We start from the raw sequence: 72,089 nt of genomic DNA on the forward strand, positions 1-72,089 counted from the left end.
AGGGATAAGATCACATTTTACACCATTGTCCTTAATTGATTCATCTTGTGAATTCCAAACAATTTCGGGCTTGAGATGGAACAAGTTGCTTGTTGTTTGTACACAAATATTTCGGGTAAGATCACAAGCAAACATCTGCCACTGCTTCAATGCATTACGTCATGTAACACAGATAATGACACGGCTTTAGAGGACCTGACCTCAGAGAAGGTCACAGTCTCTCAAGTTTGACAGCTGCTGTCTCAGTAAGGCAACAGATCTATGAAACAAAAAGGATACTAATCTAACACCTGCTGCAGCACTGTATCACAAAATATCTATTCAACACCACTTAAGGAATAATTTGGTGTCTGTAGGTAGTTATATGGTGGGCTTAATTTAAAACTACAGCATTGAAATCATTAGGTTAAGCAAGAATTTTTTTTTTGTTTTTTTTTGTTATTTTGTTTATTGTATTGCATTAAATACAAGCCAGACTAAGGTGCTTTTGTAGAGCACTGTGTGTGTGTGTCAGGTGAACTAGAGTTGTGTGCACCTTATGTTCCTGCAAGGCATCTACCTGGCAACCAGGGGATGGAAGTAAACACACGCCACACATCGCATGCAGCACATTTCCATCCATCCACACACACACACACACAAGACAAGTGACACAAGGGTACAGAACACAAGGCCAGGGGGACACCTCATCACAGCAGTTCATACCGAATACCGTAAAATTCAGTAGAGAGGCTCATGCAGAAGTAAACTCCGGAGGAAGGCAGTGACAAAGATCCCGCGCAAGTGCACGAGTAGTGAAAGTGCTAAACCGGTCGCCCACAAAGAAGCAGAGGCGCGGAGAGCCGGAGAAGGACGGTAACAGAGACGGATCGGGAAGACGAAAGGAGCAGGACGGGAGTCAGTCAGTGAAGAGCGATTCTTACACTTCACTTGTAGTAGTGGCACACTGCACCGACCTTAAGGCTTATGTTACGGTCATAAACGTATCTAACTCACAGAGAAAGGCTCAGCTACGAATTTAAAAAAAATAAGCTCGACTCACTGCATTGATTGAGTGACACCAAATAAGCCACTCAGCAGCTGCCAGCTGCTAAGAAGAGACGGAACTCGCAACTCGTCGCAGGCAAAATCAATGCAGCATTGCCATTCATTGTGCATTGGAGAAAGAGAAAAAGCTACACTCGAATAACTGTTCGAAATGAGACATCTGGTTATGTTTAATAGAAAAGTCCACCACTGCACCAGTAACTAACGAAAAACGACAGTTGTTTTCAGAAATCTTACCAACAACACGTCCACCACCCTAGATGCCCTCCTCCTCCTCCTCCTCCTCGTCAACAGCGGGACGGTATTATCAAGTATTCACCCGAACACTCCTTCTACCGTGATTATGACCACAAAATCTGTTCAACTTTAATCGGAAAAGACATTCCGAGCCAGAGTAAAGCAGAAACACTCTCGCCCGCTCGTCCACAGAAAGCCTCAGACCCGACGCCCAGGCGCATTTTGTTCGGCAGTTTGAAAAGCTCTCGATGCGTGATGACGTCATCGGACGTAACAGGTTTCCTCGGGCCGCCGGACATGATAGTCGCGTGATTATGAGCAGAAAGACTGTTTTATACGCCCTCTCTTTTTTGTCTTCCTTTCATTTAAAACTAAACAATTATACAGATGAGAAAAAAACATAAACAAAAAAAAATACAAAAAAGCCAGAGGAATGAAAACAATTTACAATTTGGATGAAAATATTAAATGATTTATAGTGTAACAGTTTTAGTTGCTGCAACAGTCTTGGACAGTTGTAATATTGTTTGATTTCATTTCAGAGCGCCACAAAGTCGGATTTCCTAGAAAATTTGCATTCATGGATATGAAATTTGGTGAATAATAAAATTAATGTAATAATGTTGTTGTTATCCTTGCAGCAATCGAAGGAACCAAAGAGGACATTCTTCCACAATAGTGACAATGGTTTGTGATAATGAATATTCGCAATGATGAATTTTTGCCAAAGTGCTACAGTAAGAACAGTTGCCAAGTGCTTCTTAAAATATGATTTTCTGAAACTAATGACTTGCTGTGTAAATTCTGTGAATCAGCTTGAATGATGCCTCTTTTATCTAATTTATAAGCAGATACTTCTATGCTAACAACCATACTTTCTGCCGGCATGCAGGCCTATTACTCATAAGGGAATTCCAAAATGAGATGCAGGCCAAGGTGATGGAAGTTATGTCTTGTTGAAATAAACCATCAACGGTTCTGTTGTTTTTTTTTTTGTGCCTCCTTGTGCCCAGGCATGTGTGAAACACCAAAACAACACACCGGTACAGAACACTGATTTTATTTCAAATCTTATTTAATGTATCGGTAAAATACTTCATTTATTCTAGGCTGACTTGATGTAACTTTAACATCTGAAGGAATACTTATCATTACTTATTTATCATTAAATGCATTTTAGTAATTTAACAGAAATTAGTGATTTTTAATAGTCCCAGTCCTTTATGTTTTAAGCAACTTTATTGTTGTATTAATGTGCACTGTAAAATACACAACTAGTGTAACTGGACAGAATTTTGAATTTTATACGCCCTGTGTTGCCGGGTTAGGCTCCGGCTCCCCGCGACTCTGTATGGGACAAGCGGTTCAGACAATGTGTGTGTGTAAGATAATAAATCATTGTTCTTTCGGAAGCGTGGAAACAATCAGTGAGCAGCAGTGCCACCCTTCGTCCAAACGTGAGGCTAGCAGTGTTTCACAAAAAAGCACAGAAAATAATAGGTGATCTCGGTTTAGGACACGCTAACATGTCATTTTATGTGCCTTGTCATCTCAGTTTTCGATCGTCGAAACATTTGTCGATTTTCCTTACAAAAACCAGAGTAGACGCTGCAAAACAGCTCTCCTTGAGCCTCTCCTTACTTGGATACATTTCAGCGCTCCTTTTCTGATGTCCGGAAGGAATCGCAATTTTATCCTGATTGGTGCAGAGCCTCCAGCTGACTTGTCTTAACCAATAAGAATCTACTCCGTCGAGTTAATCGTTCTTCGCGGCTTTCAGAATTAAACGTATGAGGACAGGGAAGTTGAATGATCGTAGAGGTTTCACGTCGCCTGCTTCCGAAAATATTACCAACATTTAAGGATGAAAAGGAGATATAATAACCGCAAGCCAAAGAATGCTGGGGATTCAGCTCGAAAAGTTGAGCTTGAAAAGGAGGAAATAAAGAAATGTTCGAGCGTGGTTAAGTAAGTTATAACCAGCGCAGCGGTTCTCATAGTTACCACAAGCGTAAATAAAAAATAGTTTTCATGAAGTATTTGAATAGACGAACCTAAGTAACTCGTTCTTGAATTCTTCATGAAATAGTAAATAGAATACGACGTCTACTGACAAATAAGTTTAGAACAGGAACACAAACGTGACGAAATCTCAAATAGTACAAATTGAATTTCATCAGAGTGAGGTTTGTGTTTTGGAAAGGAAAAATTAAAAGTAACGTAGGCGAATAAATCAATAATATTAATTTAATGTTTCACGCGTTTGTCCGAAGGAGCCTGTTGTTTCAGTCAGGGTCATTCGGTGACTTTTGCGCTCTATCATGACGTCACCATTGTTTCGTAAGTACAACTGCGCTGTGTCTTGTGTGAACTGCACTTACCACTTAAATGACCATTTTTCTTTTTTTTTTTTTAAAGAAACAAGTGGCTACTGAGAGTCGGAACGGCTTTTCTTGCACTCTTCATCGTCTACCTCTCCGTGCCATTCGTGCTCTACTGCTTCCCTTGGATCGTGGGTCATCTCGTCTATTCCCATTCCTGTGAGTCAGTGCAGCCCCATCATGTACTCCATCCTGGGCAGGACTGTCACATGAAACCTTTCTTTCCCTCTGACACCTCATCAAAAACACAATCAATTACATTTATTTATTAGCAGATACTTTTCTCCAAAGCTACTTCCAGTGAACTCTGTCATAGAGTCTATGTAGTGTTATGAGCCCACACACCTTATTTACCAAGGTGACTTACACTGCTAGATACACCACTTACAATGGGTCAGTCATCCATACATCAGTGGAACACACTCTCTCTGTCACTCACACATTATGGGGGAACCTGAACAGCATGTCTTTGGACTGTGGGAGGAAACCCACACAGAGATGGGGAGAACATGCAAACTCCACACAGACCGAGCGGGGATCGAACCCATGTCCTCCCACACCACCCAGGTGCTGTGAGACAGCAGTTCTACTTGCTGTGCCACCAAATTCACTGAAAGTGTACAATCCTTAAAGCTTACTTTTTTTTTCTTTTTTGGCAGTCAGGATTCCCTTTGTGGATCTCAGTCATCCAGAGGATTTCTCACTAAATCACACAGTTAATTTCTATCTCACACCAGAGGAAGGTATCACAGTTGGTGTGTGGTAAGTGCTACTATCGGTGGGAACAAGTCAGCCTGCCAGTGCTGATAATAGCTATGATTCTTTATGCAGCTGATGCCATTGTCCAAGGTTATTTACTGTGATTTGCCAATTTATACAGCAGGATATTTTACTGAAGAATCCATGGTAAGAGCCTTAATCAATAATAGTACAGCAGGGGAGGGATTTGAACCCAGAGGGAATGGCCCTAAAATTCATACTTAAAATATGAGATCCTTTCTTGTGCTTTATAGGCAGACTGTCCCAGATAACCAGTGGCAAAAAGCACAGGGAAAAGACCTTGAATGGTACAAGGAGTCCCTTAAAGATAGCACCCCTGTCATTGTCTATCTCCATGGCAACATGGGGACCAGGTAGGAGTGGTGATCATTTGATTTACCTGAAAAAATTTGAATATTGTAACACACCAAATTTCACATTTTTGTCTGATTTCTTCCAGAAGTAAATTAGTAGCACAGTCCACACTTTCCAGTCTATGCTGATAATATAAAGTGATCATTACAAAATCTAATTCAACTGTTAATTCCAAAAGGGCGCTAAGTCACAGAGTTGAGCTCATAAAGGTGAGTATTTACCAAGATTAACACAAATTTTAAAATGAAATGAGGCAGAAATAAAACAAAAAAAAAAAAAAACATGTAAACCTACTCAAATGTATTTCGTTCAGGTGTTGAGTGCTGCTGGGTTCAATGTTCTTACTATGGACTACAGAGGTAGGCTGTATGTGAAAACACACATCTTTTTTGTTTGCTTACTTTTTAGACATTTACAGTGAATGGCAGAATTCATGACAATGAAGGGGTTGTCATATTTCCCATGATTTGAGAATTTATTCACTTCAATCTTTCGCTGCAGGTTACGGGGATTCTACAGGGCAGCCCAGTGAGGCTGGTATGACTGCAGACGCTGTCTACCTGTATCGTTGGGTAAAAGCATACAGTGGCAGCAGCTCAGTGTGTCTCTGGGGGCACTCCCTTGGCTCTGGGTGAGATCTCAGAAAATGAATCGATGAGTCCTACGGTGATGCGGAACTGATTCACCGATCTGTGAATATCTGCTTGGGTGTTCACCTGCCATGAAAGACGAGCCTTTCTAAAGAATTGTATCGATCCGTAGGGTGGCCACCAACGCTGCACTTAAACTACAGAGTGATGGTTAGTATATTTTGGAGTTTTATGTGGATTTGGCTGTAATCTCAATCACTGTTCTGTAATCAGTCGTTTAATGTAAATACATAGAAATGATACAGGAGGTAAACAGTTCTAACTGGTGTTTTTTTTTTTTTTTTTTTTTTTAAATACTTGAGCCAGTTTTCTATTACAAAACACTCCCGCTATTGTATTGTGTTGCTGATAGTTGTTAAAAACAAAATGCAAAAAAAGAATAACAAACACTTACTTTTTTTGGGAAACCATTGACTGTTAAGATTTCCATGAAGCATCTGCTTGCAGCTCTTTAAGAAGCCTGTACCTACTGTGAAGCAGTTGTGTTAGTCTGGTCATAGCTTGGCATCATTAATTTTCTTGAACTCTACCCCGTTGTGTCCCATAGTCCAAATTAGCAAGCGCTTTGGACTCTGCCCCTCGCAGACGTGTATGACAATGGAATATTCTTGTGCCAGGGTTTCCCGTTGATTGCGTGATTCTTGAGGCTCCCTTCACAAATATTTATGAGGAGGCTGCCGCTCGCAATATGGTGAGACCTCTTGTTCTTTCCATGGCTCTATGCTGACAGTCGTCTCTGTCATTGTCGGTCAGCACGCTGCGGACGGTTTTGTTCCAGATCTCTGAGAGATCTATTTAATATCTGCAGTTTTGTTTGCCATGTAAAAATTTCCAAGTATTTTAAGCTCAGTGGTGAATAGTGATGTCCAATATTTTCTAATGATGCATAGGTTGTAATATTCTGTGTTCTGTCAGCTTTATGATGAGAATTGGCATTTATAGTGCTGTGTTATAAGTGAAATGATACAGATACTCACACTGTCTGAAGCCGCTTGTCCCAAGGAGGGTCACGGCGAACCAGAGTCTAACTCGGCAACACAGGGGACAAGGCTGGAGGGAGAGGGGATACACCCAGGACAGGACACCAGTCCATCGCAAGGCACCCCAAGCAGGACTCGAACCCCAGACCCACCAGAGAGCAGGACCCAGCCAAACCTGCTGTGCCACTGCACCCCTTTGATGATAGAGAGAGTTTTTAATAAATAAGCTTAATTATTGCAGCATACAAATCACAATTTGCTGACATCCTTTTGGAAAATCCAGAACCATTTTTTTTTTTTTTTCCTTCCTTAGCACTTGCTGAAAAATGCAATATGGAGTTTAAGTGGGGGAAAAAAATGAAATCCTGTTAATGGTATAATTATCTTCTGTGACATGGAGATACACAAATCTGTACTGCATGAAATGTGCACTACAGCTGTAAAGTTTTACATAGTGGCATCACTGCATAATTTTATCTGTACACTTCTAACAGCGGGGCCAGAAATCTGTTGGAAATTTAGATTGTTCATAAGTTCACCATTACCTTGCAATCTATAAAGCTTCATAATACAGATGTCCCAGGATTTATTTAAAGGTTAAATTTTGTTAAAGATATAATTAACAAAAGTCATAAGACTTTTATTGGCTGTTTGAGCAGCAGCTCATTTGGTGCAGGGTCTCATTTTTCCTCTCTGCTGGAAACATTGCACGAGTGACAGGGTACGCCACGGACGGGACACCAGTTCACCACGGGACTTTCACTGCATTACCTTTCATTAATTTAAAGCAATAGTGACCATATGCCTCAATTACAATTGAGAACAGCAAAACTAGCCACAAGGAAGCAACACATTCTTTACATGAGATGTGTCAGCGTCTGATCCCTTTCAGTTTGCAAAAAAAAAAAAAAAAAGTGTAATAGACACGTACTTCTGTTTATTCACTGCAAAAGTTTTGGTTATGCCTGTAATAAATAAAAAGAACACTGAATGAAATCATTCCTACACTACTGATGATGCCCTCCCTTGAGTGTGTTTTTCTACTTTCGAAACACAGACCATTTCTGATACGCAATAGAGCAAATTTCAGAAAGCAGAATGGTGAACAAAGTTAAATGTTAGAAATAAATTGGGAAACGTGTCTTCGGAAATGTGTAGCTCCAGTGTTTGTAACGAGAGTTACAAATGTATAATTACTTATGAAATGCTTTCATAATTCACAATTTAACAAGTGCTGTATCTCACTGTCTGTTTTCTGAGGTTTACTGGATGTTTCCGGGATTTGAAAACTTCATCCGCTATACTTTGGCTCTGAACAATTTGAGCTTCCCTAATGATGAAAAGTAAGTGTTGATTGTGAAATAAAATAATTGAATGTATTTTATTTTTATTTTTCCAAAAAACAGCTTGAGGAATAAGGACATTGTCAATGGCATTTATGCTAATAGCACTGAGGAAAGAAACTTAACCTTACTTTCTGGCATTTATTTTTATCTTTATTTTGAAAAGAAGTGTATAATGGTCTTGACTTAGCACTTTTACCTACAGTTACACATATTTATATTTTGCAGAACAAGAAATTGAAAAGCAGCAATTTCTATAAATACTTATTTGCTAATATCATGGGCCTCTGCTTGGGCTGAAAGATAACAGATTTGGTTGTGGACATGAACATGTCGAGATCTGAAGGTGTAACCTAGAGGAATAAATCTGTGTTTTTCAGTGGGAAATTTTAGTTTGATGATTTTTTTACTGAATGAAAATCTGTTGTTTCTTTGCAGCTTGAAGACATTAAGGAGCCACCTTCTGCTCTTGCATGCAGAGGATGACAATATTGTACCTTTCCACATGAGTCAGAAGGTAGGGGCTTCTGCCTAATACACATGACTGTATTTTGGGCAGTACCATAATGGGGTTCAAGTGGTCCAGGGCAGTGGACAACAAATACTGAAAATAAGCATACTGAAATACCTGATGTAGAGAAGAATATTTCCTTCATATCTTATTGTACAGTCCCAGTAAAAAGCCTGAGTACACTTGCTGGAAGTCCTTTTATCGCAAGGCATTCGGTTAGCGTGTTTCAGCACAAAATCATCTGACACGTCTTCAAAGATCTCCTGCAGCAATTCCCAGAGAGGTGGAGTGGTTGTAAGTTGCTTTCTCATACAGGTGTTGCCCAGGTGTACTCAGACCTTTGACTTGATTTCCTCTCTACATGGATGCACATGTACACTAAATGATAGTTTAAAAAATAAAACATGCTTCAGTCATTTAAAAAAGGCTACTTTTACGTGAATTCTAATTTGTGAGCAAATGTAACTTGAACCCTTAAATCTGCACGGCAGTTATTCCGCTTGCATGAGAAAAAGAACAAGAAGGAAGACGTGATGAACAAACATTTTAGTTCAGGTCAAATCTCAGTACAAAGCACACGCCTTGGTGACATTGTGCACCAAAAGCTGGAAGGAGGGTACATCCCAGACTGAACACCACTCCGTCGAAGTGCAATCGGACACTCCCTTTGGGAAAGTTAGAGTCACCAGTTTACTTGAAGCATGTCTGTGGAAGGACCTGGGACACCCAGAGGAAATCCTCACCAACACGATGGCAACATGCAGACCTTCAGCTTGTTTTGGGGGGGGGATTACCTGTTTTTATTATTTAAAGTAATGGCAAAGAAGAGGTCTAATTACAAGAATTCTCTTTATGAGCAGATTTTTGGGAATAAATTCCACTCGAGATGTAACTTTTACCAATCAGAGGAAATTGCACAAAACTACTGCAGCACATAACAAAGCAGTGACAAAACACACTGAAATAAATAACTATCACACTGAGACAGCTTAAGGCTACAGTGGGATTTGGCACCATTTTTAAAATATGTAGTGGTTTCTGCTGTTCATTTTTAAAAGCAAGATAACTGAGTGTTTTTTTTTTTTTTAAAAAAAACTAAAAACAAAAGTAAACCTGGTGTCCTTTGTTTTTAAAATTAAAACTCTGCAATAAATAGAAGCCAGACAGTGCTGGTGCAAGGACTTGATCTGGGATTCACAAAGTATTTCCAAGTCAAGCTGCGTCACAAAGCTTGAACAAACACATTGTTATTGCAGCGCCTTAGAAAAGGCCAGGCTGTAGCAATTGTAATTATGATTAGATTAAATGTGACAAGGTGGCAATACAGCCAGATTTCCCCATCAGCGAGGACTTACTAACAATACTGCTAAATACTCTTCTTAAGGATGCAAGGACTGGGTTACTTTGGTTCAGAACTACACAGCACATCAGTGGGTTTGAGGAAACAGAAGAATTGGAGAGGATGATCTCAGCAGGAGTGGGTTGCTGCTATAGAAATCTCCCTGGTACAGTAATAAGGTGTGAGGTGTTAGGTCCGATTTAATTCATCCAGAGATGGAATCCACAAGGATGACACCTTTGGGTTACTCTCATAATGGCATCTACATCTACTTAGAAACATGACTGAGACTGGAGATATGGTGTAGTCAGATTTTTAGTTGAAATTTCTTATTGACTGTAAATAATATTTGAAGAGTGGTTGTACAATAGTAATAATAGACTCACTGTATACTGGTTAGTATCTGAAACATAGGTGATGTTCACATTTTTCTAGCCTTGTTCAGCTCTTTTCTTAGTTTCTATAGTAAGTGTGCACCTTTTTTCCTAGTACTAGCCTTGCTTTTCTCTATTAAATCAAATACAAAAATAGTACAAAAATGCATAAAGTGATAAAAACAGTAGTTTAAAAAAAACAGTGGCGTTGGATTGTCTGGTAATGCTGCTAGTGAAAGTCCTCCATGCTGACACTCATGAAGTTATGCCTGTGTGGTACAGGAAATTGGCCCAGGGTGGGTCCCAAGACTTTGTACCATTACTGTGTACTTGCAATTCACAGGAAAATGGATATCAGCTTGCAGTGTAGAAAAGAAAATGATATCCACATAAATGCATGAGTAGATTTACTGTATAAACATGAGGAGCTCCATGAACTATGCATGTGTGTCCTCTTTACATTGTCAGTTGTACCATATTGCAAAGGACGCCAAGAACAAGCATGTCAGAATGGAGACTTACACTCAGTCTTTGGGTTACTCTCATAATGGCATCTACAGGGATCCTCAGTTGTCCAGAAAAATCTGGTAAGTGAGCCATGTTTCAGAAATCAGTTCTTAAGATTAATGCTTATACTACATACACCCTGAATTCATTGGCTTTGTGCAAAATGTCACCAAAAATAAGAATTCTTAATTTTACATTCCAGGCAGTTTCTGCAGCTGCTGCAGAAGTAACAAGGTACGTGAAGAAAACCATGGTCATGTCCAGAACAAGTCTTCATTTCAAGTCAGTTTGGACTACTTTTATATGCTAAGAAATGCATTAACTATCTGTGTATAGCGCGACGAGAAAAAGGGGCGGAGCCCGAGGGCAGCTGCCCACAGCGGAGGCTAATTGCCACCTCTATTTCTTCCCCAGGGGGCTCCCAGTGAGGAGAGAGCGAGACAAGAGAGGAGGAGGAAGCACACAGCAGACGCACGCCTGATCATCGTTTCCAAACCCCGCACACGCCCGCACCTTCATTCCCGAGCCCCACGACGACACCGCAGTCCCCAAAGTCCCGTTCCCGGTGCCCCCGTTCCCCCCCCCCCATCCTCTGTCCTTGCATCTGAGTGAATAAAAGGAGGACGAGCACTCACCTGAGCCGGCCTCTGTCTGTTGCACTGGAATTAATGATAATGACTTCTATTAATGACCAGAAGTAAAGCATCATGAGTGTAGATGGATCTGGAAAAAGGCTCTCCCTGACAACATGTACTGAGAATGATTTAACACAGTAAACAAACCCTGACATTTTAACTAAATACAGGTACATCCTGGTAGCCAATCTCCTAGTTTACAGACTTTTGGGATAATGGCTTTAGAAAAGTTGTACCCATGTTTGGTATATGTACCAACTCCTCATAATTAAACTTTTTTGGATGTTTAAGCATGTATGATAAGCTATGGGAAATGTTTCCCTCGTCTTTTTTTTTTTTTAAATTTCTTTAAATTTTTTTTGTTCATATATTTGTCTGCATTTAAGATGGGTCTGAGGACTCGCCCATTTCAGACTCACTTCTCTGATCTCGTAAGTGCGTGATAAACATGTACGTATGTGTCTTGTGTACATGTACTGTACAGTAGTTTAGAAAATATAAAATTTTCTTCTTGATTATTTTTAATATCTTTCCCCAATGTTTTGATTACTATTTCTTCAGATTTTTTGGGTGGAAATATTTGGGCATGCCCGTAAAGTCGAGTAACGCATAATTGTTTTTTCCCTATTTACCATAATGGGAAAGAACCTCCCAGTTTAGACTCTTGGTGTACAAATAGTTTTCAGGAACGATTTATGTCCATATAACAGGGACACCTGTACACTAGGACAGACACCACACTGCAGATGAATAAAGACTGATCCTGGCAAGAACACCTATGCCTGTTTGCAAAAACCAAGAAAGAGATACTTTGCCTAGTGGTACCTTTAATGTATCAACACCAGTTTTAATGTAAAATTCATATTAGTATTGTATTTATTCTTTAAATCACCTATTCTGGAGAAAACGGTTTTAACCTTTAACCTGTGAAACCCAGAATTCGTCACATTTTACTCATAGACTTAGAGGATGGATGCCTTCTTAAGGGCCCTTGCCGTCTCCTCAATGGCTTCACGTGGCTCATTTGGAGATGGAATCTTTAGGTCTGTTGGCTCAACACCCCAAATTTCTGTAGCATATTCAGTGATGGTTCGGTCACTGGAGAACTTCCCGGAGGCAGCAATGTTCTTGATCACCTTCTTAGTCCACTCCTTTGGTTTCTGATATGTAAGGGAATTTGGTTCAAGTTTATGCTCTTTTTAAAAATATAAATGAAAAAGATTAGCAAATTCTAAGCATGATCGTGCTCACCTGATAAAGCCTGCTGACCCTCTCTTGGCAACAAACGTAGTCTTCATAGTCCGCAAACACTTTAAAGCTAAAATTGAAAAGTTGTATCCGGCCTGTTAGGTGAAGTGGGCCGATTTGCAGTAATAGCACGGGCATAAATGGGAAGAATGACACCTACCGGTCATGTTTGAACAGCATTTCTGTGATGTCTTTGAAAAGAGCTGGTTGCTGGGGGGAGAAGAATCCACTTTTGATCTGGTCAATGACCTGCTTCAGGTCAGGGATCTGCTCGTAGTATTTCATGGCATTATAACTGAGAAGAGAAATCGGTGTCAGTGATGCTCTTAAAATAAAGTGGTGACCTGCACAAAAGGCCAGTTTAGAGAAAAAAAACCCTGACCTATCCGTTAATAATTACCCAATCCATCGTTCATTAGGCGTGGGAGGAAGAAAACACATGCAACGCGATCAAGGTTATTAAACCGAATAAACTGAACAACCATCTCAGTTTACTTTTGCACTGCAAAATGGACAGGTTTTTGTAAATTTGTAAATTTCCTAAGGATTGAGAAAAAGAATACAGTTTCCTCTTTTTTAAGCATTGACATAAATACCCTTTTTTGTCAATTTCTGACACATCTTCCACTCTCATGCCAAAGATAAAAAGATTGTCTTCGCCAGCTTCCTCAGCCATTTCCACATTGGCCCCATCCATGGTGCCAATGGTGAGGGCTCCATTCAGCATGAACTTCATGTTTCCAGTGCCAGAAGCCTCTGTACCAGCCAGTGAGATCTGCTCCGAAAGGTCAGTAGCTGGGATCACTGGAGGAGGTAAGGTCTGCTTAATACATTTCTCATGTTAAATGGTGAGTGACTTCAAAATGGCATCTTTTAACATAAAATATGACTATGACTAAAGTAGTGATTCAATAGGTGCAGCAAATAGCACAGTGGTTAGAGCCACTTCCTTTAGACTTGAAGGATGCAGATTTGAATCCCACTTCTGGCTGTAATTACTTGGAGCAAGGCACTTACCTTAAATTGTTCCTGTAAAAAGTACTTAAGTTTTATAAATGGGTAAAGCAATGCAAGTTGCTTTGGAGGAAAGCGTCAACTAAATGTAACTGATGAATTTACATTTGCTCGGCACTGAGGTCCCAAAAGGATAATCCTCCCTTGTGATGCTTTTCTGAGTATATAGTTTTCACGTGCTTGTGTAAAGAGATGTCAAACAATTAAAAAATGTAACAGGAGTAAAGCTTCTGAATTCTGAAATGCTTCTGAGCACTTAGAATTGTGATAGAACACATAGCTTTGGCCTGTACCTTTCTCTGCAAGAGAGACCCTGTAGTTCTCCAAGAAAATGACCTTCAGCTTGTCGTCTAGTACAGGGTCATTGTTCACTACTTCAGCCACAGAAGTTATAAGCTTGATGATCATTTTGGCCATATGGTACCCTGGGGCCGCCTACAATGTGGAGAGTGACAATGAGAATGACAGTTATCCAAAGTAGCAAGAGTTCTGACACTTTATAAATAAGTTAAAATAATTACTTTGCCACCGATAATCACTGTTCGGGGTACAAAGGGTGCTGTTGGATCCTTCTTTATGCCTGCAACGATGGAAAAGGGACAGTAACCAGTTTCACAGTGCAGTATGTAGCACATACAGTAGAAGGCACAGTGACCATACGTCAAGTTAACACACAGTAATAGATGGTGGCGCAAACATACGATTGTACATGCTGATAATGTGTAGACAGTTCAGAAGCTGCCGTTTGTACTCGTGGATCCTCTTCACGTGGACGTCAAACATGGAGGAAGGGTTTATCTTCACTTTGTACACCTTTTCCAGGTACTGAGCAAACTTCTCCTTGTTGTCCTAAGAACAAATCACACAGACTATGTGAAGCAATTCATTTTGGGAATACTTTGCAATTAATGTACATTTTATATCACATTATTGCAGGGTTAACAACTCTTGTCTTAAATTGACTTATTCCTCAGCCTTGATTGCAATTTTCACTGAGACAAGATTTTGTCTCAATGCATGGGATTTAGATTAAATGTACAAAGGACTATTCATCTTAAGCCAAATATTCTAAGTGGCTACCATTTTTCACTTGTTGTAGTTAGTTGTACTAATTGGATTAACACAATTAAAGTAGTGAAAAAGTAACAATTTGCTAATGTTTTCATTTTTACTCCTAAAATTATTTCCATAAATGAATGCTCAATGGCTACAAATGAAGTCAATCGAGTACTAAAGGGCTCATACATTTAATTAATATTAATCCGTTCTGGAAATATTTTGCTTTCATATAATAACAAATAAGGAAGCATTAGCATAGACACACATGTAATTTAGTAAAATAACTTGAAAATACTATATGAGGATCGGGGTTGCCAACGCCGCCCTTCTATGCTTACCTGCTTTACTTTTGATATGTCTCGGATAAAAGTATCATCATCCACAAAGTCATTCAACTTCTTTAGCTGGCTTAGATCTTTTACATATTCCTCCCCAATAGCCTATATAGCAGAAACAAGTTCATCACCATGGGCCAGATCAATATCTTTAATTCCAATTCTACTAATCAAAAAGACAGACCTGAAAGTGAAAAAAAGACCCAGAATTACCTCTGCTATGAGTTCAGCCAATCCAGGATTGCAGAGCAGTAGCCAGCGTCGAGGTGTGATGCCATTGGTTTTGTTCTGGAACTTGTCAGGTTCCAGCTCACTGAAGTCTTTGAATCTGTTAGAGCAGAAGACAAGATGTAGAAGATGATGTTCTTACAGAAAAGGATCAAATTAACTAATGCCCTAAAAAATGCTTACACATCAGTCTTTATGATGTTGGAGTGGATCTGGGCAACTCCATTGACAGCATGAGAACCCACAATGCACAGATGTGCCATGTTAATTCTCTTTCCTCCGTCCTCCTCAATCAGGGACGTCCTGCGCAAACGATCCAAGTCTTTTGGAAAAAGAGCAGCAATCCTCTGGTAATAAAAAAAAAAAAAAGTTTGCATTATTTTTGCATTCTTGGAAATGTAATGTATTTTAACCCAATGATGTAGCACCTTAAATTTCCTCCATAAATATGTGGATGACCAAAGTGTTTAATTTTCTTCTTGGAAAATTGACATTTGATCTGCATGACCGTTTAAAGGAATTCTGAAATGCCTGGATACCCTTCTGGAACATATTAGATAAAAGTGGTACATTATCTATCTGTTTAATATGCAATCTTTTGTCTTTCTTCCCTTATTTTATGTATGTGGACATATTTGCAATTTCTTGCCGTACTGTTACTGTGTCATTGTTATTATGACCCTGGGCTGTTCATAAAAAGTTTGCAAAGAAAGGCTGTTTGTTAGGTAGTCACAGCAAAACTATGATCATTATATAACCCAAATAAAATATGCTCAAGCCATTGCCACACTTCCTGGAGGTGTTTAAAGTTTAAATTTATCCCAGGCTTAAGTGCCACTAGAAAAATACTATAACAAACCTGGTTTGGTACTTAATTATAGAAGGGCAGTAAATTTGTGTAATCCATGTATACTCACATCCAGGTGTTTCTGGTTAATTTCATAGATAATCTGCAAGTGCCTAGGTAGCAGAGTCTCTAGCAGCTGTATTGGCCATCGTTCCAGAGCTTCAGGCAACACCGTGTGGTTGGTGTAGGCAAAGGTGCGCTTGGTGATGTTCCAGGCCTAAGATATTTCAGATGTACACTTTTCTAACCAGGATCCCGGATACATACCACACCACTGTTAATGTGACCTATACCCGTTTAAAAATTTTCGTAGAAGAATCACCACTACGGTTCATTCTGAGTCCAAAGTAGTCTTAACGACCAGTTATATTCTGTTTAGGTAACTGTACCCATTAATATGGATCTCTCAACCTGAGAATACAAAATAATTGTTAACTGTTTGATGTATACATCTCAAGTTTATCAATAAAATTAACGTGAAATACCAATAACCAAGGCTGTCCCCATCTCCGAAAGTGTGGTTAGTTCCATCCATTGTCTAATAAGCAAGATCTTTAACTCACTTTATCCCAGTGGAGCTTCTCAATGTCAACTAAAATTCTCATGAGCTCTGGAATTGCCAAGGCAGGATGGGTGTCATTCAGTTGAATGGCAACCTTTAAACACAAGTACGTCAACATGAATACAATCATTGCTTTTTACTTATTGTACCAATTAATCTTTTCAGGAAAGCTTGCATCTAAAAAATATTTTTTTATCAGCTATCAGCTAACCTGCACTAGAATTCCACTGCTTCAGCCATAACACAATGACTTACTTTGTCGGGAAAGGTGTCAAAAGAAATGGTGGATGAGGTGTGTTCCCTCTTTGAGGTCTTAAATCGACGGATAATATCTTGGAGAGTAGCAGCCACTACGAAGTACTCCTGCTTTAATCGCAGCTCCTTCCCCACAAAGAACTATCAAAAGAACATGTGATTTAATACCATCCCAACCAGCAAAAACACAATCCGAAATGTGCAAAAACACTTGCCACGTTCGGAAAGAAAACTTACGTGGTCATTTGGGTAGAGTACTCGAGAGATGTTTTCGGCAAGGTTCCTGTCCAGAACAGCCTGGATGTAGTCACCAACATTGACTGCACAAAGTCAAGAAGTGTAGTTGTTAATTCCAGGTCTTCATTCTCTAATATACGGGAAAGAAAACCTCAACAGTTCTAATTGCAGTAACTTACAGTCCTGCAAGTTGAAGTCATTGGGTGCACGTGCTGACCAGAGTCTCATGGTATTCACAGTATTATTCATGTAACCAGGAACAGGGGTGTCATAGGGCATAGCCAGGACAACCTTCACAAAGAAATGGGGACAGTTGAGCTGTGCCCAACACCATTCGGACTCCAGTTTCATCTTCAGTAATGCAAGATACCTGTGTGTCCACCCATTTAGGCCCTTTTTTGGTCTCCTCAACCCGGCCATAGAAGTGAACGGGAAGCATGTATTCTGGGCGGGCTTTCTCCCAGGGGTTGCCATGCCTCAGCCAATCGTCTGCCTCCTCTACCTACAGAAACATTTGATACCAAATTAATTTTTTGGATTTGAAGACAGTTCTTTGTGGGAACAAATGTAAAGAAGAACATTATAGAGCTTCTCTTCAGAGACTAATATACTGTATGCTTGGCCGGGTCCTGCTGTTTGGCGGGTCTGGGGTTCGAGTCCCGTTTGGGGTGCCCTGCAGCGGACTGGCATCCCGTACTGGGTGTGTCCCCTCCCCCTCCAGCCTTACACCTTGTGTTGCCAGGTTAGGCTCCGGCTCGCCACAACCTCACTTGGGACAAGCGGTTTCTGACAATGTGTGTGTGTGTGTACAATACTGTATGCAAGTTATGCAAATGCAAAAAAAAAAAAAAAACCAGCAAATTAACATACAGCTGCAACTATAACTACTAAAGTATGGTTATCCCCCTTTGTTAAAATGAAGAACGACATTAGACACTAAGGGAAGTCAAAAGTACATGTTTACATTGGAAGGATTTCCAAAATTCTGCAAACGTCTTATCTAGTAAACAGTATGCTCTTCTATCAGCAAGTTATCCAGAGGCACACAGCTGGTAACCTCTTTCTGTTAATTATTGCTTTGGGCTGCTTCTTTCCCCAGTTAGCCTTGGAAACCCTAACCCCTGCAGTTTGCAGAACACACTAGAAATGGTGGTTTGCATGCTTTAGAACAGTTATGTCTGTGGTCGCACTTTATGCCAGCACAGATTTATATAAGACGTTGCTAATGTAGAAACAAAACGAAAAGCTCAAGTAACCATATAAATACTTTTACCAAGTTACACATAATTATTTGAAAGTCATCCATATATTGATATCTTCTATAGAAGAAACTAATGACCACAGTAAAACATACTGATATATATACTGCTTATTAGTAGAATAATTTAGGAAGTTGGAATTAAATTATGAATTACCTGCCAACCTTCCTTAATCCTCTGGTTGAAAATCCCATACTCATAACGAATACCATACCCATATGCTGCAAGGCCAAGTGTAGCCATGGAATCCAAGAAGCAAGCTGGCAGGGAAAAAGGGGAAAACAGGTCAAACTGAAGCTACTTTTATATTCTGATTGTCAAGACAGATTTGCATTAATATTTCGGGACAATCTTTTGCACACTGGTGCTTTCTTTCCTTCATGCCAGGATTCTGATATCATTTAAATGTATGCCAACTACCCGCTAGTCTTCCCAGTCCACCATTCCCAAGTCCAGCATCTTCCTCCACCTCTTCCAAGTCCTCCATGTCCAACCCAAGCTAGTGAAGACAACTCAAAACTTTCAGCCTCAAAGACTTAAAGATTACTGTATATGAAGTTTACAGTTATGAAATGCATGCAATGAATTCATCTGAAAACCGTTTGAGGGAGAAAAACCCCCCGTCCCCACAAACGGGTTTTTCTGCTGTGCACAAAAATGTCTCATACATCTACAGTCAAACACCAAGGAGATGACTTTGAGGGCTTTGTGCATCAGTGATGCATGTAATATATGTATAAGCAGATGTTAAGTCTTACAATCAGAATGATGAATAAGCCTCCTCACCTGGTATATGGCCTCATCACAGGCATTCTGCAGACCCAAGTTGATCATGGTATTCTGCAGGGTGCGTCCCATGTAGAACTCCAAGGACAGGTAATACACACGCTGGCAAAAACATCACTTTCAGAGGTGTGTCACACACACAAGGCAGCACCAAACAAACTGACATTAAGGCTGAGTGCGAAACATGTTTGCTCTGGAAAGCATACCTTTGGGTCAGTTTCATAATAGAACTGCTGCGTTCTGATCCACCTTCCTACCAAATGATCTCGAACTGTGTGCGCAAGAGCGAAATAATAATCCCTGTGGGTGGCGATGTTCCTGTCTTTGACCAGAGTGAAGTGCAGGTGTCGGTTGAAGCCCTTCTTGATCTCGGACACGTTCTCCACCCCGACTATTCCTCTAATGCTGATCTGCTTTCTTTTCTCATGGTCCGACAGCGGTGCGGCCATGCTGGCGCTCGAAGGCTCTCTGCCGCCCCTGCCCTGCACCGCGGCTCTTATACGGGAGGCTGGAGGCGGCGCAGAAGCAGGCAGCGTCCTCTACAGTCCCCTCTGAGGTTCACAGCTCGTAGCACGGCCCCTCAAGTGTTTACTCCGAATCACTGCAGTCAAATGTCCACCGATATAAGCAGGTAAATCACATGCATCATTATACGCACAGCTGGGGTAGAGAAAGTCATTCCATACTTGACTTTTTAATTGGATTACATATAACAAAAGGAAAAACAAACATCCCCACAATGGTTGCCAAAGCTGGCAATATAAGCTGTCAATAATCGCCACTACGTCCTATTGGAGCCAAAACTGTGGTTATATTGACAGCTGTTGAAAACATATACATGTAAATATATTTTTTTAACATCTAAATTATTTTGGGGAGGCTGGTAGCATACCTGCCTTTGGACCCAAAGGTCACAGGTTCAAATTCCACCGCCGGCTATAGCACCCTTGAGCAAGGTACTTACCCTAAATTGTTGCAGTAAAATTACCCAGCTGTATCAATGGGTAAATAACTGTAAGTGGGTTAACACTCCTAACACTCAAATCAAATTGTAAGTCACTCTGGAGAAAAGCTAGATTAATAAATGTAAAACTACATTTGAGCTGTTAAATTTTCAAGAGTATTACATTAAGTAGTGTGATTGGAATAATGTTATTTTGGTACATGAGTAGTTTCTGGCTCAAGTATCAGTGGCTGATACTTTTAGACAAGTCATTTTTTCAGAACTACTTTTTATAGGAGCAGGATGTTCAGCACAGCTCTTACATTGCAGGTTTGAGTCCAGCTCACTCTGTTTATAGTTTACATGTCCTCTCTTTTGGTCATGTGGGTTTCCCCCACAATCCAAAGATGATATTTCAGGTGACTTGGTGACTAAATTGCCCATAGTTTGTGTGTGTGAGACATTGCGCTGCAGCTGACAGACATCTCATATGCTTTCCACTTAGGGATCCAGATTCATTGATATATACAGCACATTACTTGAAAAGCACTTTTTAAGTAACACTGCTTTTACCTGAGTATTATTTTTGAATACCCAGCTCAGATTTTAAGTCACCTTGGACAAATGTTTTGACTAAATAAATAGTAAGTAATTTAACTGGAGGAACATCCGGAACGAGAAAAACAGATCCACATAATCATTTACATTTAAATGAATTTATTCATTGAGATATATAAACATAAAACACCAGGATTGATTATATTCAACATCAATAAAATGTATTGTAATTAAAATAACAACAACAGTGGAAGCCAGAGTAAGCAAATAAAGATAAAGAGGCTATCAGGAAAGCGCAGTGAGACACATAAGTTCACACCACCAGTGGACAGTACAGTTCAGTACAGTACGGTACGTTACACCAGAACTCCTGGAAACTGTCGTCCAGCGACAATGTCGTATCGCTTCTTCCAAATAGCAGTTCATCTTGTGTTCAATAGAAATTTCCTGTTTTGTGGGGATTTTAGTCAAGTATTGTGAGGGTCGGAATCAGTTTTATCACTATTCTTTCCGAATGGTCCCAGTGTGATTTTTGTTACCAGCCTAGCTTTGTGTGGCGGACTCACCCTGACAACATCCTTAGCCGTGCAGTTTCCGATCCTTTCCTCCTAATTTACAGTTGCAGTGGAATATCATAACAAATATTTCAAAAGCAGACATTATTATGACAAATATGTTGATTGTATTTTTGCTGTCCAGAAGATGCTTTAGGGATGTTAAGAGCTGCTCGGCACCTGATGGGAGTTTTTATGTTTTTACACATTGTTTTTGGTTAAGACAGTATTTGGTTGATGTTTACTAAAGTACGCTGTATGTGGTAAATTCATTTCTAGTCATTTGAAGTATAACCAACTGCATATAAAATGGACGAATGACTCTCAAATCACTGTTCTGAAGAACAATCTCACTTGTGGCTCATGCCTAAATACTACATGAAAAACAATGCTGTAAAACAATTCAAAAGTATATTATTTATTTATTTATTTTAATCAACTGATTTTGGGTTTCCAAGCTGTCATAGAAATAGGTAACCTCCATGCCCACTTGTGCTCGTCTGGAAAAATCATGACCAAGTCTCTATTTTGCCTGGCTGTACAGAAGAACTGAAAGCTCTCAGTCACGGCAGGCGTTTCGGTCACAACACTACAGCACATTTAAAAGTCTCATTACTGCTTTAGCAGCTGTGACAGACTGGACTGAGCCATGCAGACAGATTTTTTCCAGTTACTTTTTCCAAAACAGTGTGTTACACACGAAGACTGAGGATCTGGGAGATGAATACATTATCATAGATGTTGGGCATATACAAGATCCTAGATCTATTTTACTTTTCAACAAAAGTGTAAGTGCTAAGGGATGTATAATACACAGATGCTTATTAAAACAAAAGCAGCTGACTCTTAAAATGTAAATGGGCTTAATAAAAATTACCTCAAATACTAGCTGTCTGTTTAACCTATCTGATCTCAAGCACAGATATGGCTGCTGTAAGGCATTTTAAAAGCATATTTTCGAAAGGAGCTAAGTAAACATCCTCTGCTGTGATACATTTTGTAACTAATTAACATTGTAAGGCATTTTACTGGTCTAATTTAGTTGATGTACATGTAAACAAACAACACATTTCTTAGAGACCTTGTAAATGGGCTAGTTCCTTAACTTCTACGGCCGGTCATATTATCTCATTACGTGTTCAACATTTAGGCTTTCTTGGTTTATTGAATCAATCTATGTTTAAAATTATACAGTAAAACTGCAATAAACTATCTTTAGTACAGCAGGTAACAATGAAAATGGTTCAAACAATAGTAACACGTATTTGTACATTTTGTACATAGCGCATTTCTTCAGTGGTAGTACAAATGATAGTACAAAGCCAACAGTGACTCAATCACTTAAAATATACCTAAAAGTATTTTTGAAGCCAGTTGCTGTAGCACCTTATGAAGATTGTGCTGGTTGTCTAAAAAAACAAATTCAGCAGAATATCTTAATAAAAATGGAGAAATGTATGCTGCAGAAGCAAAGGCAATTTCCTGGAGAATCTGTTTAGACTCTGCAGTTACAACATAGATTAGATTATTTTTTTGATTAAATGCACTCATTGTAAGATCACTGAATATATACTGTATATAATATAAAGTCAAGGGGAATCCAGAGAAGCACCCAGTTTTTGAGGAAGAAAATACAGGCTGTTATTAATCAGGGACTAGGTCCTAGTTACAGTCTTAATTATTTTTTGCAGTGTATGGCTGCCCTTTTTTAACACTCAAAAAAGTCTATAGTTCTTCCTCTTAAGGGGTGATTCAGTTCAGGAGTCCCAGGCAACTTGCAACTGAAATCACTATTTAACAGGAGAATTAAGGTGCAAGCACAACAATTCAATGATCCACACGTACTGTACATTGTAAGGAACGGGACTTTTTAAAACTCTTCTCCCTCATTGTGGATAATGAAGCAATTACAGTTTGTCATACACAGAGCTTGGCAAAGGTGCTGTCAGCTGAGTTTGTGGTTACTGTCATTAATCCAAGTGGCCTGCATATGAATCGATTCCGGTAAGAGCTGGTCTTGCCTTTCTGAAGAGCTGTAGGGAGTCATGATCTGGCATCTTTCTGCAGGAATGGCAAGGGGTAGCAGCAGACTTGGACTGCAGGTCAGACTTACTGGACGCTTGCAATAATGATATTAACACATGGAGCCAGGAGCCTCTGGTTCTCCAGGAAGGTAGAAGTCAGGGATAGGCAACCCAGTATGTAATGTTACCTGGGGGCAGGGGAAATATTAAATTACACATAGAAGTGGTACAAGCACAGGGATCAAATCTAAGAACTATAATTTTCCCCCATCTGACATAATTGCAGCACTTCACAGTTGAAATATAAAAAGTTGCAAGGAACTTGAAGACTAATGTTTTGTTTTAAAAATGTATGCATTGTCAGCTGGTGGAGCCATGGTGTGGATGTGGATTAAATCGATGGACAGTTCCCCACTGTCCGCTGAATGCCAGGTCAGGTTCGTGAAGACCAGCTGCCAGTGACTGAAGGGACAATCATGCACCAACAGTTAAAGCCACTGGTCTGAGAACAGAGGGTCGGGACTAGACTCGTATAGTAGTGCTCCCCATAGTTGCCTGAGATGAGCAGCTTTGTTCAACGTTATGGACATTTGTGTTTTTGGTTTTTCCCTGAGCAGCCTAATTGTATTTGTTTTTCCTCTTACACGGCTCTCAGTAAATGCACTGGTTTTGCACCCCTTCTGTAGAAGCATTCTTTTTGTGTGGAACCATTCTCTCACAGATCTTTAAAATTACTTGCATTCCCTCACCAGCAATAAAGACATTTTAACATTTAACATTAATGGTCAGATGCTGATAGGGGTAATGTAAATAAGCTGTTTTTACTGTCACTGCAAATGATATTTGTTCTGAAACTTTAGCAGAAGTTTTATAACATACACCATATAAATATATATTTAATATATTTGCATTATTTCTTCAGTCAGCATTGGAACTGTACTGTATGTGTGGTGTGTAAATACATACTGTATGACTGTACTTTATAAAATGCTTGTCTGAAATCTCATATTAGTTTAAAATTACTTGAGTATCATGGGACTGCACTTTTCATAAGTTGCTGCAGGATCTCAGGATTGTGATTGTGTTGTTGCTGGACTACTGCAGTGAGGGGCCCGTGTTTATCACCGGTGTTACCTGTACATTGCGGTTGAGGCTGATGGCGGGGAAGAAGAGGCCTTCCATGTTCTCAAAGGCAATGGGTCCCTGCTGCTCATCATTGATGAGGAATATCAAGATACCCCGTGCCAGGTCCAACAGCACCCCCACTGTGGCACCTTTACTGATGCCCCCTTCCGTCCTGACAGTCAACGCACATACAAACATACACGTAAGAGTGAGCTTCTGTCTCACAGACACTCAGTCGCATGCATACACACAGAAAGTACCAGAGGTACACACGATCACACTCTCATAATGAGTCTCCCTCTCTGTTGCACACAGACTCATCCACTATCACAGGCTGGAGACACACACACATTCTATATGCAACCAAATCCAGGAGGGGAAAACAGAATGCATTATTAAAATAGGAAACATGTGTAGCCCTCCCTTTGAACAGCTCTTACTCACCTGTTGGTGTGGGAATTGTTGTGCATAAACCAGGAGCGGTTGTTGTCCACATACATGGCCCATGCCTTGTCATCTTTCCCCAGCATGACGTCCTTCAGCACATCACCACGGGCTACGCCAAAAGCAGGGTCCGGGTGGTTGTCATAGCGATCAACAATCATCTCCCAGTAGTGCACCCCGCGGGAAAAGCCTGTATTTCCCATAACCACCCTGTCATCATAGCTGTTGCATGTCACCGTCAGGTTGTCATTGGAGAACATAATGTCAGGGTGGGCACAAGTGGGGTCGAAGGTGAACCAGGCAACTGTAACAGAAACACACTCAATGTTGATAAGAACAAGTATAACAACAACTTTTCTGAAACTTCCAAAGACAAGCAAGATGAAAATATAATGTGAATGACAAGATGCATTTCATACTGCAAATTAAAACAAATCAAATACACTCCAGTAGGTGTTTAATTACAGTAATTAGTGATAGTACGTTATTCGCGTCTGCCAAATGTCATGAACACAAGTTCAAAGAAAGTATAAAAAAGAACGACAACTCTGAAACAATTTAACAGCTAAATTTACTCAATGATAAAGTTCAACATTCTCTTCCAAGTCTTTACTTTTTGTAATGTTTTTATACTCAGCTTTAATAAAGGGAAAATTCAGCTCAGCCCTTTCTTTTACTTTAATTGTCAGCTACAAACAGACTGATGTACTTGCAACGTAGACATCTGAACGACATTTATTGTGTCTGAGATGAAGGATGCAGTTGAACTCACACAGGACAAAGATTTGTAACTGTTCACCTGGTCTAAAATAGCAACACTATATTTAAAACACAAATTCTTAAGTCTGCCACAAATGATATTAACTTACCCATGCATTTCAATTTAAGAGTACCAAACAGAAGATGATTATGAACTGAGAAACAAAAATGAATGAAACTGTTTGTAATTTTAACCAATTTTTAACATATACAGGTGATTCCCGATTTACAATGTTGAAATTTGAAAGTTGAAAATATCGCAAGTCGAAAATGCATTTAATACACAGCTCTGCATGACAGACTGGGAGATAGATATCGCTGCCGCTGCCCAGCATCGTGAGAGAGTGTTGCTTTGCAAATTGTTTGCCTGGGAAAAAAAAATCTAAATTCCAAGTATGGTTTTTATTGAATGTGTATCGCCAGCTCACCATCGTAAAGTTGAAAAAAATCCTAAGTCGAACCATCGTAAATCGGGGACCACCTGTATGTCTAGGCAGTACCCTATATAGACAATACATTCATCACACAATACATATAACATATTTGAACTTACTGACATTCAAGTTTGGAATAATACACCACCACCACAAAATGTATGTAAAAATATAATCACACACTATGACAATAGCATGGACTATAGTGACCATGGCTAGACAACGACAGGGTTATGTTAGGTGACGGGGTTCAGAAGACCCGTCCGTACCTGTTGCTATGGTTTCTATATCGCATGGGGGGAGTCCAGCTGAAATGCATGAAGGAGAGAAAGAAGAAAAGCTGACAGCACAGAGGCGACAGGCAGGAGGAGCAGTAAAAGCAGCGTGATCAGGGAAGCTGGCGCTGCTCAGTGGTCCAAGAGTCTAGAAGTGATCTGAACACATATTACCCAGGGGTTTGCCTCGTGTTGTCTGGGCAGACAGACAGCAGAGTGGCCAGATAGGCTGCAGATTGCATCAACCAGCATGAAAACAAAACCATACTGGCACTTCACTGTGAATCAGAGCCTCTTTTCAGCTCTCATCCCATTTACTCACAATTTCCTGACAATTTCCGTTATTTCCCTGGATGCCATCTGGTTGGCATCTCAACCAACGGGCTCTTCAGTAGAAACATATTGTCATTATGCCTTATTACTTTGAATCTGACAAAATACGAGTTTTTATTCCAGGAAGGGGGGGGGGTTAAAGGTTGTATTTATCAGCACTCATATTGCTATTGATCTTATTGATATAACATACATTGTTATTTGTGTGGAAGGCACGCTACTGGATGACATCCAGAATGGAGGAAATTATCTTTGCATTTTAGAATTTTTTTGCAGCTGTAGCTCATGAAACTCAGTGGCCAAATGGTACAGCATGAATGCTGCATGTGAATCTGAACCCTGCACCAATAGTGGATCCACTGATTACTGACAGTCTTCCCTGCCGACTTACAGCGATCCCTGTCAGCAAGCAGATGTCAGTGTGCAGGCAAGCGTGCGGGACAACTGCTTTCTTACTCTCAGAGGTCTGCATGACCAGGGTTTTGCTGTACTGGCTCACTCCGCTGGCATTGAAAGCTTTCACCCGGGCCTTGTAGGTGCTGTTGAAGTGCAGCCCATCCACCGTGCATATTGTTTCTGTGCCAACATACACTTCCTGTCAGGAAACACAAGTGTTCTGTTAGGACACAGTGATACTACAAAAAGCAGATTGTGTCTCTCATTGTCTGAAAATGGTTCAGTGCACCACCTTCAATTTACCCTAGAAACAAAATGCAAAAAGAACATGTACAACAGACAAGCACTGTTCAGTATTTTACAATTCAGAACACACCCAGAAAGAGTAGGCTAAACATGTACTGCAAGCTATTAAAATATAAATGTGAATTACACAACTAAGAGAAACAGATATGGAGAACAGAAAGTGGAGAGCAATTTTACCTTACAGTACTTGAAACAATGAATCTGTATGTAAAGTTACACCCACAGCAGCGGTATTATAGTCAGTGTACACTAATATGTAGATGCTGCAGAAGAGCCACAAGTCATGACAATAATGAGAGTTAATATTGTGGAGTGGCTATCAACGAGGAATGGTGTGGCACACGTTCACATGTATGAATACACAAAGTTTGTTTTGAGTGGCAAAGGCTGATTCTTAAGGTGCTGAGTATTGCTCTCAGTGCATAAGATGTTAACAGGGCAGTATGATACCTTGCTGGGATTACATTTTGAAACATCTGTTTCATCACTGTCAAAAAAGTGCTGGATGTGATTCAGAGCCAAAGCACGGTTTTTTAGGTCTTTTTTGCAGCACTGACAACCAAATAAGTGTGTCTTTTTTAGTTTTATGCAAACTGGGAGGTGTGGAATTATTTCTCACTATGGCCTTATTTTATTAACTAATCTACAAAATTAAATCCTTCTGTCCATCATGAAGGTCAGTGCATGCGGACCCACCCTGAACTGACCCCCATTCCCATCATCCAGTTCCAGGATGTAGCCATCCACTGCAATGTTGGAGAGAGGAGGTTGCTTCCATGACAAGGTAGCGCTGTTGTTCTGGGTGCAGCACTCCTCCAGCTGAAGTATGGGGGCTGCCGGGACTGGGGAGGGAACACACACATCCTGAGAAACATGTTGACTGACACCTGTTCACAAAATGCAACATTACAACCACCAGTGCATCAGAGTTCATGCTACATATTCAACTGAATTCAATTTGTTCATACAATTAATTAATCTCTTGCAGTTAAGAATTTGCTACTGACACCTGTTTAACAATTTGCGACAGCTGGTCTCACTTCTCCTGGAGACTGAGTCTCACACAACGTAATTATCCTACACAGCAGCTAAGCAGCTAACTGAGCTGGTGCCATCTTCACACATTTCATTCTTCACACATGTCTTTACCCTTCATCTGCACAAAGTCCAGCTGATGGATTGTCTGCAGAAGTGGACCACTGTCCAAAGTCAGATCAAAGTCACTAGTCATCCTAGGGGTCAGTGTACCCTTGCCCCACTGGCTCTCTGTCATGTGGACCCTCCGGATGAGGGCGTCCGAGATCTGCGGCACAGGGGATCGTAGCCTCTAGTTAGACACCTTTAAAAAAAGTGTTCTCTTTATGTGAAATGAGAGCACAGCTCGGATTACATAACCAAGTTCACAATTCAGCCACTGCACCAGAAATAGAAAAAAATAGGTCTCCAAATTCATAAGAGCATGTGTGGCACCTCATGAGTGCCATATCTACTATGAAACAAGTCTGCAGTTTATGTTCTTACAGTACACTCACTGGGTGAGGCTGTCCTCCAGCTTTGGACACTGACTGGCTTTGTCCTGTACCCACCTGTAAGAAGCCACTGGGATCATTCTCCTTAATGACCTCCATACAGTATTCCATGAGTCCGGTGGTTTGGCGCAACTTCACCGTGCAGTGGGAGATCTGATCCCGCACAACCTGGCACAGGGGTGGCAGTGGGATGCAGGAAAGGGCAGAGAGACATAAGAGGGACAGATGAAGACAGAAAGGACAAGAGAGATAGTCACCTAGGTTGTACTCAATTTGTCTTTTTGCTCTTGGCTTTTCTCAGTATTTCCCCTGATTTACAACAGATGAGCTCATTTGAAGTTGCTGCCATTTTATGGGAAATGCTGGCAAATCTCTACGGATTTGTCAAGTGCCTCATTTCAGTATTTTAGAGCTATAACCATGGTTGCTAGGTAACAGTGAAATAGCCCCATGAAAGCACACCATTTAACAACTCCAAGGTAAGGATGTTTGATCTAAGTTCTACAGAATACAGTCACCCATAAGAACTGTCAAATGTCCTTCATCTACATCGTTCTTCATACAGTCCCCTACCACAAGTCCACACCCATCGAACCTTCCACTGTCACTCCTTCTTCTGCGTGCCTTAGTCATGAACAGTATGTGCTATTATTGATTGCAGTGCTAATTAGACAACATACATAGTCTGTTTGGGCTAAAAGTAAACCTCAGTCTTGCACTTGGCACACACTGCTCCTAATCAAGAAAGCAGGTCTTTGCAGTTAGAGGGAGGGCGGGGGGCTGGCCTGAGTCCAGTGCTGCGTCTTGTCCCCAAGCTCAGCTCATCAGTATTCTGTACACCTCCAGCACCCGACCACAAGAATCACACCACCACAGCCCTGATCCTGCAGCGCAAAGGGCGCTCACCCTGCCATCACCAATGCTCAACACAGCTCTGCCTAACGGTGATTCCATCAGCCTCTTCCCGATATTTCATGAACTAAAGACCACCCCACAAGTCACTGGGCATAAAGGTCAGAGGTGACCATGGTCTCGTGTAATGATCTGTTGAAGGTACAGAGCACTGTTCAATTGTTTTACTGTGCACGTTTTATGAAAACTACAGGATGGCTCCCGTTCAATTTTTTTTTAAAGTTCACTCTGATTCTGCTATCTGAGGTCTTGTTCCATGCAGGGTACAAACTGGACCATCATCCTCCCTACAGTGTACTGGCACCAGTCCAGGTGGCTCTCGGTCCTGACTGCAGAATCCACTAGGGAGTTCTTGTATCACAAAGTCCGTACATTGCCAGACCACACCATCCAAAGTGCCTAACAGTTCATTGCAGCTTTCCCAAGTTTTGTCAATGACTACACGAGAAAGGGAGCAAACTTGGACACATTTGTAATAATGCAGTAACTTAAAGTAGTATATCTTAACATGGTATATCTCAAGAGAAGATAATTTTGACTGAACTTATGCACTTTGTCACTATCAGTTCAGTCCACACATGGATGACTGTGTACTTTAATGACAACAGTTACCTGGGGTACAGTACTGAGTAAACAAGTTTAGCTTTCATGTGAAGTCTTAGCTTTCTTCCTCCTTCCATATTATGGGACTTGAAACAGTTATCACAGAGCAGCCTTTGTCCTAAACCTGAAACCAAATAAACCATGGTGGCAATGGCACCCAATGGACAACAATGTTGGTCTCTTTGTGGGTGCTTTGCTGGATTTTGTAAACAGCCAAACACACAGTCCTTTAAATGCTGCCAGACAAACAGGGCAACTGCACTGCCAAGTGGTCCCATAGTGAAGAGAGTGTAAATAGAGTGAAAGAGGGAGGAGAACAAGGGTGGTAAAACACAGTGTAAGCAGATAGATAAATGAGAGGCCTCCACTCTCCAACTCCTGCTTTCCACACCACTATGCCTCTTCTGAGGTCTCCTCTGAAAACCTTTACTGTAGCTCTTTACTGTGGTTCTCCCACATCCAGCAGCGGAACAACAGACCCCAACCGTCAATGTTCAGCCATGATCATTTGGAGCTGAGAAACATGGTAATTCCCTGCACATATCCTTCACAAACTAATCTAAGTGGTTAAACACTGTTTTTACTTGATGGCCTTGTAGAGCTCAGGAAATCATTTTCAGTTTTGGCCTAGTTGGGTTTATTCAGTTTTTATTTGGATTCCCTCTGAAAAATTTACAGCAAAATACAGAAGGTCGTGCAAGAGAAGCACTGAATATGTCACACAGATATGATCTAAGCGGAGTCAGTTTGAAGAATCAGGGTTACATGACTACCGAACACTTTCAGGGCCACAGAGAACACACCCCACTGTGAAAGCACTGGAAACACACACAGAACTTAGTGGAAAGGTATAAGTAGAGACCAAGTAAAGATGCACTAATACTGTTAAATCTAAACTGTTGGGATGACAGGCACCAGTGAAATTAAAGCCATGCAGGGATTCTGAGAAAATTTAAACGGATGCCTGTAGCCACTCTTTTTATTTAAGCAAAAAGAGTCATCTGTGCAAATCAACTAATTGGCTGCCCTTCACCTAGCTAAAAAGGGACATTTTCACTTGAGGTGCTACAATGTTTTGAAAGTGCTCCTCCTGCAATTTTCTGAATTCGTAAAATATGAGAACACAGCACCAGGGCGGATGGTTTCTGGTCAGCGCAGGAAGACGACCTGCAGAAATGCACTAAAAACTTTTTAAAAAATCATAGTACATACTGAAATCATTGACCGTGACATTATAAATGTATTATTTATTTCTGGCAGGCTTATTTTTTTTTATAGATCTGGGGAATTTTTTTGTCCAGACATAGAAACTATATCAGTAGGAAAAATACAGAATTTTCAGATCTTAAGTTTTACCTGCTAATGTGCAGTGACACTGAAATCCCATCTGAATTGTTTCAATCAACATTAGTGAGACAGGGGGCAACATTAGTGCTGTGGCCCTCCTTCTATGAAGTATATTTCCATGCTTTTCCACAGTTGGTACAAACCTATTAAATCAGCAAGGCCTTTCTAAAGATGGTTCTTATACATGAAAGATTTTGTTTAGTGAGGACAGTTGCCAGTCCCAAGGAAGCCAATCCCAAGGAAGCCAATCCCCAAGATTTGTGCCAGCATATCTCTGATGGATCAAACACAGGGATTTATTACTTTCTGACAGATCAGAGCGGCAGAAATGACAACACAACAAATGGGAAGGTTCTGTATCAATGGTGCTATGGAACACAATGTGAAGAAAAACAGTGTGGACTACATACAAAGGAATGTTTTTGAGCTTGGAGCAATCTATTAAACAACCATCCTTTATGGTTAGGGTTACCTATCCCTACCTAAATCCTAATAATAAGGAACAATAATTACCATAAAACACTATCACCCAGGTATTTGTTTAATGTGCCCCAAAGCAGCTAATGGTACAATAACACACACTACACAGCTCCTGGTCCAGGCCATGCTGATATCTTGTGTGGACTACTGTGACTCCCTCCAGTCTCTCACCTTCTGGCTTCTTCCATTACACCTCTCCAGCAGATACCAAATGTAGCTGCACGAGCTGCATTTGATCTGCCAAAGTGTTTGCATGCATCTCCCCTTCTTGTTTCCTATCACTGCCTTCTTGTGTAGTTGCTGTACCAAACTGAAGATTCTGGTTACGACCTAAAAGACCATCAATAGATCTGGTCCCCAATACCTACAGGATCTGATTGCTTGCTATGCCCCAATCAGAGTGCTGTGGTCCAACACCTCTGGTCGCTTGATGGTCTCACGCACAAGAGGTCCAAATCATAAACTCAAAGGGTCTCAGTTATGGCTCCAGTGTTTTGGATTCATCTTCCTTTCTCACTGAGAACAGCTGAATCAGTCTCAACGTTCAAGAAGGGTCTCAAAATACACATAATTTTGACCCACTTCTGTCTGATCTCCTGAAAGCTCCATAAACTTACACTACATTACCTGTTTATAAAAAATGTTCTGTTAAATCTAGATGTAGGTATTCATGTAATGTACTCTGGAAAGTATGGTAATATTGAACTAATTGACTGTACTTTAAGAATCACATGTCCAGACTTCTGTCTCTCCATCTGTTGATGAAATCCACTTTGGTTTATTCGGAATTGTACAATGCTTTAGAGAGAAGTGTCTGCTAAATGAATAGATTAAATGTAGTGAAAATGCAAGACGTGATATAAGGGATTTCAGTTTTGATTATGACCAACAAAGCACCGAAGATAAAATAAAAACTATCGGTTTCATACTGTCATTTGAAAGAAGACATTTAATCTATGCTCTCTGCCCTCTGTGTTAGCCCCCCTTTCTGTTGATGTTATGCAGAGTCACTGCAGCAATGCAGGCTCCCGGCCACCTATTTGCTCCTGGGTAGTAAGCCCACAGTGAGCCCAGCCACACGCTCCTTTGGAGGTGACTGCAACACAACCCACAGCATCTAACACTGGAGTGAGCAGCACCAGGGAGAGTGAGATAACAAATGTATCACAGGAAATGATAGAGAGAGATGATGACATATGGAAGAAACACACACACAGACAGACAGAAGCCGCTTGCGCTGAGTGGGGTCGCAGTGAGCCGGAGCCCAACCCGGCAACACAGGGTGCAAGGCTGGAGGGGGAGGGCACACACCCAGGATGGGACACCAGTCCATCACAAGGCACCCCAAGCAGGATTCAAACCCCAGACACACCAGAGAGCAGAAGCAACCCTGCTGCGTCATCACACCCCCCTATGGCAAAAACAGTGAGGACAATTTTCATAATTTTGTAACTACACTTTACTAATGATGAGTGCCGTAACAATGCTAAGGGCTGTCCCAAACCTTTAACATGGGTCCATGAATCCATAGCCTTGGCACAGTGTCAAGTGCCCTAAATACTCTCACCAGCCCAATTCCTTTATGGCCTGCACTAGAAAAAAAATTCTATTTGACTTTCAGCAGCAGCAGCAGGATGATGATAGGCTGAAGGTTTGGTTATTTAACTAAAGGTTTGGCAGCAATAAATCTCATATTCAGTCTGCTTCTGTTGATGTAATGCACTTTTTGTATTGTTCCCTGACATGTACATAACTTTGGAGAAAAGCATCAGCTAAATAAATAAATGTAATAAAAAAAAAAGTGGATGTGGTAAAGCGTGCATTGGCACAATATGATTACGTTACAGTTCCTTGGGGAAATGTTTCCTGAAGGGATACATCTTTTGTTAAAATATCACCATCTTTTACTTTATTTTCATACTGATCACACTGAAACCAAGATCAAAATAGCTGGACTGCTGAAAAACCATGTGAATTTAGTAACAGTGAACTGTTACAAAAGAGAATGGTAGAATTATCCTTTTACCAAATTACTGAAAAAGTTCACTTTTTACCTGTGTGCATAATTGAATTGTGCAGTTTTTAATGTTAATGGTTAATAGTTTCAATGTTAATCTTAATTCCCTACATAAGTAAATTCATGAAGGCACTATACATTGATTTTTGAAGACATTACAATGTTTCTTAATAACAAGGCTTTACACAGGCTATTATAATGGCCCCTAGAGAGAAGCAACACTTAAAGGTGACTTGCAATGAGAAAGGATGTGACAGAGGTCATGGAGAAAGGTTGTTAAACTGCAAATATAAACTACATCAGCTCTTTCTCTTAAAGGGACAAGCCACAGATCTTCAGTACAGGGGGATATTCCTTCATGGAACAGTACATCAACATAATGTGTGAAAATATGTTTTCTGTCCTATGACCGTCTGATTTTCATTACCTCTTTCATTTCCACAGTTACAAGGTAAGGTGTCCACCTGTACTTTGGGCAGCACTGCTGGGATTCCTCTCATTATGCATGCAGAAACTGGATACAGGCCACATTAGGCTCTCCATCTCAGCCTACATCCATGTGACAGCTTTCCCAGGTTTCCCTACGCAACACATTGCACTCCTCTAGGGGCTCATTTTAAGAAGTGTGAATAGCATGGATGTGATGTGTGTCTCTTTCTGTGGGGGGAGGACATAAGATTGGCAGCACAAGAAGTGGTAATAAGACAAAGATGAAGGAAAAAAACAAAGAAGAGCCTGAGAGAAACTGTTGTGACTATATTGGTGCCAAATGATCAGACACGTTTACTGTGACAAAATCCGCAATATGTCAAACACTGAATATGCCTCAGGGAAAAACATTTAAATCACAGGCAATACAATAGACCAATTCATTGATATTTAGAACCTCTACTTCCACAGCAACAAACATTCACAAATTCCCTGGTTGCCATGGAGATGGACCACTGGCGTCACAAGCCTCATCCACAGACAACGACGTGAGAGAAGACTGGACATATTAGATTCATCACTGTGGCCAGCTGCTACGCTGCATGCAGCTTCTAACATTTGCTCCAGAGGAACTTCTCTGTACCTCAAACAGCTCGCTTGGAAGAATACGATTTGTGCCTGAATCTCCAGGAAGGTCAACTTCCAAAATATTTATTTGCAATTCTGTCTCAGGTACACAGTTCAGTTTTGTACACTGTTTTTATTTAGAAAAACTACTTCCATTACATTACCTGCTGCAAAAAAAATCTGTTTTGTTCACTTCAGACTGAATTCATTTGACATCAGTGTATGATATGACAGGAGAGAGAGCATACATGAAACTGAACTGAAGAAAGACAAAAACCAAACAAATGGTAGATGTCTTTAAAACATTTAATATTTAGTTTCTTTTCTCCTCTACATTTTACTCTGTTACTGTTAGCCCCATAGTACAGTAGTATCTTTAATATGCCAGGGGCTCTGGTACTGTTTTATATTTCCAGCTCCCGTTAGGCCTTCATTATACACTAGCTCCTTGTGTTACGAACATTTAAGCTAGAAATTTCAGGATTTAAACATTATTTCCAGATTATTTATTTTGAATTGCATTTTCTTCACTTATCCATTTTCAATCACATCAGCCTGCTGTGGAGTAACACCTGTGTGTTGGGATGTGGGCCTAAATCAGCTGTGTGTCTTGTGTTTGTCAGTGTCCATGATCAATGAAATGGGGAATGCTCTACGTGTTGTTGGAATTAACGGGACAAAAATGGGGGCTTGTGGAAAGAAAGTATTTCCTGAGACATTTTGGTTTAATTATGATGTAGTTTTGTAGTTAACAGAAATGTTAAACAGGGCTGTGGAATCTACACAAAACCTTCGACTCCAGACTACAGTAACTCAATAACTGCTTCTGACTAACTCCACAGCACTGATGTTAAAAGTCCTAAAAGTATAGCATTCAGGAAGGGACTCATAGCACATCTCTTTCTTACCCACTTCTTCCCTGATCTCATAACAGCTACTTAAATTTGCATCACACCATCTGCCATGGCATCAGACTAAGTTTTATAGGCAAATTCTTGTGTAATGTGTGCTGGTTAAAGGAAAAAAAAAAAAAAGAAAAAAAAAGGTGGTATCTGAAAAATTGACTGTGTTTTGACAATCACCTGTGTGCATCTTTATCTGTTGTGAAATGCACCTTGTATGCATTGTACATGACTGTAGAGAAATGTATCTGCAAAATAAATATAAACATAATATAGCTTTTTTGGGACATTATTAAAATCTGACAGTGATGTAATGGTAAAAGGGATTTTTAGAGTGAAGAACAAATTCAGTTATGGAAGGACTTGCGGCCCCAGTTGTGTCTGTTAGTCGATGAGCCAGTATATTCTTTTATTCAGTGAAGTAATAAAAAGCCCACTCAGCTGTTAGCTGCATAATAACTTCTGTAATCATTGAAAATTTTGCTCTGCAGAGTCCCTCAAAATTTACAGCGGGTCAGCAATGTAATGTAACGACAGACAGGATTAAAATGTTATATCTCAAAGGCCATCTTTTCACCACAGTGCATGCCCATAAACTCCAGTTGTCTTAGCCGTGCTATATTTGGTACAAGTAATGAAGGAGTCAGTGACCTGACCGGGAGAGAAAGAAAGTCTTGCAGTATATGGTGTAAACGTTGCTCTGCACAGACTGGCGCTGAACCACAGCGCACAGTCTGAACAGAATGTGTAATTTCACTCACCACTTCAGCACATCACGCTTCACAATTCATAAAAATCACACCTGTTTATGTTCTGCTCGTTCAGATCAGCACTGAGCTCCAATGGTACGAAACGTTAAACATCGAACCGAGACCTTTGTATGTTGCCTCCCTCTCACCCTGCAGCTATCTAAAATCACGTTTCTCTCTAAACACTTGTATTTGCTAAATTTTAATTCCACAGAGCACCCAAGCATGAAATTGGAAGGAAAAAGCCACTGCTGCTCCTCCTTCTCTTCCTTCAGTTAAATTTTCAGTTCCTTTCTTTCCTTCGCTTAATCACAGAGGTAAAACATGGCAGATCTTATTTAAGCTACAAATAAAGCTGATAGCTGCAGTGGACATGTCAGAGACAAATAAGTAACACGTTGTGACACCTATGCACTACAGGCAGTTTGTTAGAAACACACAGTGCCTATTTCTGGACCTTTACCACGGAATGTTTGGGGATTTATCTAGGACTTTTTACACCATTTGAAATGTGAACACCGATAAAATAAACACTGAATACATACATGCTTATGTTTGACTTGCAAAATACTATCAAAAGACATAACTAAAATGGGAATCAATAGTATGCCTTCAAATGCTAATTACCAATTTATTTATTTGCAATATATGCTATTTATAGCAATTTATTTTACCCTTCACTGACTCTAGAGCACAGCCAGCATGTTCTCATTATCAAATTTATAGGACTGCTGATGTCTAGGTCCGAAGAAGGTGAACAGAATTTAATGTGCAAGCAACTGACAGCCACCAAGGGTGTGCCACTGACCTTCAGCTTGTGCTCGTGCTCCTTGTTGACACGGGACAGTAGCTGCGTCTTCCTACGGTTGAGTGCGTCAATGAGAGCATCGCACTGGGCCACCAGGCAGGCCTCAAATTCTACGCCGTTCTCCTGCAGGAAGACACAGACGGGCTGGGACACACTGGAACGCCAGCCATAACACACACAGACACACAGAGAAACAGACTGGCGGACAGGTGGGTGTCACACACAAAGGTATCCATTATATAGACAGAAAGGTTGCTGAGAGGAGAGGTACCGACAGGACTCAACGAAATATAGACAGAGAAAGGGATGGACAAAAAGATGGAACAAGGTTGCAAACGGGACTGAGTGGTGGAAAAGGGGACACAAAACAGAAAAAAGATGGAGAGCAACATGTAGACAGGGGCAGAGAGAGGAGGTCACTGTGGGACACTGGCCATCACGTACTACACTCTCACAGTGACAATGGTTTCAGTTTAGCTGTCATCAAATGGTCACTGAGCCGATGTCACACCACAGGACGCTCTGGCACCCTCCTGCCAGGCAGATGCTGATACAGATTGTCATGAACATTGATGACATTCTGTATCAGGTTACAAAGGGATCTCCTTTGATGAGGGTCATACACAGGTAGTGCAGCTGGATATGTCATTAATATCGACTTTGTGACAAGCCAGTACCAAGTGAACCTAGATTCAGAGGATATGAAAAACACTAAACATGTCTACTTCAGTGGGGAGTGGTATTAACTTGGTAATTAATCTTAACCATACGTCGCAGTCAAAACGTAGTGAGAAAGGGTAGAAACTCTGAATGTTTTCCCGTATGCATCCCCATGTTTCCTTTCACCTCTCCTCCTTTTAAAACCTCACCTTCTGTGTTTCCAACCCTGATGTCACTAAGGGTGTGTCTGGAACCTCAGTCGGCTGCATTACAAGAACACCATGGCAAACACGGTCACTGTTAACATCTGTGCCCTTACAGAAGCATCTGCAGGGAATAGCGCCACATACTGAAAACAGTTCAAAAGGCAAGCAATGAAACACCGCCCAACCCTAGATGGGTCCATACGGCCCTCAGGACATCTCCTCACGGTAAAATGAAAAGAAGAAGAAGAGTCACAAGAAAAGACAAATTTTTGGTCATTGCTTAATAAGATGGATTGGCTAACATAAAATTTTGTGTGTAAGAGAGCACAGCCAATAACACACATGACCCATTTGGGCATGAACACTCACGGTTTTCAAAATGAGCTTCTTATCAATTCAAGCCTTGGCTGGAAACAGTTGTTTTCTGTCATATCTTGTCTGTATCTGATTATAATAGCATTAATTTTCTCATGTCTGGGCAGAAGAAAGAAATGTATTAGCCATCCTAAAACAGTGCAGTTTTGGTTGGCTGTCTGATTTTACTTTGGGAAGCTGAGTCTAAAAATAAGTTGTTGCTCTGTTGTCTGAGATTTCTATTTTGGGATTTTCAGAGAAAAGGTAAACTATTTTTTACCACTATCTATATCAAATCATATCTCAAATGACCCCAACTTGGATTTGAACATTAAGAAGGCAAAAAAGTCTTGCAATAGTAAGATGAAATGGTAATGCCACAAAAAACTTCCAATGAAGCCTTAATGTTTAAGCATAACATATAAAAGATGAAGCAGCACAATTCATAGCCCACCATCTACTTCCTCCTTCAACTGAGGATAAAACACATAAACACTCATTATACTACCTTACAAAGATTACAGAAAATGTAGTGTCAATGTACTGGCTTGGATATTTAGCACATTGAAGCAAATATACGGTATTTAAAGATTCGGAAAGTGCATTAGCCATGCTCCTGTTGTTACTATGGAAGTCACATACAGTATTAACATATCCTAGAACATCACAGTTAGCATGGGATGCTGATGATAGCTCAAACCAAACCGACGAATAATAGGCTCTGGTCACATCTCTGAAAACATTGGAGGCTTAATAGAGCAAGTTTACTCTTTTCCAGCAGAGTTAAGCAAAGCTGAAGAATAAAGTCAATTTCACATTTTGGTATGGAACAATCAGATGTTGTCCATAGTCTAACATTTGTTACTGGAACTCATCTTTAGAGTATCACATACATGGATAACAAGTCCCTGGCTGTAATTGGTCCGTTTTTTTCCTGTTCGCAGAGTGTGCCAGTGGTCGAGTGCTTTGGGAGCTGCGCGTGGGAGCAGAGTGGAGAGAAAGAGAAAGAGAGCGAGAGAGACGGCAGGTATGTGTCATGCAGAGTAGGCCATTGGGAGTGGGGGGTGGGGTGAAGAGCAGGGAGTCGTGGGTGGTTGATGAAACCTGAGCTTCAGTACCTGAATATGCTGCACCATATTTCTCAGCTGGACCAGGAACTCTTTGGCTTCTGTGGCCCTGTCAGACAGGATGTTCAGAGCCTGAGAGAGCTGTCCCTGCAGAGGGGCGAGAGAAAGACCTCCTTCATGTATCACATGACTGCAGTAGACACTACCTAAAGCACATTACCAGCATTGCAACTCCTGTTTTATTGTGAAACGAATACTTTTCATATTAAAAAAATTAAAAAAGACTGTTTTATTCATAGTGGGTTGGACCGGGTCCTGCTCTCCGGTGGGTCTGGGGTTCGAGTCCCGCTTGGGGTGCCTTGCGACGGACTGGCGTCCCGTCCTGGGTGTGTCCCCTCCCCCTCCGGCCTTACGCCCTGTGTTACCGGGTAGGCTCCGGTTCCCCACAACCCTGTATGGGACAAGTGGTTCTGACAGTGTGTGTGTGTGTGTGTGTGTGTGTGTGTGTGTGTGTGTGTGTGTGTGTGTGTGTGTGTGTGTGTTTTATTCATCACTATTTACAGGCTGAGTTGCTGAAATTACTGTTCTGCAGTTTAAATTGCTAATGTGTGAATCACAGTAAAAGTGGTAGGCCCTGCTGTTACCATCTGGCTGGGTTTCCAAGGAAATAGAAAGTGATAGAAAACTAAACAGTTATCCATACTTAGATACTTGTCACATGTAGCACATCTACAAGCCCAGACGCAGGCAATGGAAGCCTCTCTAGAAGCAGAGATTTAACTAAACAGTTTTGCGTCCTTGATGTGAAACAGTAGTTGTTCTCCCCATTTGATTGCCGCCGCTTCTATCCACCACTCCTGGCATAAATAAAATGGGACACAGAAGGGCAGCGTGCTCGGAACAACCTCTTTCTGTGAGGGTTCACACAAAATGCTTCGTGGTGACAAAACACTGAGTCAACAGTAGTTGAGTGAGAGTGTGTGGGGGGAGAGGTCACAGGGTTCATGTGAATGGGGGGAGGCCTGTGTGAACGCATATTTAAGTGGAGCTGTGGGACAGAAGAAATGAACTCTGCCCTTGATCCTGCTCTGAAAAGCAGGTTTGCTTCAGCTAACCGGAAGCAGGCTGGCTGACAGTTTATTATTTCGAAAGGTAGCATGGAAAAACTTGTGTCTGCTTCATCTGGCAAAAAGCAACCTCCATTGTGAAGCAGAACAAAGCACCTAGCAGGAGTCCGCTATGGTAGAAACCATGTGCAAACATCCCATCCAACCATCACTCTTACAATTGGCATTTGAGCATCACAGGAGAATGTGTGATCCTTGGGGAAGAGAATACCAGAGAAAAAAAAGATGGATCCTGACCTCTTGGTTTGGGAAACCATGACAATCGATGACTCCACAGCTCCTTGAGACCATAGTGCTTACTAAGGATAGAGAACACAGTCCTGCTCTCACAAACACATCATAAGCCTAACTCTAGGGAATTAATACCATCTCTACTCAACAGACATAGAAGAGTAGTGGTTGGGATTTATCTTATGCAGCTAAAATAAGAATTTTACAGCCACAAGGTATGTAGAGGAATGTGCCCGCAATAATTTAAACAATGTTCTGTTTTAATAGGCACTTTCTACAAATCTGCACATCGCCTTAAAGGGACTGAAAAATAAAATTAACGGCTTGTCATGAGTGGTTCAGAATGATGCCAATCCATTTTCACCCTCCCGTACCTCCCTTGCTCCTCTTGTGCTGTTCCACTTAATATTTTTCTACTCTCCTCTTCTCAAGTCAAAAATCTAGGTTGCCATAATTAGTATGGCAGGTTAAAATAAGGATTGCAGAGGAAGCATTTCCAAAGCAGATATACAGTAGGAAATTTTACCACCAGAAACATTTACATTTTACAAAAACCACACAAAGCCATGTTGTGTCACCGTTGTTCATCAGCTTTTGGTATTGTCCCTGTTTACATCATTCTCTTCATAATCTTCTCTTACATAATTTTTATATCCTTTTTGTCTTGCCCTCCTCTCTCATTCTCCTCTCTCTTTTTGCTGATGATCTTTTACACTGCTGACAAGTTTTTTGCAGTGTTGCAGTGAAACTGCATTTGCTTGACAGATATTTTATGTCTGTTAAAAAGTCTGGTGTCAGGGGTAAAAGTAGTTTTAGCACATTCATTAAAGGTTTAGCTGGCACCTTATAGAATCCCAAAACGTGACTTATTTGGTCTTGAATTACTGAGTTTCTTTGAACCGGTATACAGGAGGTATAGTGGTTAGAGCTCCTACAAACAGCATTTTCCACGCTCAGTGCACCATACAGTGTAAACATCAGGAATATAGCTTCTCTAGTATGACAAATACCAAAAATATCAGTTGAAAACTTTAGAGAAACCAATGATGAACAAAACTAAAAAGTTAAGTTGAAGGAGAGAATTAGTCAACAAATGTAAATTGTGAATTATGCAGTATCAGAATGTAATTTTAAATGAGAGAAATTATAAAATGGGATATTAGATAGATTCTGACCATGTAGCTTATGTTTGCAGAGTATTCTACATACTGGATGTCTTATGTTCCATGACATGGAGAATCACAGAAGATACAACTGGTCTACCAGGTCCAGAAGACTGTAAAGTGCTGACAGAGCTACAGTAACATAGGTAGGCACACTGTCAATCTTTGACTTTAGATCGGTTGAGAAAGCATGGAGATTGTGCGATCTTTGCCACAGAGATTCTTGTATGGACTTACTTGTGCAGCTGAAACATGTCCAATGCAATAGTACTACTGTTACTCTATAAAGAAGGATTGATGCACATCCTTGTCGAGTCAAAGTAGATAGAATTCTCATAACGAAAAATGTCATCCTAGCTTTTAGCCAACTAACTTTAGGTGGTGGAGCACAGCACACTTGTTGGGGTGTAGGGATTTGTGGTAAGGTGAGGTTATAAGAAGTGATACTGGACATTGTGCTGTATTGCAATGTCACTGAAGGGGTGACAGTGTTGTGGGGCTCATTCCAGATAAGCTGAAGTGCACTACTATTGGAACAGCCTCCACATCCACAAGGAGCATGGTGAAATAACAGACGTAGCAAGGTCATTTAAGAGAGATTGAATGTATAGTGAAAACAGAAGCAACCTTGACATTCCAATGAAGCTGGAGCATACTGATCAGACGGAGCACTGAAGGCTGATAAGGTTCCCATTACACCGACAGAACGCCAACGTGAAGAAACATTCGCCCATTTGTGTCTCTGTTTAACGGTCCCCACCTTCACAGCTGCCTTTTCATTTGAACAAAAAAAAAAAAACCAGGAATCAATATGACCAACTTGGGGAAAAGTTGTCCATGTCCACCAAGTCTCCTTATTAGTCTGTTTTACTTCTCAGTAGTTTCACCTAACCTTAATAGTTCTACCAACAGATGTTACATGACACCTTCCCCTTGCTGTCAACAGTAAATGCGTGTCTGGCAGGTCAGCAGGATGCAAAAAATTTTTTACTGGAATAAGTTGTTGTAACTAACTTGATTGCATCCTAAAAGCAAATTCACCAGTGAGTGATTTGCAAAAGATTTCAAAAAGATGCCCTTTCTGCTAAAATTACATGCAATTTTCTTGTATTTTGTGCATGCAGACTGCACAGACAACTGAGTAAACAGACAGTTTAGCGCAGGGACAGACAGTCTATCTTTATGATTTTTAAAATCAGTGACATTTTCTGAGGTCACCGTTTAATCTCAGCTTCTGCTCATTGTGTAGATCTGCAGCCTTCATTTGTCTTTGTCACAGAGAAAGAGCTCCACACGTAACTCAGCACTGACACCAAAGCATCGCGGTAGCGTCAGATACAAAGGAAACACACTGATTGAACCCCATTACTCACGACAGAGAGTGTGTGGGGATGCCATGTTGAGTGCCTGAGTCATCAAAGTTCCTCCATTTTGGCGAGGCGTATCAGCTCTAAAGCATCACTCTTTGTCACTGTAAAGATTTAGCCTTTACTCTGGGAACTAATTATGTTGCTGTTATCAGATTAGGTTTTAATTGAATGTAATGTGTTTGTGTTTCGTAATGTGGAACAGTCCAAAAAGTTAATGGACGATATCTCGTAGTAGCAGGGCTTAATTATGTATTGCATTTGCGTTCCTAATTTGTTTTGTAATTATACAACATTTTATAGTACCACTGTATTACTAGAGGGGTATGGTATGAAATGTTTACTGGATTACACCTGCTTACAATGGAAAATATAGGTAAAATGCCAGTATTTATGTCTCACAAGGATGCTGGGTTTACAAGTTATAGTTGGTGGTTGTGTAGCATCTTCTTTCCCATGAGCACATTTTAAAGTACTGTAAATTAAAAATTTAAAAATATTCTTTTTCTAGGTTTATCTTAAGACCATCTGCATTTGGGGAATAAGAATAGCTTCCACATTTTCAAGTTTTAAAACGAACAACTAAAAATTCCTTCAGTGTAACACCAAAGCATAACAAAAAACTGTCATTCAATATACATCACAGCTGTACTGTATCACACCTTATTTTTGAGATTCCATGAACTAACACAATTAACCTTGTCTTAGTTAAAACCAAACAAATGGACACTGACACAGATTCAATTTAGCAGATTCCCACTGTTCTACAGAGTAACTCATCTGTGAAGAATTTTATAATGGGAAATATTTTACTTATTCCACAGGAATATATACAGAACAATGAGTCTATGGTAACAGTATACACACTGTAAATAAGAAGGCCTGTAAAGCAGCTAAGACAGAAAAGCACAGTGTTTGTTCAGTCCAAGTCATTTTTAAATATGATATTGATGTTTTATACTGTCTGTCTGCCTTAAGAGACCAAAATAAGACATGCTGGATTCACAGTTTCAAATGTTGCAGAATTAAATTTTGCCAGCATGTATGGAAACAGAGGAAGCATGGGAAACGAACCATTTCTTCATCAGTGATCACCCATGCCCCATCCTCTTCTGTCATTACAGCCCATTGACAGCTTCTTCTAAAAACGGGTACGCATGCTGTGAGACAAAAAGAAATTCCCACCAGGAATCCCCTCCTCAGTTCTCTTGGCACTCGGTTGCTATGGAAGCAAGGATGTCGGTAACCTCCTCCTTCAAACATGCAGCTCCAAAAAAAACATGCCTTTAATACTGGTTTACGATTCATCCCCACCCCTCAGAGACAGGCGATAGTGAGCCCCGGGGTCAACAACAAAACTGACTGTGATTCAATTTGAGAGAATCTGACATCGAAAGCAAACATCTGCATGCTGCAGAACAAAGCCCAGGAGAGACGCTGCACAAGGAACAGGAAAGCACCTTCACAGAATCACTGCCGATGACCCTGATGATGAAGCCCTAAATAGAACACTTGAGCCAGTCCTAAGAAGGGGGTACACAGAGGCTACAGCGGTAACCTCATAATAGATATTAAACAGTATATTAGCATTTTGCAAAATAACAGACTCCAGAACAAATATCATCGGGAAATCAGTTTGGATTTGTTCACTTGTTCATTCTACAATTAATCTTTAAGACTGATGTTAATGTTGTGTGCATACTACCACGTTACTCATTTAGTGACGTGCACGTTCAAAGCTCTGCAGGATATTCTGGGTAGCAGAAATGCAGCCATGCATGTTTGTGTATTACTGTTGTGCATGGAAAAAATAAACAGTGATTATTTAATGAGGAATTTGCATGTGAAATCCCTCCAGATTTATATATCACAATAAGCAATTACTTGTTTCTTATAGTCTGTCACAGTAACAGTGCGCGCTAAGTGGTATTAAATTACTGACAAAAAGTTTCTGCAGCTGTCCATAAATGTACTCATTCTTCAATTTAATAAGTATCCGCCAATAACCTGTCATTGTGGAGTAAACATTTGACCCTGTATGAAATAGGTCAGGGACAGTTGGTAGCACAGTGGATAGAGCTGCTGCATTTAGAGCCAAAGGTTGCAAGTTGGAATCTCACTTCCGGCTGTAATACCCATGAGCAAAGCATCTACTCTACTACAGCTGTATAAATGGGTAAATAATTGTAAGTAGATTAATGCTATAAGTCGCTTTGGAAAAAAGTGTCAGATAAATGTAAATATGTGATGTTACAGCTTGTGAGCCCAAAATGGACTATAGTTCAAACTGATGAAAAAAAATGCACTGGCTGTTGGACTTCACTGAATATACAACATACATGTGTTTCAGAATGCAGACATTCATGTGGCCAGTGCAATGCTCAAGTTCTTGAAGCTGAAACCAAGAGGTTGGTGGCTCAACCTTTCCTGCTGCTCCTGCAAAATACTTAAATATCCAAACAGGTCAAATGCTGTAAGTTTTAGATAAAGCTACAAGTTAAGCTGCAAACTATATCAAAGGTGACATATAAATGATCCTGAGTTTGCAATTCACTGTTGGTCTTTTAAAAGACATACAACACTATGGCTATTTGTATTCTAAATACATTTATTCATTTAGCAGTAATACAACTACTGTATTAAATGAGATATAGCACTGTTTTCCTGATAATGGACAATTTTAAGTCAATCAGAAACAGTAGGATGTTGATTGGAGTATCTTTTTCTTCACCTCTTTGTAGGTAGTCTTGCTTTCCAGTTGAAGGTATTCATCATTTTTATAGCATTTTGTGCACATGGGAGTTCAGTACCTGCTGCCACAGCCAGCCCTAGGCAGTGTTCACTCTGTAATTACTTAATGAATTTTTTTCACCTGCCACAGAAGGAGGGTGATCATTTTATGTACCTTCATCTTAAATTACAAAGTGGAAGGACATTGGACATGTGGTATATTGAACAGGACACTGTCCCCTGTCAGTATTCAGTTTGGGGTGTGTGCCACTGCCTATCCAAAACTTCTCTGACAGCATGAGACCTCAAAATTCTCAAGAATCACAGAAAACCATCAGGGACTCTTATCAGTACACTGCACTGAACCTAAGAGGAGCTCAAACATGGAACATTTCTGAAGCCTACAGCTGAATCTGACTGCCCTGCAGTATCATTCATAATTAACTACCATATTTTGCTCTTCAACTATTGATTAGATTTCCTCATTCATTTTTTTTTTTTTTTCCCATCATGTGAAACGCTTTACTAACAGAATGGTTTGCTTCCGTAGTCATGTTTAAAAGATCAAAACTATTCTTTATTTGCAAAAGAATAATAAAAACAGTAGGAATAGTTAGGAATATAATGAGTATTTAATAATGGTCATGCAATGGTGAACAGTGGAAAAAATAATACACACACACACACACACACACACACACACACACACACACACACACACATTATCAGAACCGCTTGTCCCTTACGGGGTCACGGGGAACCGGAGCCCACCCGGTAACACAGGGCGTAAGGCCGGAGGGGGACACACCCAGGACGGGACGCCAGTCCGCCGCAAGGCAACCCAAGCGGGACTCGAACCCCAGACCCACCAGAGAGCAGGACTGTGGTCCAACCCACTGCGCCACCGCGCCCCCCTCACGAAAAAATAATATTTCTTTAATATTATTTATACAAAGGCATCTACTCACTCCTGTTGTGTTTCTTTGGTACATGACAAATAAGATACAGCTCTGCTGCTTTAATTTTGGTACTGATTTTAGTCCCTAAATGTTTCATAATAAAAATGTGCTTAAGAATGCCTCATCCAGCATTCAAAGTATCAGTCTTGCTGGAGCAGTTAATATGCTCGTATTGCATTACCAAGATGGCTTGAGAAACCACTCTAATCACTTAGGATTTTACAAGGATCCTTTTCCTATATACTAAGGAGATGCACTGTTTCTATCTCAATTTTAAATGTGTGCAAGTGATTTGGAAATTAAACACATGGTGTCTGGCAGTTGTTTGTCCTTCTATATATAATTTGAGGCACAGGGTCAAAAGTTTTCACTTTGCCCCCAGGAAGCCAATACTCAGCCACAGGAATGTTTTCTGGGGTTGTAAGGCAGCTGCCCAATTGCCACTCTGACCTCAAAGTGTCAGTCCGTTCAGCCTCTGCACCACCTTCTCTGAACTTTTTATCTTAGATCAAAGGAGTATGAGTATTTTAAAAGAAATATAGTTTGTAGGTAATAAAATTGAAGCACAAAAATATTTATGGACAAACTTAAAAAATACATCAAAACTCTAACCCAAAGTCATAAATTCATCTCCACATAAATTTATGATGTAGTCTAGCAGTCTTCCGAAATAAAAGAGCAGCACCAGTCTTAAGTGTTGCCCTGGTGTAGAAGTAAGGTCAGAACAGAGAATTACTATAGGTATAACACCAACGGCCGCTACTGAAACACCGTAACGACGCACTGAAAATTGAAAGCAGTGTAGGAAAAGATCAGTTGTGTACAAAATGGAGCCCAATTTACCCTTAGATGTGCACCTCAAGCCCTCTGTCTCACACACACACACTACTCTTAATAGCTATATCTGTTTCTGCTGGCACAGGTCTATACTTAAAAGAAAACATTTTACATGTTGAAGGTGAACTATTGCTTGTATGTCCTGTTTAATATGAATCTTTGAAGTCACAATGAAATTAATGCAAAGTCAAGAATGTAGGGAATATAGGACAGCTGAATGAAAAATTACTTCCGGTAATTTTTTTTAAATGAGTCACCTGTTCAAAACAGCTGTATTCCAGTTTTTACTGATTGTAATTTTTGTGTCACTGTACTCTCTGATCCTAAGCTGTGTAGAAGTCTCTTCAACACCAATGCAGCTCCTCGCCTGAAGAAAGGTCCTCGACCTTCCAACTCTCTCCAGCCAGATTCAGCGGGCTTCTCAAAGGAAATGAAAGAGCTCCGGGCTCCTTGGGATGACTTTTGAACAGTTTCTCACGGCCATGAATAAACAAACCTCTTTACATCTGTATCTCTTCTAAGGGCACCAAAATCCAGCAGGTCACACAACAGAAGAGATGACATCATGCTATAATGCACCAAATCACATGACTGAGGTTTGTGATACAATTACCAAAATGTATCGATGTCCTCTATGTTTCTCATCTCTCACTACATCACTGTGAAAGTAATCATTTGTAAGAGCTTGATTTTGCCTTAAAAATTGGAGCTCTAACCTTGTTTAGCTTTCATTAAAATTATGGTGTGTAATCAAGCCTCCGGTTGATCACGTGTTGTCTGCAACACAACCCTTCATGCTGGACTGTCACTGTCCGGCACCTTGTAGCACTACAAGTCAGCTCTAACAAATAAGCACACGGCCAAATGTCTTAGATATTTGTGACAACTCCCGCCTAAAATATGATTTTCCTTTCTGGAAAAAAATACTTAAGGGAACAAAATGTTTCACTAATTGAGTATTGTTTGGCAGCATATACATATTAGAAACAGTATAGCTTAATTAACTTGCTCAAGTAACATCCATCCATCAGATGGAACAGCTTTTCCACTGCACACTCATGGTGGTCTAAAGCCTGGAAACAAAGTATGGGAGGTAGAGGACCCCCTGGATGGAATGCTTGTCCTTTGCAGATATATTATACACACACATGCTCCTTCAGTCACAGATACACTAAGGTCAATATAACTACCAATTCACCTCACCTCTCACACACGCACGCAGATCTTTGGACTGTAGGAGAAAATCAGTGCACCCAGAGGAAAGCTACATGAAGATGTGGAGAACATACAAACTTTGCACAGAATGAGGTGGCTTGGAACCCAGAACCTTGGAGCTGAGAGGCACCGGGACTTCCTGCTGAAGATTTTAGCAGAGGGTCCTGCATAAAGGTACAACGAGGGGACCGGCATACGGTCATCTTCCATTTAAAAGAAGAAGAAGAAGAAGAAGAAGAAGAAAAAAAAAGCCTTCTTTACACAGAAGCCTCCTGTAAAAAATCAGGGACCGTCAGGGTCATTCTTGACATGGGAAGCTTCAGTAAGATCAGGGACCTCCTTCACAGGAGAGCCTTCGGTCCGGACGGTAAAATATGGGGAGCATTTTCAAAAAGGGAGCTCGAGCGTGGTAAGATACATGATTATTACCGAATAGATTCAAAAGGTAGCTTTGCGAGTTTGTCATTTTACTCCCTCCACTTCTCACAAGAAATTGCCTGAGGGAAGAGAGCGGGCTGCTGGATTTGGCGCTTCACCGTCACGTGAGAGAGATGTCACAGTAACACGAACAAGTCCCGTTAGAACTTCACACACACACACACACACACACACACACACACACACACAACAAGGGGTCCAAGATCTCATAACCTTGACTCAACGGACACCTTATTAAATAAGTTTTTAGTCAGGGCCTGTCACTGTGTGTACTGTACAAAAAATGACAGATTATATATTTAAATTTAATCTCGAAACGGTTTTCGGTCACCTGTAATTGCTACGACACACAAGTGTTAAAATCGAAGCTAACAAACTGACGAAAGAAATGAAGTAATTTACTGTTGAACTTAATAACGAGAAGAGCATAATGGCAATACAGTTCCCGGCGAAGCTGTCGCGCGCACACGCGGGTGACACACAGCGAAAGAGTAAAATAATTAAGAGCCTTCCGAACGCGTTAGCAGTCAGTGTATGTCAATTTTTTTTTTTTTTTCCCTTTTTTAATTTTTACCTTGTGGAGTTTCCACATGGCTCCGAGCGCCTTCACCTCGTGCGTGGAGTGCCTGCCCTCCTCCAGACACTGGTAACACACCGGGGTCTTACACTGCACGCAGTACATGCTCAGGTTCTCCAGCTCGTGCTCCGTGCAGGTGGAGATCTTCCGGGGACTCGCGCGCCGGCTGATCCGGCCCTGCGCGGGTGGCACGAGCCTGTGCTTGGCGAGGGGCCCGCGCGGCGGGTGGCACCGCAGGCGGCACGGGTCGCAGTAGAACACGTCGCACTGCTCGCACATCACCGTGGCCTCTTTGGGGCTCTTCTCGCACAGCTGGCACTTGAGCGCGGCCGCTTTGCTCTGCTGGTACCGGTCGACCACCCCTTCCAGCACCCGGTTCTTGGGGAAACCGCGGAGCCCCCGGTCGTCGAGGATGAGACTGCGATGGCATTGCGGGCAGGTTATAGAGGAGTTGCGCGGGATAGGTGGTAAGCAGCCGGGATGTGGAAGCAGGTGGTGGTGCTGGGGAGGAGGGGGATGAGGGACGGCAGGGGGAAAAACCCGCACCCCGTTCGGGGACTTCTGGCAAGGGGTGGTCGGGGCACTAGCGAAGCCCCCGTACGAGCCATAACCACTGTCGGCCTCACTGTACAAGCTCATTTTGTCCAAGTCGAGGTAGTCATAGTCAGAGACCGCCGAGCCGGACGCCCGGCTGCTCTGCGGAGATTCGGCATCAGGCGTCTGCACTAAAATATTCCGAGCACAAGCCAGGCAGATGTTGTGAGAGCACGGCAGGATGATCGGCTCTCTGAAAAAGGATCCGCACACCGGACATTTTAATTCTTCTTCCATTTCTTCCATGGTGAAGGTTTTCAGAGACAGCTCTCTCCTTTTGGTAACCAGATCGACGGTAGGTGGGCAGCGCGCAACTTCGGCTGCCACAGACTCAGACTCCACTCGAATGCAATTGCGCCGGCGACAGACCGGTAATTTATTTGACACAACCTAACATGCTTTGGAAAAAGTCCCGCCCACACACGAATCCCATTGAACGTATCGCTCATTTGCAAGCTCCCATTGGACAATCTAACTGTCGGTTCATTTCGCAGTAATTGGTTGAATGACACTGCAGCGCTAATACGGCAAGACCGAAGTTGGTCCAATAGAATGAAATCAGAATTCAAAGTTAGTTTCCTTCCGGCGCTGTAATCAACTAAAGCACTGATAATTTGCTTTCAGCGCTATAAAGAGGATTTAGAGCTGCTACCCATAAACCGTTATAATCTCTTGCTTTAGTGCACGTAATATTTATGTGCACCTTCTTCGCAGCCAAATTCACTCTAGCTGATATTAAAACAGTAGAAAGCAGAAAACCAGGCTGATATGAGCCACACTGAGTTTGGAACCCACACAGCTTCAGGGTTTACATTGTGCTGTGATGCAGAAGAAAATTCGGAGCATGTACAGTACTTCAAAAATGTCACTAAAAGCAGCAGCCTTTTCTATCAAACCTAAAAAGAAATGCTTCTATCTATTCCGGGCAATAAATAACCTGTACCTGTATGAGGGACACACCACAGTGCTGGAGGAACCATCCTCAGCCTTGGAAGCTGCCGGCTGGGTTTGATAGACACTGCTGATGGCCAGGTGTACTGCACTGGAAATGACCATTTTAGGGTGTTTGTCCTCTGACTTCCCAGATTTAGTTGTATCCAGCTTTATGTCTGATTCCTCTGTTTGCATGAGCTATCTGTTAACCAGGACATCGAGGACAGCTCAGATGTGTCCTCCTCTGAGTCACAAAGTCAAACTGACTCACATATTTTGAGCTGTGGTTATAACAGCAGAGCCTGCCTGCATTTGGGAAGAACAATTTTGCCAACCCATGGGCTCAGTTTTTTATATATGTGGTTTGTGAACACAGAGTAGTTTGCGTAATTTCTTACATTTCGAACAGAGCAGCTTTTTAGATTTTGATACTTTTTGTGCTTCCTAAAAAGAAGAAAACTGGTTAGATAAGGTGTGATTCTTTTATGAGAAGTATACAGAGACTGAAAACCTCATCTACTCTTGCTCAAGTCTATCTTCTAGTAAATCTCAGCAATTTATTAGCGATGTATCATGTTTCCATAGCAACAAACCAGGAATCCAGCTTTTGGAAGAATAGTACTTTTTAAAAGGTGTCATGTTGAATTTGATGATATTTGTCATGATTCCATAAGCATTAATAAGATTAATGGTAGCATTTAAATGACAATATACAGTAACTGACAACTTTATAGATAAAATCTAGGCCAAGAATGAAAAAACACAAACCAAATATAACAGCTATCCATCTTCCCTTTCTGTGCTATGGGAGAAAATATCCTAGGTTTATACTGGTACTGCTAATACATAGTGCTTTCAACGATACTTGTAAGTCTACGAAGTGACTTCCAATAAGCACTATAGTGTAGCCCACACAATTTCACCCAATGTCACTTACAATACCCTAGATAGACTGCTTACAATGAGTCACTCATCCATACACCAGTGAAACATGTTCTCTCTCTCTCTCTCTCTCTCACACACACACACACACACACACACACACACACACACACACACACACACTACAGGCAATTTTGAATCACCAATTAACTTGAAAGCATGTACAATACACTTATTTTTTAAAATTTTGTAAAAAAGAAAAAACAAAGTGAAAAGTTAGTATATGGTACTATACAGTGTATTGTATTAAATAATCACACACACACACATTGTCTGAAACCACTTGTCCCAAGCAGGGTTGTGGCAAGCCGGAGCCTAACCTGGCAGTGCAGGGCATGGGGCTGGGGGGGGAGGGGGCACACCCAGGATGGGACGCCAGTCCATTGCAGGGCACCCCAAGCAGGACTCGAACCCCAGACCTACTGGAGAGCAGGACCCAATCAAGCCTGCTGCGCCACCGCACCCCCCGTATTAAATAATGTTTTTTGAAAATAAATGTAAATATATTTTATGTAAGGACCCAGATTTCTGCTGTCTCTGACTTCACATTTTAGTCTCTGCTTCGTCATTATTGTTATTCAAAAAAAGCTAGTACAATGTTTAATGGCAAAAATACCTTATTTGTGAGAGAACTGTTGAGTAAGCTAAGTAAATCACTAAGAGATAATTTTGAAGTAAAATACTAATTAAAGCCAAGCTGCTCATTCACGGATCATGGTTTAGCTAGCTGCATTTGAGAGAAAAGGTTTTATTTTCAGAGATGAGATTGGCACTGTCATCTGCAGAGTAGTGAAGTGTTCATCAAGCTGTTCATTGTGGGAGCTCTTGGGCTCCTCTGCGTTCCTCCACTGGAATCACGCCCAGCTTGCGGCCACTCCTTGAACATCACCCGCATACTCTCTGTTGTTTTCTCTGCCAGAGTTACAATCTGCCAGCCCAATGGCTCTGGCAAAAATGCATCGTTGAAAGATTTCCCTGTAGAAACTTCTTCTTTTCATTCTTTAAAAATATTCCTTTCGTGAGCACTAATTTCAGTTCACAATTTTTGAAAGCGGAGCTGCGTTTGTTAAGACGCGATTGCATTGAAGTTACAATAAGACCAAAATCAGTTACATGTACCTGTATACAGAGCCGAAATCACAAAGAGAGAAAGATAAAGGTTGGACAAAAATATTAGGGGGAAAAACTGTATCAGTTCTGTTTCCAGTTAGCTTGCTGAGTATTGCCTGTGGTTGGTTACCTTCTTCACTCATTTGCTAACAAGAAATTACAGACTTGATCAGCTCAAGTATCAGGTTAAACAGAGTTGGGTGGCATGGTGGCACAGTGAGTAGCGCTGCTGTCTCACAGTGTCTGGGTGGTGCGAGAGAATGTGGGTTTGATCCCTGCTCAGTCTGTGTGGAGTTTGCATGTTCTCCCTGTGTGTGTGGGTTTACTCCAGGTGCTCTGGTTTCCTCCCACAGTCCAAAGACATTCTGTTCAGGTTCCCCCATAGTGTGTGAGTGACAGAGAGAGTGTGTTCCACTGATGTATGGACGAGTGACCCATTGCAAATAGTGTATCTAGCAGTGTAAGTCACCTTGGTGAATAAGATGTGTTGGCTGATAACACTACATAGAGTTCATTGGAAGTTGCTTAGGAGAAAAGCATCTTCTAAGTGAATAAATGTAAATGTTGGAGGTTAAATTAGGGAAGAACAATCTTCTGTAGAGCTGGTTAGTGTCATCAACTTCTACATCTGTCACTGATGAAATACTGTTATTCCATTAAACCAATGACAATAAATAAAGCAAGAAATGCATTGTAAGTGTTTCTGTATTTGTGTTTTCTTGTATGAAGTAAATCATACACTCATTTCAGCATAGTGAATAACATGAACTGCTGTGTACTGCTATTTAGCAGTTAAATTATTTTGCAAAGTGTGGTCAGGTGTCAGTGCTACACTGCATTAATGCCATGTATCCAAAGAAACTGCAAACATCTCTGTTCTGTCTGCAAGGAAGCATGGGATGCTGGTGTGGGACAGTAATATTCTGTTCAAGAGGGAAGTTGCGCTGTTGAATGAACTGACCTTTCGAATTAAACCCAGTCTCAGTCTCTTTAATTTTCATTGATTCTCGTTTTGCCTGTGGGTTGAAACACAAAAAGAAGATAATTTGCAAGTTGTTTCTTCCTTAAATACACACACACAAACACACATTTTCAGAACCGCTTGTCCCATACAGGGTCACAGGGAACCAGAGCCTACCCGGCAACACAGGGCGTAAGGCTGAAGGGGGAGGGGACACACCCAGGACAGGACGCCAGTCCGTCGCAAGGCACCCCAAGCAGGACTCAAACCCCAGACCCACTGGAGAGCAGGACCGTGGTCCAACCCACTGCGCCATTGCGCCACCGCACCCCCTTCCTTAAATATATTAGATTAAAAATGTGGAAGAAAGGGCTGCCCCACTCTCATCTTCAAGGACCATAGTGTTTGTGACCCATAGACAGATAAATAGACTAGTCTAACAGGACTGGGTTCAACCGCACCCCTCCAGTCGTCTAAGAAACAGCTGAGATTTCCTTTGAATCCTTTAGTGTTCCTTTGATCATCTGATTTCCTTAATAAATTCTGGATCAATTTTTCACCCCATGCTCTGGAGAGGCTCTCATCTGTCAAAATAGTAAGCACAAGGATGACCCATCTATATGTAAATGAAACTGTAAAAGCTGCTTCACCCAGTGCTTGTTAGTCATGCACAGCATGGCAGACATATAGCAGGTGTCATAAACAAAAAAAATGAAATATTTTCTACATCTCAACTAGTCGTGAAAGAAGGCATTCATTGGCGTGAGGACACACTGACGACTCAGGCCGGAACTGTAAATCGCTGAGGGCAGTGAGTAGCCATGGCAACGCTATTGTCAAAAAAGCAGCCTTCAGATTTGTGCTGTTTGCTTTTGTAATGTTATGTATCAGGCGTTTAGTGCACAGCTGCCTCCTTTTACTTTGTGAAAAACATGCGTATACGTGGCACTTCCTGCTTTAAGCACCCAAACTGCAAGCATTCACCCACTCAGACATCCTACCATCTTCATCTTTATGAAACATTTACGTGCCATCTGTGCAGTGACATTACGCCCACCAGAAAATGCGGCATTTCCAAAACTTCCCTTAAAAGTGATCTCCTCTTGTATGACACATGTACTGTAACTTGGTGTGAAAGAAAGAAATATTGCACTGGGTACGTCCGCTTCTCTGGTAAGGCAATAACCCAGCTGTACAAATGGGTAAATAATTGTAGGTAGACTAACATTGTAAGTCGCTTTGAAGAAAAGTGCCAGCTAAATGAATAAATATCAATGTAAATCCGTCTTGTCGCAAGCAGTCTCACCAGCACTACAAAAAATACACACACACACACACACACACACACACACACACACACACAGAGTCTGAAACCGCTTGTCCCAAGCGGGGTCACGGCAAGCCGGAGCCCAACCCGGCAACATAGGGCACAAGGCTGGAGGGGGAGGGGACACACCCAGGACGGGATGCCAGTCCGTCACAAGGGACCCCAAGCAGGACTCAAACCCCAGACCCGCCAGAGAGCAGGATCCAACCAAACCCGCTGTGCCGTGGTGCCACTGCGCCCCCCCACTACAAAAAATATTTTTAGTTAAAAGAAATTACACAATAAACACAATCCCCATTTGCTGTAAGGCATTCTTTTTTTTTTTATTCCCAATAGAAATACTAGATAAAGCGAAAAAGGAAAACATGATGGACTGGAGTACAAATTAAAATGAATGATGTTTACAATAAAACGTGTTCTGTTTAATATCACAATTGCCTTTTGCTGTATCCCTGTAATGATGTTCCTCTGCCAGCCTTTCTATTTGGCTCAAATAACAGAATAAAGTCATTTTTGTCCCCGCAGCAGTATGTTCACCCTCATAACCTTCGCTACGACTAAATCATATCATGAACGATTAAATGCAACCAGGTGACAACATGAGTCCACAATCTGGTTGTCTTGCTTCAGCAGAAACAGACAGCTGTTCGAGGATGTTATGATAATATCAGAAGATGGCCTGATATTGCCGGGGAAAATCATCAGAGGAACATGAACAAACAACGTGTCGAGTACAGCTGCCCTTTCGCCTTGTGTGAATGATATTTTGCAGGTAAAATAAAAAAAAAATCAGATTTCTCCGACACAAATATGTGTAAAAAATCTACTTACAAAATGAATACATTTAAAAAACATAAACAGAGAAGGAAAAATCTCAGATCATCTTTAAAAATGAGTAGTAAAGTGCAAGCATAAAGTTATCGATTTTTTCTTGGGCTCTGTCTTTTCATTTGGCTCTGTGTATGTGAATGCCATCTGTAGTGTTTATATTTATTTTTATTATACTGCGTGGCTCTATAGAAGCATGATGGCACAGCAGGTAGCAGTGTTCCTTTGCAGCTCTGTGTTTGAAGGTTTGAATGCAGCTCCATACCTGTTTGTGTGCCTTTCGCATGTTCTATCCCTGTCTGCGTGGGTTTCTGTTTTCTAACCTGATTTCCTCCCACATTCAAAAAACATGCTGTTCTAATGAATTTGACCACCGTATCAATCAAAATAAATGTGCCGGTGCCTGTGATACACTGTTCCTTGCCTTGCGTCACGTGCATCACAAAGAACATAACTGCAAAAGTGGTTACTGAAAATGTACCGAGACTCAGCACATCTGTTTGTGTTATTTTCTGTCTTGGTCGTGGAAAAGCTACACTACGAAGATTAAAAAATATAGATGTACACCAGTTTCTGAAATTAATGGAAAAACACAGAACATCATAGAGCCCAGCAAGATGAATCAGAGACCAAGCCTGAGTGGAAATAGACATCATTCAGTTGCTAAGCAGTGAGGTCAGACTTCCAGCATCTATCGTGCTGTTAATGTTCAGATTTACTGCCAGTTCTGTGCCTAGGCACCAACATTTGCTCTTAGCAGCGGATAATATGTACCCTGATTTACAGGGTGTGATGTTGTTGGTTAGTTTGGTGTCAAATTACGGTTTTGTTATGCACCTGACAAAATGATTGCTTTAATATAAATGTATTTCCTTATCGAGATCCACTTACTGTATTTGTTGTGTCAGAACCAGCAGCAAATATGAGTTCTGTGTTTTACTTATGTGACAGTATTAGTTCTTTCCAGCAATTGACATATTATGTTCACGTGCATTTATGTATTTAGCAGACACTTTTCTCCAAAGCACTTCCAATGAACTCTATGTAGTGTTATCAGCCCACACACCTTATTCACAAAGGTGACTTACACTGCTAGATACGCTGGGTCACTCATCCATACATCAGTGGAACACACACAATATGGATGAACCTGAACAGCATGTCTTTGGACTGTGGGAGGAAACCAGAGCACCAAGAAGAAACCAGCACAGCCACAACATGCAAATTCCACACAGACCGAACAGGGATCAAACCCACAGCCCCTTGCACCACTCGGACACTGTGAGACAGTAGCACTACTTGCTGTGTCACCATGCCTCTGTATTTTTCTCTAGCTCTTTATTTGTTTACAGCCATAATTTTGCACAGAAGTTAATGTTTGTTTGGATAAATGTACTGTACTTCATCCTGTCAGTCAAACTGACTTATTTTATTTCTGTTGGTCAGATCTATTTGTTGCAGAAAATTGATTCCAAACAATTCTGTAAGATATGGAAAATCAAATAAGCAGTTTGAACAGCAGTAACTGAAAATTTGATTAGCTGTTTGAACCTTGCCATTAAAATTGTCTCAGAACTCGTGTGTGGCTTCATGTAACACTATAATTCCCAGTTTTTCAGTTTAATTCTATGTTTTGCTCCACCATCTGAAACACAGTGTATATGCTGTGAATTCTCACTCTTGCCATCTGAAAGCTTTTTCAGAAGCGCTGCCAGTCAGACATGCAGAGGATAGTCTGGTTGGAGGTTGGATGTGTCATTCATTTCATAGACACCTCTGAATTTCCCCAGGAGATGCTGATACGGAAGTAAAATGCAGAACTCTGGCCAACTCACAACCTCCCCCATGGTGAAACTATGGCTCTTACGAGGTAAGGCTACACCTCCCGTCACTAAAGCGGAAAAAGGGCGCAACCCAAATTCTAGCTGTGCTCTGCGGATAGAATCCAGCCTGTACTCAGAATATGAGCAAACGAAAGCTTTAATGCATGCTAAGTGAATATTTTTCAGTGACCAACTGTACATTAGTTTAAGAAGAATTTAAAAAGCTTCAGTATTCAATATGTAGGACACAGGCATACATGTAAAATGACTACAGTATTCTTTTTTTTTTAACAAAATCCATGTACAAGTAGATAATTTATGACTGGATGCTGGAGTTTTGAGATTTACTTTGAAAATAACTATTCAAGAAAATATTTCTATGGAAAAAAGAAATTTGAAAGAAATATTACATAAACAATCTCCTGCAGGGGGTGACCTGATATTTCATTCCTCTGGGTCAGTTAAATGCCAAGATAGCAACGGCTCAAAATCCTAATGAAACGAGAATGGAAACTGGGTGCTCTAATAAGGTCGCTTTTTAATTTGCTTTCATCTGTAATTGAGCTAGTTAAGCAGAGCAATGCTTTGGTTGCCCTCCTGTGTCAAGAAATATAAAATGGAAATAAGTCTATCCATCCCAGAAACAATAGCATAAACAACACTTTTGATGTGTCTAGGAGTAATTCTTGATTGATTGGCACTCTTTCATTAAATATGGCCGTATTCTAAACGTCCTCACAAGTGTACAGCCAGTGGACATGTGCATAGTCATAACCATCCCCCCCAAGCTGCATTGGCACGTTGATGAGATTGGATGACAGTTAAATTCTTAATGATTTTCACTGAACACACTAAATAGGGCAGGAAGTGGTTGCTTGGATGGACTCTGCTGAAGCCTTGTCCTGTTATGTAATCTTAATCCAAATCTAAGGAAGGCTGGATGAAGTCATTGGAGACATTCACAGAGAAACAAGCACACTACTGAAGAAAGTATACAAAGGTGTCTGAACTTCTTGTAGTTTTTCGGACCAGCAAGGGTTGCTCAACACCCAGTGCCCAGACAGTTCCAGTCAAAATCTTGAGCACACATGGGTAACTTAAGCAATATGTGTATGAAGAGTGAAAGCAAAGCTACACATCTCACACCTCTGAAAATTACTGCTGAAGAGCTGGGAAGGTATGTCATCTGATTTTCTGTTCAAACTTGTCAACTGAACAGCTCATGGAAAAACATTCCAGTTACCAGCAACTGTACTCAAAATTTTGACTGATACTGCATAAAAAAAAAAAAATATATATATAATTTTATACGGTACTTTATATATATGTAAGTATATATAAAATGAATATAGATCAAACAATATTTTTAATTCATGTAAATTTGCAAAAAACACTAAAAGAGTCTGTTCGCATGTGGTAAGCTGAACGTTTCAATTAATTTCATTCTCTGTGTCTTGGAAAAGTGCATCTGAGGAGCTGGTACATGAGGAAACTGCTTCTCTTTGTACAAATCAGTCTTATTTTCATAGAAAGTGGAGATCTCCACATTCTCCTTGTAAAGATGTGCTCCCAGAGAGAGCAGTCGTACAAAACACACGGCACCAGCGAAACCTTTGAGCTATACTGTTTGTGGAATAGCAAAATAAAGACAAGTGCGCTTCCTTGACAGCCCTTCACCTGTTGTGAGAATTTATGAAAATCGCATCAGACGGGCACAGTGTAGTCAGATACTGTGAAGAAAAATACCTGAGTAGGGGCTTGTTGCATCAAACAGGCACAGCTGTGGTCATTTTATGGGAATTAAACAGCAACAGTGAAAAAAATCCGAGCTGGCAACATAGTTGTGGCAGGATTTTTTGGTTGAAATGATCTTTTTATTGTCATAAAAATTGTGGAAAAACCATAAAACCTCCTTATTTTATATCAGTCCGAAACAGGACATCACTTAACATCACAGGTATCTTCTGCAGTCTCCAAACAGAATGATTAAACCGTGTTTACACAGTCAGTATTAGAGACTGAATATTTCACTGAGACCGTGTTGGTTTATCTGGAATCACCGAAGTGAAAATCAAGTCTTCGATTGTAAGCCATTATTCCGCTTGACTGTTATGATCAGGAGAATGGGCTTTGACCCGTGTCTGTCTCAAACCTCTCTGGATCAATTTAAAACAAATAGACAATTTACCACATGGCAGCTACCAAAGATCTGGCTTGTCAATGACAGAGGAAGATATTACATGTACCTGACCCTTCACTCGGAAGCATCGTACAATGTTTAGCTACATACCATTAGTCACGATTTGTACAGCTGGGTAACTTTTACCGTATCAAGGATAAGTACCTTGCTCGAGGATACTGCAGCAAGAGGTAGGATTCAAAGCTGTGACCTCAGGGCCCAAAGATAGAAACTCTAATCTCTACCTGCTGCTCATTACTCCTGACCTTATAGACATTCTCTAACAAAGAAAAGTTGTGGCTCCCAGAACGGGTGAAATGGAAATGGACTGACATATGAGTTTAGCAAATATGATCTTAAATTGCCTTGATTTTAGGTTGCCTTTATATTTTACTGCTGACATTTACATTTATTTAGCTGATGCTTTTTTCCCCAAAGTTTTACCAGCTGGTAGTGTAGTGGTTAGACCTGCTGCCTTAGGACTCGGAGGTTACAGGTTCAAATCCCACCTCTGGCTGTAATACCCTTAAGCAATGCACTTACCTTAAATGGCTGGATCACAGTAAAGTTACCCAGCTCTATAAATGGATAAATAATTGTAGCTAGAGTAACACTCTAAGTTGTTTTGGAGAAATGCATCGGCTAAAGGAATAAATGTGTTGTCCAAAGTGATTTAAAATGTTAAGCTATTTACAAAGGTTTACCCATTTATACAGCTTTTAATCGTTTTTGCTAGGTTTTATTATGTTAAACTCTTAAATAACTTCCATTTTTCAATCCTTTTTATTCATTTTTTATCATCAGTGCACATGGTAAGCAATTGTAACTGTTCCTTCCCAAAATTTCTTGTCATTTCTGAATCCCTACACCTACTTAATAACTGCCTAAGCCCCCTCCAGTTTTTTTTTTTTTAAAAGAATTGATAAATGTATTAATATTTAACAGAAACAGAAATGCAATCATTTTTCTGAAGGATGACCTTTCTTTTCTGAAACAGCTGCTCTCCCTCGTAATCTCGCTGTCGTACGCCCCGTTTTTTTTTTTTTTTTTCTGTGCCACAGGAAGCTGCGTCCTATTTTTCTACCCTAATAAACAAACATCTCCGCAGGGCTCAATGAGAAGAAAAGAGAGAGGGAGTTTTTATTCTGAGGAATGTGTTGTGACACTCTGGTAATTCTCTTACGCTTCTGAATGTAGGTGGACCCTGACAGAACAAAAAAAATGGTCCCAGCTACTCTAACTCCCACTCTGTGCCTCTTCCTATCTACCCACGGCAATGACGCACAAGAGTGCTCGAAGAAAGATGGCTAATTTTAGTTACAAATCATGTCCGATAATGCTTCATTGCAGTTGTCAATTTTTGACTTACACGATCACGTCGACAACACGCTAAACGTAACTAACACAGCAGCAGAACTGCATCAGTAGTATCACCCTACCAGTAACATTAATGTGTTACAGCTAGTGTGGGAGTGATGCTTCACAGTTTTCCGTCAGTTTAAAGAAGGCAGACAAATGCCCGATGTAAAAAAAAAACCGGCTCAATATTTTAATCGAGGCACCTCGCGGGATGTGAATCAGCAACCTTCTCAGTTAACCACCCACTGGCGAAAGGAAATAAGTTTGGGGAGATGAGGAAGTGGGTGATGTACATAGGATGGGGAGTTGCAGGACAGGAAAGATGACGTGTTCTGGATGAGCTGAAAAAAAAAGTAAAAGCCTGCGCTCGTGTGTGGGTTAGTGTTTTCGTTATATTGAAGTTCCTCTAGGAGAGACCGTATGTGTCGTGTCTGAAGCGTACAATTTACATGTCGGTACCTTCTCGTTTCGTTTGCGATTTTCACTGCAAACATATTAATCTGAACGTCGTTAATTATAGGTACAGTAGCTGATCAGGACCAATATATGACATGCATTGCAAACTGGCAAGAGGCAGAACCGTGCCATGAACTTGATAGACAGCTCTCTTCTGCCTGGTCTCTGTCAAACCAAGGTAATGATGACCAGCTGCAAACAACTGAAGTACAATTAAGACGACATTTAAGGCAGCCGGGCTGAGGACTTGGGAGAGAAATAAGGGTGCGCGAGGATTTTTGGCCTGTAGCTAATAGTTGTTTTGTTTGTTTTTGCCGCTTTCACAATAAAATTATTTTTCGTGTGGAACCCTGCTATGATGAACTACAGTAAAGTTAAATTTTATAATAATATATTACCATTTTGAGCAGATTCAAGGTTAAATATAATGCGAACATCTCTCTTTTCATCCCAAGTTTCAGGCTTTTGAGGGTTAAATATTTTTAAAACTCTCCGATAGCAAAAATTCTTCCGGTTCCAAAAGCTTGTTTTATTGCTTTCTGCGTCCATCTTTGTATTCTGCAAAAGTGCAGCTTTCACCACAACACAGAAAAGCACTGAACTCTCTAAAAGATTTAGTGTTTATTGCATACGGCGTTGGTCCTAAGAATGTGACGCAAAGGTAGAGAGCTTCAGACAATAAAAGTACAAGAAGAAAAAAGCTGTCTTTGAGAAGGGGAGTGCTTTTACCGTACATCCATATAAGTATGTTTATGTAATGTAAATGTTTATATGTATCTCCAAAAAAAAAAAAGAATTACTAGGAAGGTGATTAGATATGGGGTGCGGTGGCGCAGTGGGTTGGACCACAGTCCTGCTCTCCGGTGGGTCTGGGGTTCAAGTCCCGCTTGGGGTGCCTTGCGACGGACTGGCGTCCCGTCCTGGGTGTGTCCCCTTCCCCCTCCGGCCTTACGCCCTGTGTTACCGGGTAGGCTCCGGTCCCCCGTGACCCCGTATGGGACAAGCGGTTCTGAAAATGTGTGTGTGTGTGTGTGTGATTAGATATTCTGATCAAGTTTTCTGCAGCTACTCATGTGATGAACATTGGTGGTAGAAACTAACTGCACTTAAGAATTGCACCTCTGCATCTATGTCTCTTTCTGCTAATGTAATGCACACATTGTGTTTTCTATGAGGTGAGAATAATTTTGGAGAAAAGCATCTGCTAAATTAATAAATGTAAATCTAAGTATCCATCAGTGAATAAAATAAAGAAAAAAGGTCTTTTGACCTAAAAAACTAAATGTAGGTCTCCATCCAAACTTGTACTTGCAGTCAATTGCAAACGTTTTGCTCATCTTGTAAATCTTTACCTTCCAAAGCCCCTGGTTCTCTTCAAAGGTTGTAGCGCTACATCCGACGCTACAGATGCTTTCAGCAGGAATAAAATGTATGACAGTTAAGAAAATGAAAGGAAGAAAAGTCAAGGGATTGTAGTTTTGAGGCTGACTTGAAAGCACAAAGAGCCCCATCAGAATAAAACAGTAGAGTGAGCCCATGGCAGATGCTTTTGGGTTCTCCAGGGTCTACGCACACAACACAACACCACAAAAGAACCTGCAGCAGGGATTCCCCAAAGGGCTACCTCACATTTCTGAACTCCTGACACAGCGTCATCCTGGATCCTATCAAAATAACTAGTGGAATCAGAGGAAAAGGTACATTTCTCAATAGAAAAAAGTCATACTGGCTTGAATGTGCACAGACAGACCCAGATTCAAATTCACGTCCCAGCGCTGGAGCTGTGATGCAACAGTGCTACCTGCTGTGCCACCGTGCTGCCCTTACACAAGAATTCATCTATGAATATGAGGATCTCCTTTAAACCTACTTTGCTGACAATAAGTTATGTCTGCAGTTACATAAGAACTGTGGTGTATCCAGTAACCACGCACCTTGGGGTCCGTGTAAAATGATTCAGAGAGCTGGTTTTCGGAACATCTTGAAAAAGAAATCGAAGATCTGCTTGTGTAACGCATCGCTTGTTTGATGAAATGGGTGGCGGGGACTCTCATGTACGGATGCGGCAGAAGATGAGCTTATTCTCCCGCCCACTTGTATTCGAGCTGTCTTCTCAATTAGGCAGTGTCTCCTTTTTCATCCGCTGCCACTTGTGAGTTGCCACCAACGTAATCAGACTGTGTAGACCGTACGTCACGCTGCTCTGAAAACCCTTACATGGACATTTAAGAGCAGGCAGGATCTAGCTGTCGTTCGTCGCCTGTGGAGCTTTAAAGCATAATACGGGTCGGAAGGCAAATTTTTAAAAGATTTAACACACAGTAATAGTTAGTAATGACACAAACAGTGAAGAAACACATCATGGAAGAAGGTTTGTTACTGAAGTTTAAAATGTATCTGAAAGTGTATTTTAAAGATACTTTATATGAGAACACACCCTGTCCTGAGTAACAATATATCCGTCACAAATAAAGTATTTAAGCAGGACCCAGCCAAGCCCGGCGTGCCAGAAAAAAATCTATTAAAATATTTTAAAGAGGGATTCGATGTCTTTTCTATTTGCTGGAGTAAAAGGAGATTATTGCTGACTGTTGCACTTACTGACTGACCAAAGGGTGCGTTTCTGCACCTTGTTAGCAGGATATTGTCAGCAAGTCACTGTTTAAACTGCTGCTTAAGCAATTGATGTACTCCGTCACAACGTTGAGAAAACCTTCCTCACCCAACGAGCCTCCAGGGAGGAGTCCGTCAGAGTAGCTTTCAATAGCTTTCAATGGGATGTATGAAATTGTAGTGTATCGTTAAGAAAGGGAGGCTAAACCGTCGCAAAGTTAATCTTTACTACTCTGGGGAGGTAGACGTCAGTCATGGCAGGATCTTCCGAATTTGAAAATTTTGACTAATAAATTAAATTTTACTGCTCTACTCCGAGGGGTGCGGTGGTGCAGTGGGTTGGACCACAGTCCTGCTGTCCGGTGGGTCTGGGGTTCGAGTCCTGCTTGGGGTACCTTGCGATGGACTGGCGTCCCGTCCTGGGTGTGTCCCCTCCCCCTCCGGCCTTATGCCTTGTGTTGCCGGGTAGGCTCCGGTTCCCCCGCAACCCCATATAGGACAAGCGGTTCTGAAAGTGTGTGTGTGTGTTTGTTCTACTCTGGTGGAGTGGGGCTGGGTGGAGGAGGGGGACAGTGGCGCAGTGGGTTTGGCCAGGTCCCACTCTCTGGGGTGTCTTGTGATGGACTGGCATCCCATCCTGGGTGTGACCCCTCCAGCTCCATGCCCTGTGTTGCTGGGTTAGGCTCCAGCTTGCCGCAACCCTGCTTGGGATGAGCGGCTTCAACCAGCGTGTGTGTATTTGTATATTACTTTTGTTGAACAGTTCAGGTTAGATGGCACCTGTTTGAAATATGTTTTCTATCACATTTTTAGCAACCCTCACAAGAAGAACCTGAAAGTTAAAAAAGAACTACATTGCCCAATTGATTTACTATATTATACTTTCCATCAGGGATTATGGGTGTGTAACTACAGTAATATTATTGTGGTGGTCATGAAAAGGCTGACAATTAAAAATACAAAAGGAATCCTCATACTCGCTTTTGTTCCGGTTGAAATAAGATTTACGCGCGTGCAAGTCCAATTCGAGAACAGACCTTGCCTGCTGTGATCTGACACGGTTTCAAACAGTTTTTCATAAGATCTCATATTCCAGTCCGAGACCTGACTCAATTAGCCCAGAGCACCGATGATTGGCACTTATCTAACCTCATGTTGACAAAAAGACTCAAGGGTATTCTCTCCCAAGTCTCCTAGACAACTATTTGCTACATTTGCCCTTCAAAACATAAGTGGTGATTCATAATCACCAAAATCCCATCACTAATGTCTGCTGTGTGTATTTCCTCTATTTCCTCAGAAATTTTCGGCGAAAAATGCATATCAAAATATTAAGCTGCTCTTCTCTGTCTTGAAACATCATCATCCGAAACCGCTTGTCCAGTGCGGGGTCGCGGGGAACCAGAGCCTAACCCGGCAACACAGGGCGTAAGGCCGGAGGGGGTGGGGACACACCCAGGACGGGACGCCAGTCCATCGCAAGGCACCCCAAGCGGGACTCGAACCCCAGACCCACCGGACAGCAGGACCCGGTCCAACCCACCGCGCCCGCCTTGAATCATTTTGTCAATTTAAAATTGATGCTGTTTGAAAAGATAAATATCTAACGTAATGCTCAGAAAAGTAAATTAAAATGTCAGACTCACTGACATTATGAGACTTGTACGTGTTCATGTTCGTATCTTAAGCCAGGCTGCTTGAGAGGGTTCTTGAACTGGAATGTTTTGAAAGGGCCCCGTTATTTCATTGCTGCCGCATGATTTTTTAGCCCCTATCTAACCCCATTCTGCCAATATCTCTAGGGAACTATTTTTGAGGAGCCACCCAGGATAAATACTACAGCCAGCTTCCTTGTGGGACTTGAACTGACAAAATCAGTATGCTGGGTCCTTAACCATTACTCCATCTGTACCCCTCAGTAAAAAGTGGCTACAGAAAACAAAGACGCTGGAAAAACAACTTTATTTAACATTGAACGTTGGTACTTTGACTTGGCTGACTTTGAAAATGAGCTCTCTAACAGACAATGTTCTGCTGCTGTCGTGAATTTTTATGAAGAAGATCATTAGCGACAGGAAGGAGTTCGAATTTAGAACACGAGACCTGAGGCTGCTCTGTCCTCGTAGTGTGGCGCATCTCTAGTGGCAGGAGAGTGGGGCACAAACAATGGAGGAACTATGAAACAACGCCATACTACGGTACAGTGTTCCTTTGGGGTCACGACTGAACGCGGGGTGGAAGCCGTGATACGGCTGCATTATCACCGATCTGCCTCTTCCAGCAGAGACGAGGAACATGAAAATAACACGGAAATATTGTAAAAATGTTAAGTGGTGGCCCTCAGAGGGACGATAAAGCAGCTATTTTTAATCATAATGTTTTATGCGGTGAAAAATTTGCCAGGGAGGAGAATAACTATCCAGGTGGCTTCTCTGTCTCTAAGCAGAACTTTTGCTTGCCTTGGCAGGATCAGCATGTCCCCTGGCTAAATGACCTGGAGACATCCAACCGTTCTGTCACGCACCTGCTCACACACACACACACACACACACACACACACACACACACACACACACACACACACGCACACACACGTGCATGTTCCTGCATGCACTTGGTGTGGCATGCAGTACTCTGTCTTTCTGTCCCTCCCTCCTTCTCACAAACACATTCTGCGTTTGCAAGATAAACACAAAAACTGCAAAGGTTACTGTTAGTATCCATTAATAACATTACAAATTCTTAGTATCTTCACGACACAATTTTACCTCTTTCTGAAATGTAACCTCCATCTCCCCTACCCATCTGTATGCCCCATGAACTGATTCCAGAGCAAAATGGCCATAAGTGGAAAGAAGAATCTGCTGCCTTGCCATTGCAGTTTTTACAACAAAGTTGTTGTGGTGGGGAGAATCTGCGTGAGGGTTGGGCTACCAGATTAATTTGTGCAGCGAGGTCAGCTCCACTGTTCATGTTGATGCCATCAGATTTACTGCAACTCTGGCTAGTAATAGGAAATCCACAGTATGTGAGCCTCTCTTGGACCCCAGCCTTACCGCAGCCTACGCCATGTACAGGAGCTCAGTCTCTTTCATCGTCGTTCTCTGAGTTAAAATGTGCGCTTCTGCATAGTCTGAGCACGGCAGGTGGAAAACCTCTGACGTGTTTACGTTGGCGTTTGCTCATTTTGCAGACGTCGGATCTTGCGGTTCCACCGTGGGATTCTTTTGCGAGATCTAAATTACTCTTGGCAAGAAGGAGAACCTCACTGATGCCTCGTAATATAGGGAACTGGATTAGGAGTGACATACAATTTGGTGAGGAGGAACTCTCGTCAGTCAACGTCCAGAGGGAAAGACACACACCTGTTTTCAGTGCCTAATTAAATGTCCTCTTTCGGTGTTTCCGACGGACAGAAACCACAGCATCTGTGAAAGTCCGCATAGTAATGCTGGCAGAATCACACATGCTGGATGTGCTGATCACACATATACACACGCACAATGTCTACAACCACTTGCTCTGAGCGGCATCGCAGCGCACCGGAACCTAACCCGGCAACATAGGGTGAAGGGCTGGAGGGGGGGGACTCAGCCCAGGTGGGATGCCGGTTTGCCGCAAGGCACCCCGGACAGAACTCGGACCCCGGACCTGCCACACGGCGGGCCCCGGCCAAGCTTGCTGCACCATTGCATCCCCCCATTGCACACATAATAATACATGAATAATGAATGTTTTTCCCACTTTTATGACAGCATCAGTGAGGTGACATACTGCATTACTAAAATCTAGTAGCATTTGCTCAGTGTTATTGCAGAAGTCACAGGGAAGCTTCCCGGGAGCTTCAGAGTCCCGAGTTTCACAAATTAAATAAAGTATATATTCTTGTCTTCAGAATAACCAGTGCATGCATCATAATCAAGGTAGGTAGCACTTGTAAAAACACCGACTGAAACATGAGTGGGTTTCTACCCATTTGATTTTCACAAAGGCATTTTGGGTAATGACTTTTGGGTAATCACACATGCTTAGTGATGTTTTTGTTAATAATGAATAAGCGAGAAATGATAAATAAAATAAAAACAAACCTCAGTCCCTTAGGTTAAAAACACTTGAGGCAAAGTGGAAAAGTACTCAACTTATTTTATACCATTATTTCTAGAAGTGAGTCACTCTGCTCATTTGTGCATGGTGTGCTAAGCTACTGGACTTGGTGACAGCTGGTAAAAAGCTGAGGGCATCCTTGCCTTTCTGTGTCACGGAACTTGGCATATTCTTGCAGCTTGCATGGATATTACTACTGCATCCATCCTTGGGGGACTGTTTACTAGCCTTACAAAGCACTATAGCTATAGCAGGCAAATGTGAATTAAAAATGCTTGACATTGCTGCACAATTAAATGTTTTTTTAAATAAGATTTTCAAAAAGAGCAGGTGCAATGGTGGTGCTGCTGTCTCACAGTGCCCTGAGATGTTTGGGCGTATTTTCAAATCCAGCTCATTTGCGTAAAGTTTGTGTGTTCTCACTGTGTCTGCGTGGATTTCATCTGGGTGCTCTGGTTTCCTCCCACAATCCAATGACATGTAGTTCAGGTACATTGGTGACACTGTGTTCAGGGTGTACACCTATCAACCTTGTGACCTGTGATACTATGATAGACTTTGGACCCCCACAACCCTAACCAGGACAAATGAAATGGGATTTAAGAAACAATAGTGGCTCTAAAAAACCTGCATCAGAGACAAGGACAAAAATGTTAGTGAATACATGCAAGAAGAACCTAGAGGAACACTGAGCTTTACAGCAAATTATTAATTTCAAAAATAACTTCTAAATGATGGCCCAAAAACTCCATAGAATGGAAGACACTCTCTTGAGCATTTTGAGGTTGCAGTAGTTATAACATTGCTATTCATACAAAATTGTTTATTCAGTTTTTTTGTGGTTGCATCGGGCGATTGGTGGCATCGTTGTTGGAGCAGCTGCCTTAGGCTCAGGAGGTTGCCGGTTTGATGCCCGCCTCTGGCTGTGGCGCCCTTGAGCAACGTGCTTGTCCTGCAATTGCTTAGTACCTCTGCCTGGCTGTGTGCCTGGATGCCTAGTTGTGGCCCTGAGATGGACTGGTGTCCCATCCAGGGTGTGCTCCCCCCACCCCTTCAGCCTTGCGCTCAATGTCTCTGGGATAGGCTCCGGCTCACCGCGACCCCGTTCGGGACGAGCTGTTCTTGAACTTGGTTGGTTGGTTGTAGTTGCATTAATAACGATGTGCTTGAATTAACTAAACATTAGCTACTGCTTTGAGACTTAAACCTGAAGCTTGTACACATATTTCCAGCTCAAGAATAAGACAGCATAGCTGCTCATGACAATCAGGGCAGTTTAGTCCATATATTCGGTGTGACAAACAAACTAGTGTCTAAATATGCTGGCATGTTGCTCCAAATCACTTCAGTCCTTACCATATCACTGATTTAAAAAAAATGATTATAGAAATATAGGAAATTATAGTAAAAATGTTTATAGAAGGGGGGGCGCGGTGGCGCAGTGGGTTGGACCACGGTCCTGCTTTCCAGTGGGTCTGGGGTTCGAGTCCCGCATGGGGTGCCTTGCGACGGACTGGCGTCCCGTCCTGGGTGTGTCTCCTCCCCCTCCGGCCTTACGCCCTGTGTTGCCGGGTAGGCTCCGGTTCCCCCGTGACCCCGTATGGGACAAGCGGTTCTGCAAATGTGTGTGTGTGTGTGTTTATAGAAGAAAGAAATCATTTTAAGAGAATGGGCAGGGGAAATAAGTTTGACTGTTTTGAAAAGAGCCTGTGATCTAATGCAGTACACTACTTTACACTTCCTCACTTTATATTTCTAAACTTATGCACTGTACTAAAAACAATTAAAAGCACTATAACTGGGATAAGAAAAACATGTATAATCATCAGTGGGTTGGACCACAGTCCTGCTCTCTGGTGGGTCTGCGGTTCAAGTCCCGCTTGGGGTGCCTTGCGATGGACTGGCGTCCTGTCCTGGGTGTGTCCCCTCCCCCTCCGGCCTTGCGCCCTGTGTTGCCGGGTAGGCTCCGGTTCCCCCGCGACCCCGTATGGGACAAGCGGTTCTGAAACTGTGTGTGTGTGTGTGTGTATAATCATGTTTCAGTCTTCAGTTGTGCTTATTCTGGGGTCCGTGTTCTTAGCCATGTCTATACGGTGCGCAAAAAACTTGCAAGTAATGAGAACATGTGACTTACTGTCGGTAATTTGTAGCCCGGTTTACTGGAAAATAATTTATAGAAACAGCAGGACTATACCCCAGTTGCTAAACGGGTACAAGGTTAAAAAGAGCAATATCAGTTGAGAGGACAGAATATAGAATTCTACAGACAGGATTGCAGTTATACTCCAGAGGGCAATTAATATAATAACCTGATGGTCCTTTGTGTAAAAGTTTGCTGAATGTTAAATACAGTAAGAAAAAAACAGGTCCAGCTGTCAAAATGTAAAAGCAGAATGACTGATACACT

General features: G+C 41.4%; 3 protein-coding genes across 4 annotated transcripts; 1 reads left to right on the forward strand and 2 right to left on the reverse strand.

Annotated features, from left to right (window-relative positions):
* The first annotated feature begins 3,060 nt into the window (after nt 1-3,060).
* Nucleotides 3,061-11,601, forward strand: LOC108919617 (monoacylglycerol lipase ABHD12-like). The gene is made up of 14 exons (XM_018727745.2): nt 3,061-3,252; nt 3,703-3,824; nt 4,325-4,427; nt 4,679-4,798; nt 4,978-5,008; nt 5,113-5,158; nt 5,301-5,430; nt 5,562-5,599; nt 6,067-6,140; nt 7,690-7,772; nt 8,211-8,289; nt 10,465-10,583; nt 10,706-10,737; nt 10,918-11,601. Exons 1-13 carry the CDS (start codon nt 3,149-3,151, stop codon nt 10,731-10,733), a joined length of 1,077 nt encoding a protein of 358 aa, XP_018583261.2. The 5' UTR covers nt 3,061-3,148; the 3' UTR covers nt 10,734-10,737; nt 10,918-11,601.
* An 87-nt stretch (nt 11,602-11,688) lies between these two features.
* On the reverse strand, nt 11,689-19,423 carry pygl (phosphorylase, glycogen, liver). The gene is made up of 20 exons (XM_018727744.2): nt 19,175-19,423; nt 18,969-19,070; nt 18,603-18,681; nt 18,339-18,442; nt 17,294-17,425; nt 17,103-17,214; nt 16,924-17,006; nt 16,687-16,827; nt 16,433-16,525; nt 15,940-16,086; nt 15,206-15,369; nt 15,008-15,122; nt 14,798-14,899; nt 14,102-14,249; nt 13,922-13,980; nt 13,694-13,835; nt 12,983-13,190; nt 12,547-12,681; nt 12,390-12,456; nt 11,689-12,298 (listed from the first exon to the last, which is right to left on the reverse strand). The coding sequence occupies exons 1-20, from the start codon at nt 19,415-19,417 to the stop codon at nt 12,101-12,103; spliced, it is 2,574 nt and encodes an 857-aa protein (XP_018583260.1). The 5' UTR covers nt 19,418-19,423; the 3' UTR covers nt 11,689-12,100.
* Nucleotides 19,424-22,541: 3,118 nt separating this feature from the next.
* Nucleotides 22,542-51,378, reverse strand: trim9 (tripartite motif containing 9). 2 transcript variants are annotated; one of them, XM_029258270.1, is made up of 11 exons: nt 50,451-51,378; nt 39,861-39,956; nt 37,523-37,645; nt 28,706-28,816; nt 28,269-28,422; nt 27,816-27,961; nt 26,874-27,012; nt 26,079-26,117; nt 24,617-24,920; nt 24,182-24,344; nt 22,542-23,235 (listed from the first exon to the last, which is right to left on the reverse strand). In XM_029258270.1, exons 1-11 carry the CDS (start codon nt 51,291-51,293, stop codon nt 23,158-23,160), a joined length of 2,196 nt encoding a protein of 731 aa, XP_029114103.1. In that variant the 5' UTR covers nt 51,294-51,378; the 3' UTR covers nt 22,542-23,157. The 2 variants fall into 2 exon arrangements, with proteins under 2 accessions (XP_029114103.1, XP_029114104.1); XM_029258271.1 differs by lacking the exon at nt 26,079-26,117.
* Nucleotides 51,379-72,089: the final 20,711 nt, after the last annotated feature.

The sequence above is a fragment of the Scleropages formosus genome, chromosome 15 (assembly GCF_900964775.1).
Source record: "Scleropages formosus chromosome 15, fSclFor1.1, whole genome shotgun sequence".
NCBI lineage: Eukaryota > Metazoa > Chordata > Actinopteri > Osteoglossiformes > Osteoglossidae > Scleropages > Scleropages formosus.

What these genes read in the sequence shown, in the direction of transcription:
- LOC108919617 (XM_018727745.2), top strand. Translation starts at nt 3,149, where the DNA reads ATGAAAAGGAGATATAATAACCGCAAGCCAAAGAATGCTGGGGATTCA. An exon ending in ACAGAGTTGAGCTCATAAAG is followed by an intron (nt 5,009 to 5,112) that starts GTGAGTATTTAC and finishes TATTTCGTTCAG; the next exon opens with GTGTTGAGTGCTGCTGGGTT. An exon ending in CTTTCCACATGAGTCAGAAG is followed by an intron (nt 8,290 to 10,464) that starts GTAGGGGCTTCT and finishes TTACATTGTCAG; the next exon opens with TTGTACCATATTGCAAAGGA.
- pygl (XM_018727744.2), bottom strand. Translation starts at nt 19,417, where the DNA reads ATGGCCGCACCGCTGTCGGACCATGAGAAAAGAAAGCAGATCAGCATT. An exon ending in TACTCTACCCAAATGACCAC is followed by an intron (nt 16,828 to 16,923) that starts GTAAGTTTTCTT and finishes TTCTTTTGATAG; the next exon opens with TTCTTTGTGGGGAAGGAGCT. An exon ending in ATGCTGTTCAAACATGACCG is followed by an intron (nt 12,457 to 12,546) that starts GTAGGTGTCATT and finishes TTTCAATTTTAG; the next exon opens with CTTTAAAGTGTTTGCGGACT.
- trim9 (XM_029258270.1), bottom strand. Translation starts at nt 51,293, where the DNA reads ATGGAAGAAATGGAAGAAGAATTAAAATGTCCGGTGTGCGGATCCTTT. An exon ending in ATCCCAGTGGCTTCTTACAG is followed by an intron (nt 28,423 to 28,705) that starts GTGGGTACAGGA and finishes CCTGTGCCGCAG; the next exon opens with ATCTCGGACGCCCTCATCCG. An exon ending in GCCTCAACCGCAATGTACAG is followed by an intron (nt 23,236 to 24,181) that starts GTAACACCGGTG and finishes CCCTGCCCCCAG; the next exon opens with GTAACATTACATACTGGGTT.